Here is a 72,089-nt window from a genome sequence, read left to right on the forward strand (position 1 = left end):
CTGCTTATTCGTGTTTGTGTCATTATAAAGATATAAAAAGCAAGACCATCAGCGTGTGAATGTCATTATGACACATGCATTCATCTGCTAAATTTTGGGACAAAATTGTTAAAGGGTTAAAATCAAGATGCAGATAGTTGTGCGTTAGATCTCATTTAGTTTTATTAGAAAAATATAAAGCGTACCAAAGTAGTACACATGGTTATTGATCATTGAGTAATTTCACCAACGTACGTTTGGAATCCATGTCAGATTTAATCTATTTATATTGTTTTCCGATGTATTTTGTTCTGCTATATATTTGAAAATTATAGCTTGTTTTTAAAAATGTCATTTTCAACAGGGACATGTGTAATCAAAACAAACATGATCATTGATCCCGGTATACTCGGTTTGGCAATGGCAACTATCCATAAGTACATGAAAGTCTCCGCGTTAACTTCACGTTGTTAAATTACACTAACGTAATTGAAACGTACATGGTATGGGATGTAAGAGACAAAAGCTCTTTCATTTCTTCCGGAATCGTTATTTTGTATAAAAGATTATATGATTTCCCGATATTATCACTCTGTACTTGTATAAATCTGATTCAAAAAAATGACACAATGACCTTATTTCAACTACAAGATACTAACAAAAAGAATTTTGTACTTACCGGTGAAACATTCAGCGTAAATGTCTACACATTCTTCCTGAAAACAATTCATTTATGTGCAAATATAGTCTTGTTGTCGAATTCTTTTCCATTTTTGGTTAACAATCGATTATGAATATGAAAAAAGCAAATGATATACATTGTATAATACTTTACCATGCCATGACTTTTCGAAACTGCTTAAATGTCGTACTAGTAACTGTTTCCCGCTCCGCGATAGCTATGATCGGCGGGGCGAATCCGCTCTGAGGGGCGAGCGGTCTCCGCCTCACATGAGCGGCAGCTATTCATATTTATATCAACTACATGACTTATACAGATAAACAATAATTTGAACACAAAAATTGGTATTTAAAAGCGGTGGGATAATCTAATTATAGAACAAAAATATAAATATAGTGCTAAATAAAACAGATTCTCACACTGACAGTCACCTGCTAAGTTGAAGGAATATTCTAGCTGAAATTAAGAAATTCAATCTTTATCTAATTATAAAAAATTTGATTAAAGTTCATTCACTAATTTTATCACTTAACTCATTCATCCCTGAAAATCCATAATGAACTGTTCCCTTCTTTGAATTTGAAGAGTCCAAATGTGTCTTCAGGGGTAAATGGGTTAGAGCAACTTTTGAAACATTGTGTTGCAGTCATAAATTGTGATGATAAATTTACTATTAAACATGTCAACTATTCCTCTTGCAAAAATGTTATCAGAGTATCTCTGACCCAAGGTCATCAAAAAGTAATATTCAAGCCAAAGATCAAAGTACTGCAAATACAACGCAGCAGAAACAGAAAATTAGAATGAAATCAAAAGAATTTGATGAATTCAGTACTACCACAAATAATAATATACAGTCAAACCTCGATGTATCGAAGTTCAAGGGACCGTCAGAAAAACTTCGAAACATCGAGAATTCGAATTATTCGTGGTTGAAATTAGACTGAAGTTTTTTTTACCATGACCAACTGTGGTAGTTGTGTACATGTCGTCTCCGTTCCATAAACTTTATAATCATTGTATTTACCACAAGCAAAACAAAATAAAAATGAAGTATGCAATTTATCATGTGTAATGCTATCGTTAGTTAGTAATATTATATAGTGAAGAAATTTGGGACCAGACAAAAAGTTCGATACAGCGATAAATTTGATTCATCGGAGTTCGTATCATCGAGGTTTGACTGTACAAGATAGAAATTATATAATGCATAGTGTTCATAATGTTTTAGCCTTCTCTTTATGGAGATTCAAAGTAGCTGTAAGTCAATTTTAGGCTTTAAAAAAAGGGGGAGAGGGTACTTATGGGGATAGGTGCGTGCATTATGTTAAAAACCAAATTTACCATATTTGCCGTAATTAGCGCCCCACCCCTTCTCTGGAGAAGAGCTGAAGCTGTATAAATGCCCCATCCCATGGATTTAACAATGCTTAAAACATATAATGCATCTAACATCAGCATTGTATCCCATATATCATGAATTTGTGAGTCTTTCACATGTGACATCACGACATGCGTAAAAAAAGGATAAAAGACCTACCGTATACTTGTTTACTATAACAGATTAATGTACCATATTTATTTCCTTAGTAAGCATCCCCTTTGTTACAATTATTTACGCGCATAATTATGGCAAATACAGTAAGAAAATCAATATATATAAATATTTGTTTTCTTATATACTAACTAGGAAAACAAAGCCAAACTAAATAGTATCAATGTTTATATTGTATGGAGTATCAATCATACATTTAACTGCAACAACACGTTACTTTCTACAAACTATTTCCACAATTTGATTTTTTGTTTAAATCTCATCATATGAAATGAATTAGCTAATTAAAAGCATGTTAGTCACTTGAAAACTAAAAAGCTTGCTCTCTCATATATAACCACTCTCACATTAATTTTTTTTCAAACTGAAAAAAGCTAATGATTGCAAAATTATTCACACTCTAACAACAATCATGTTTTAGTGATTTTTCTTCTCTCTGCATTGATTTATACATACACAGTATCAAAATTTCTACAGGATGACAAGGATCAGATCAAATGAATCAAAATCTGTTTTGTAATGAAAGACATGATCAATGATTAATTTTATAGTAAAGTAATGGAAGTACAATATCACATTTATACAAGTAACTTGAAGGTGTTTATTTATGTAGCTTTAATGCGAGCTACACATGTAATGCCGTGTCCACCCCAACAGTTTCTTTATCTCTGATATACAAACAAGTGCGGTGGAGTCAAACAATTTAAATGATGGGGATCCCATAGCCTTGATTTCAGTTGTATTTAGAACAAAAAAAATTAATGCATATCAAATGAACAGGAATATAAAATCAGACAGCATTATAAATTACCATACAACAAGCTCTTTTCTTAGTTATTCAATAAATGGACTCCCAAATTTAAGAATGGAACTTCAAAAAATTTCCATACGCAGAGTTCCCAGAAATCTAAAAGATAAAATTTGGAGGAATAAATCCCCGGCACATAATGATTAATTATAAGCATTGATGGCACTTTTTTTTTTTATTTCATCAGTTTATAAAACAAATTTTTTCGCAAACTGATCAACTGATAACCTGATGAAATTAAAAAATAGTGACATCAATGCTCGTAATTAATTTTATAATCTATTTGATAAAATAAAGTATGTTTAAATGTACCATTCTAGTGATTTTTCAAGGGATTCTTTTCCGAACCAATACGCAAGGTAACATTGGGGTTTTGTGCCATTCTTGGATTTTGGAAGACAAATCATGATTCTGCAGACATCTTAAAGAGATTAACCCCATCCATTTCAAGAGCAAGAATTGAAGAGTTAATCATCAAAACCTTTTAGTGTCTGAAAAAATTCCAGTTGATGTTACTGATAATACTTTAAAAAGTACTTTTTAAAAATTCACTCTGAATCTTCATTATGTCCTTTCATGTTCATAAATATTACTTAAAGGCACAAGTTAAAACCACCAAGAGAACCAGCCACAGGTCTAGATCAGTAACAATAAGCTGCTCTGCTTCCCTCATTGATTTTGTGTCCAATGCAAGAGTTTCCAGTACCCCTGTATCATTCTTCAAAAGTCTCTATCACAGAAATGCTTTTAATAAGTCTCTCACAAATCTTCGAAGAACTGAACTCTAGCTTGGGTGGTTGTGGCCTTAGCCTAAAAGTAAAGGAAACATATATAGAAGGAACATAAATATGACTAACAACCAGCAAATAATAAGTTAGGCAGTTTGTACATATTAACTACCTGTACATATTTATACAGTAAAGTACTGTAAATACACTAAAGTACTGTAAAAGCAATTCCTAAAAAACGCCTCTTAATTTTCTGCCAGATGTCTGACAAAAAGACTTTAAAATTAATTGTTATAAGTGCTGTAGAAGATATTTAGCTATATCTTAAAAATATTCCATTCAGTAATATTTTTATACCTGTGATAAAAATGTATCTACCGGTATAATAATTGAGCCTAAGGCAATACGTTTCAGGACATCCTGCTAGTCACCAATTATTCTTTGTTGTAAGTGATTCTTACTGTAGACACCTGACCTAACAAAATTACAAACGTAGAAGGCAAATAAAGAATTTTTACCTTTTTTATCTATGACTTCATAACCCAAAAGATATTGAGAATAATGCTTAAATAAGCTGTTTCTGTCCTTGATAGAATGTAGTTTGTATGATTTCAGAAAATAAACATTTCATTCCATAGCCCCTGAAAGGATAATTTTTAATTCAAAGCCTTGTTACCAATCTACAAATCCATTTTTTCGTAACTTGAAGACTAAGTCCTTACCTGTCTCAGTGTAGAATACTTGGTGTCTCCACGACGGATCTTCTCATCATGCTGTCTGTCGAGTTCTGTCTCGTTCTCCTCCACCTTAAGTACCTCGATCTCCGTCTTCAGCTCCTTCAGCTGTTCCTGTAGGTGTTTTGACTTCTCCATGTATTCCTCTCTGTAACAAGATAATGATGTAGAACTTTAGGTTTAGTTACAGTAATATAAGCAAACAGATGTATCATTGTACTCAGTATCCCTCGTAACCACTATGTATCAATTTTCATCTTAATCTTTCACCTAAATTTCTACCTATCAGAAGCCTCCATTTTGTTATAATAATGGCAAATAGATCTTTTCAAAAATGCAAGCATGATGATCGGCATCCCTTTAAACCCCAATATACCAACTTTCACCAAAATCAGAGACCAAAATCTGAAACCAGGAAGAAGACCCTTGGACTTTCAATGGAAACAAACCCTCACTCCTATGGATGATGTCTTTAAAGTTGATCAATCCAAAAGGTTTTGATGAAAACTTCAAAAACCTTTGTGACAGAAGTTAGTGGAAGAAACAAGAACAATCATGAGAAAGCAGAGAAACAGAGCAAAACCATTATGTCACAACCCACATTTCGTTTGGGAGACCTTATAATAATCCTAATTAGCAAATTTACAGTACCATACTGACTCTGAAGTTTGAGGTTTTACAATATTTCTGCTCACCTCTCTTTCTCTATCTCTATTGATAACTGGTCCATATCGCCCGCCCCCAGCAGGTCACAGCTGGCCTCAGTCGGCAAGTCCTGTTCATCGTCTATTTGTGGCTCCTCTAGTTGTAACTCAGCTAGATCTGACGGCAAGCTGTGTAGTCCATACATTGCCTGTTGCTGGAAACATTCACAAATGATTTAATTTCATGTGTTACAATCATTTGTATTGGTTAAATCTTTGAGTTTATTTAAGCATTAAAATATCTTCCTATGGCATCTTTGGTCTATATAGATGCCAGAGCTTTGCAAACAATCTTCATAATGCGCGGTAGCATAGATGCCATAGGAAGATAGTTTAATGCTTATATTTACATTATCAACTCATTTTGAGGTCTCTGCATTAACACTATTTAAGCTAGACCTGGAAAAGCGTTTATCAATGACGATTTAATCCACAAAATGGAACAGCCATTTTGACGATGACCAGTTGACGTCACCATGTCAACATCAGTGACGTCATAATGGTCACGTTTTGGGTGTCAGTTATGCCGTCATATACTTCACTTCACCTTGGTTAGTTTATATAGAAGAAGTGACTGGTAAATGTAAATATATTTCCATAGACCGAATGAATTGTACTATTGAGTATAATGACATCATGCCCTAAATGACCTTAGTTGTCGATGGGCCGTAAAACTCAAACAAATAATGACATCATACATGTACATACAGAACTTTTTTGTGGAAAATTTTAAAAGCAGCACAGTCATTGGCCAAACTGAACTGTTGGATAAGCTATCAATGCACAACAACTGAATTTGTTTTATTGTAAAAATGAGTAATAGCATAGAAATTGAAGCCTAATTAGTACCTCACTGAGTAATTCAAATTTATTTATATAAGCGTTATTCTCACTATCTTTCGACTTTATGAAGTCATAGACAAAAAAAAGATGGACATTCTTGTCATAGATACCAAGAACGTCCTCGCGTTTTTTGTTTATGCTTGGTTTTACATACCGTGTATGGTGATACTCGTGCCACCTCCATCAGTTTCTCCTTAGCTGACTGTTCGTTTATCTTTGCCTGAACTAAGTCCATTTTTAATTGTTCCGCTTCAACAGCTCTGAAATCAAATGTTATTTTTAAATTAGCACATGTGACAAGAATTATAATTATGATTCAACCATAGTCACTTACTTATTAATAATACTTCGTTGAATCAGTTTGTGAACAATGGATCCCAATACAGACTTTATTATGTTATAGTTTCTTTTGATTTTTCATTCAACCATCTTCTAAATAATCATCAATATACATGTACATGCAATGCCTTGACATGAAAACTTTTTACCAGCTTACCAATATTATAAATACACGTATAGTAATAACACAAATAAATATATCACATGAAAATACCAGACAGCTTCGCTTCCTGTTAGCAAGGATTTCATTAGATTCTAGACCAGAAATATTAATAGAAAAGAACAACTATCGGTACTGTTAAAACTGTCCTACTCTAGGAAAGAGGGTAAATGGCAAACTGGGACCCAAGAAATACTATTAATGAGCAGGTGGTCTTTATACAGAGGATACATGATTTAAGGAATTGAAGTAAATAGTTACTGAATATTTGAAAGGTTTTCTTCAAATTATAATAAATAATTGATTTGATGTATTAATTATTTTTTAATTTATAATTGAATGAAACAAGCTAACATAATATATATTAATTATATTTGCTACTATTTTGTAAAATGAAACTGTTGACTTTTTCCTATTAACGTATCAATATTTTGGGTATTTCTTAATACATGTACCTTCTTTCTGAGTCCTCAAGGATCTTGGTGGCAATCATTTCGGCCTCACGAGCTCTGTATTCCATTATCATTCTCTCCTCTTCATTCTATCATCAATCAGTAAATCATGTAATTATAACATTATCTTTTTTATAAATTATGTACATAATATCTTTTTTATAAATTATGTACATAAGTAAAAACACAAAGCATGAATTATGTAACGATATTACTACTCTGATAAAGAGACAGTGTACTTTTACAGCCAGGGTCATTTAAGGATGCACAAGGTTAGATGGTAGAGGAAAACCAGAGTACCCAGAGAAAAACCACCAACCAGCAGTCAGTGCCTGGCAACTGCCCCACATGTGATTAGAACTCTTAGCCCAGAGATGGAGGGCTTGTGGTAATATATCGGGACATTTTAACCACTCGGCCACTGTGAACCCACATCAGCTAGATCATACATAAATATGAATTTTCCACAATCATTTTGTATGACATGCTATTTTAACTAGTATGCATTTAGGCCTACAAATTTTAACACTAGAAAATCAGGTGAACATTTATAAAGACAAATCAAATTTGAGCTGAAATAATTCATCTGAGCCATGATATTGTTATATCAAATTTCATGATACAATCTTATCATAGTCACTAAATAAATGAGATGGGCCTTTAATTGACCCCACTCTTCAAAAGATGAAGAGGTATTTGAACTTCCCCTGACATTCGACACCTTTGTAAAAGTACTTACTTTCATTTCCTTGAGCTTCATCCTGTGAATCTCGCCTTCAGTCTCCGAGGCCTTCTGAGCCAGCAGAACAGCCTCTTCTTCCGCTATCTGAGCTTTCTCAGCCAATAATTCTGTTGTTTCCTCTGACCTTCGCTACAAACAAGAAACATTCAAGTCAAGAATACAGTCTTATTTTTTTGGGATATACTATGATGATACAATTACTGCAATACCCAACTTGATTATCCCTGATTGTGACCATATCAGCCAATGAGATTGTTTGTTCAAACAAAATCAGATTGTAATAGCCAATCAAAACATTTTTTTCCAACAAAATATATTTTATAGCCAATCAGAATATTTATTCAAATAAAATAATCTTTTCATAGCCAATCAGAACATCTGTTCCAACAAAACAGGATCTCACCAACCAATGAGAACATTGCTATCATCTTACCAGTGACTCCTGTGCGGCCCTAACCTCCTCCTGTAACATCTGAAGCCGTTTCTCTAACTCCTCTTTCTCCTTTAGGGCTTCCTCCTTCAACTGTTTTTCTTTGGCTAGTCTGGCCCTATCAAGCTACAACATAATAAATGGAAACTCAAAACATCCTTGGTTTTTTTACCTTCATCTTAGGAGACAATAATATATAGCCAGTTATCTTTGCAGGGATGATATTTTCATGATTTCGCAGGTCATTGTTAAAATCACAAAAGTTTGATCCGCAACATTTTGGAAATTGATTGAATCATTTATTCCCTAAAAGCCAGTATTATTGATTTCATTCTTTATTTGAAAATGTCATTATACGCTGTATACCTGTTTGCGCATTTTTTCTTCTCTGGCATTGGCTTTCATCTGTTGAATTTCCATGGAATCCGGTTTTCTTCGTCTTGTAAAAAGTTCATGGTTACCTATACAGAGCTCCAATATCTGTAAGGAAAGAAAGCAGTTTTAACAATCTGCATTAGATTTAAATTAAGTTGGAAGAAATCAGTTGTAACAATCTGCATTAAATTTCAAATTCAGTTGGGACACAGTTTTTATGTTAATATAAATATATATAACAGTATTGCACAATATCTTTGAGTGTACTCTTTTAAACTGAAAAATAATTTGTGAAATTTGTGTTAAATTTTTGTATGTAGCTGGGTGAACATTTTGCAGATATTTATCCAATCAAAATACTAGCTGCAAATAAGACTGAATTATTTATCTGTATTTTTTAAATTATTGTTACCAGGTAAAATACTTCATAATGTTAGTAGTCAATTTCACCCAAGCTGATTTTATGGAAACACATCTACATACAAAACCATATCAAACAGTAAATAATTCTTGTTTTCTATATGCTAATATTTTGATTTCTGTAATTGATATTTCATAAAATGGATGATGTACAGGTAATTATGGATGACTTGGTAATTCAAATAAAATTTCAATTAATTCAAACATACAAATATATACTCTTACCAACTTATTAATGCGTAGTTTCGGTGGTTTGAATACAAAATCAGGGGATTTCTTCTCAACAGGTTTTATCACAAACTGCAAAATTAAAGAAGAATACATGTCAACTTAATCTTAAATTTTTTTCATTCTTGAATTTTTCTATAATAAGAGCACACAAATTGATGAATATCTCTTTACACTATATATATATATTTATTGTCACAAACACAGAAGGATATAAGAAGTTGTTTAGATAATAAATTTATCTAATTAACCTGTACAATTTAATATGTACATAAATATAAATTCCATATAAAAATGTGTTTTAGTATGGTTAAAGCAGTTCTATTTATTATAAAATTTCTTACTCTTTTATCCTTAAAGGAAATATTCTTGATCTCATTCCAGGGAAATGTGATCTTCGGAGACAGTTTATTATTGGATTCATACACATTAAGACCTAGGGCATCAACTCCCAACCATAGATCTGTATTCTTCTTATTCTGAAATCAATGAACTGACTTTAAAATGCTGAAAAGCTGTGACACATTAGCATATAAAGGCTTCAGTAGTGGAATGGTCTAGATGTTCCGACATATTCCCTCCAGATCTAGGATGGAAGCTTGAGTTTGAAATCCTACAGTATTTGGGTCAGTTGTCAGGTCCAGACAATAGGATATTGTTATTTTGGTTATATTTTCTGTGTGTACAGTCCAGCTTTCCTCCACAACCTTCACTTGGCATAACCTTAAATGAATCTGACGGTAAATAACACATCAAACACAATTAATAGTACAATCCTGTAGCATACAACTAGCAGTATGACGACATCTGTCAGAAATCTTCCGTCTATCGTTCAGAGCTACGTCATCACAGCTATAAGTCATACTGTTCATCTACCCCTACAGTACCACGACATCTGTCAGAAATCTTCTGTCTGTTGTTCCGAGCTACATCATTGCAGCTATAAGTCATACTGTTCATCTACCCCTACAGTATAACGACATCTGTCAGAAATCTTCTGTCTGTTGTTCCGAGCTACACCATCGCAGCTATAAGTCATACTGTTCATCTACCCCTACAGTACCACGACATCTGTCAGAAATCTTCCGTCTGTCGTTCAGAGCAAATCATCCCAGCTATAAGTCATACTGTTCATCTACCCCTACAGTACAACGACATCTGTCAGAAATCTTCTGTCTGTTGTTCCGAGCTACACCATCGCAGCTATAAGTCATACTGTTCATCTACCCCTACAGTACAACGACATCTGTCAGAAATCTTCTGTCTGTTGTTCCGAGCTACATCATCGCATCTATAAGTCATACTGTTTATCTATCCCTACAGTACCATGACATCTGTCAGAAATCTTCCGTCTGTCGTTCAGAGCAAATCATCCCAGATATAAGTCATACTGTTCATCTACCCCTACAGTACCACGACATCTGTCAGAAATCTTCCGTCTGTCGTTCAGAGCAAATCATCCCAGCTATAAGTCATACTGTTCATCTACCCCTACAGTACCACGACATCTGTCAGAAATCTTCCGTCTGTCGTTCAGAGCAAATCATCCCAGCTATAAGTCATACTGTTCATCTACCCCTACAGTACAACGACATCTGTCAGAAATCTTCTGTCTGTCGTTCAGAGCAAATCATCCCAGCTATAAGTCATACTGTTCATCTACCCCTACAGTACAACGACATCTGTCAGAAATCTTCCGTCTGTTGTTCAGAGCTACATCATCCCAGCTATAAGTCATACTGTTCATCTATCCCTACGGAAGAGAGGTATATTGGATAGCTGGAGTACACTCAAAACCCAGAAATGATTGGTCCGTCACCATCCACCACTCAGTGACAGTTTACGAAGTGACTCAGATGGGCTAACTTTGGCTCTGTTAGCAGTAAGTGACATTTACGCTCATGTCTGGTTTAAGGAAGTGGAGGAAAGCTGGAGTACTCAAACAAGAAAAATGGGCAAAAAAAAAACAATCTGATTAAATAAAACACATATCCTTAATTATAACCACTCCGTTTGATCAATAAATGATCCGACAACATTCCATTCGGGCCATGTTCTGATGAACTTTACATCACCTGTACTTCAGATTAAATGCATTTCTACACCTTGCTACGTCAATTGTAAATGCCATTTCGTCCCAGTATTCATATACATTAAGCTTGTTGTGAGGTAAGATGACTACGTACATAAAAATTATTCTGACAGCTTTTTCAAACAGTTTCATACTTACTTAAGATTCTGACAGTAGTAATTTGATTGACCATTTTCAAAGGTCACCACATGCACAATTCGCAGACCCCTAATGAGAAATTATTGTCAGATCCTCTCACAAATGTAGTGGTAATAAGGATCTGTATTTTAATCAGATTGCAAAAAGACATATATACATAGGGTCAGTACCAGTCATTTCAACAGCCTTATGTGCATTTCAAATTCATAACATAGAGGCAGAAGGCTAGTGGTAATATATAACACCTTATGATACCAACTCAGCCATTGTGTCATTGCGCTACGGGCTCGAGACAAAAAAACACCAATCAGCCAGGTGATATTTATTATAAGAGAGTTTGAATTTCATATTAATGTGCTTCTAGGGATTCATCATCGCTTTTCATTATTCGTTTTTTTTATGTTTTAATATAAATTTTGTTATTTTCCTTTACGACATTCATATGCAAAGACGAAAACAAGAGGCCCATGGGCCTTAACGGTCATCTAACTATTAGTACAATACAACATAGTCGCTTAAAGATTTTAGCCTATTTGACTCCTGTGACCTTGATTGAAGATCAAGGTAATTCATTTCAACAAACTTGGTATCCCTTCATCCCAGCATGCTACATGCCCAATATCAGTACCCTGGGCCTTCTGGTTCTTGAGAAGAAGTCATTTAAAGATTTTAGCCTATTTGCCGCCCGTGACCTTGAATGAAGATCAAGTTCATTCATTTGAATAAACTAGATAGCCCTTCATCCAAGCATGCTACATGTCCAATATCAGTATCCGTGGCCTTCTGTTTCTTGAGAAGAAGTCATTAATTTTTTTCAGCCTATTTGACCCCTGTGACCTTGAATGAAGGTCAAGGTCATTCATTTGAACAAACTTGGTTGCCTTTCATCCCAGCATGCTACAAGCCCAATATCAGTACCATGGGCCTTCTGGGTCTTGAGGAGAAGTTATTTAAAGATTTAAGCCTTTTTGAACCCATGACCTTAAATGAAGATCAAGGTCATTCATTTGAACAAATTTGATAGCCCTTCATCCAAGCATGTCAAAGGCCCAATATCAGGTCTCTAGGCCTCTTCGTTATTGACAAGAAGTTGTTTAAAGGATTTTACCCTATTTGACCCCTGTGACCTTGTATGAAGATCAAGGTCCTTCATTTGAAAAAATTTGGTAGCCCTTCATCCCAGCATGCTGCAGGCCCAATATGAGTATCCTGGGCCTTCTGGTTCTTGAGAAGAAGTCATTTAAAGATTTTAGCCTATTTGACCCCCGTGACCTTGAATGAAGATCAAGGTCATTCATTTGAACAAATTTGGTAGCCCTTCATCCCAGCATGCCACAGGCCTAATATCAGGTCTCTAAACCTCTTCATTATTCACAAGATGTTGTTTAAATGATTATAGCCTATTTGACCCCTGTGACCTTGAATGAAGGTCAAGGTCATTTATTTGAACAAGCTTGGTAGCCTTTCATCCCAGCATCTTACGGGCCAAATATCAGTACCCTGGGCCGTCTGGTTCTTGAGAAGAAGTCATTTAAAGATTTTAGCCTATTTGACCCCCGTGACCTTGAATGAAGATCAAGGTCATTCATTTGAACAAATTTGGTAGCCCTTCATCCCAGCATGTCACAGGCCCAATAGCAGTATCCTGGGCTTTCTGGTTCTTGAGAAGAAGTTGTTAAAAGATTTTAGCCTATTTGACCCCTGTGACCTTGAATGAAGGTCAAGGTCATTTATTTGAACAAATCTGGTAGCCCTTCATCCCAGCATGCCACAGGCCTAATATCAGGTCTCTAGGCCCCTTAGTTATTCACAAGGAAGTTGTTTAAAGGATTTTAGCCTATTTGACCCCTGTGACCTTGAATGAAGGTCAAGGTCATTTATTTGAACAAACTTGGTAGCCCTTCATCCCAGCATCCTACAGGCTAAATATCAGTACCCTGGGCCTTCTGGTTCTTGAGAAGAAGTCGTTTAAAGATTTTAGCCTTTTTGACCCCTGTGACCTTGAATGTAGGTCAAGGTCATTCATTTGAACAAACTTGGTATCCCTCCATCCCAGCAACCTACAGGCCAAATATGAGTACCCTGGGCCTTTCGGTTATTGAGAAGAAGTCGTTTGAATGAAAAGTTTACGGACGGCGCACAACGACGGAGGGTGCATGATGACAATAGGTCATCCTGACCCTTCGGGTCAGATGACCTCAAAAAACCCACAAAGTTTGTATTACTAGTGAATTCATCGATACTATTGATATATCTTACCTCAATTTGAAAATAATTCACACCATACATTTCAAGATCTTGAGCAATTTTCAAGTATTCCATCTCAGCTTCATCTCTGAAAATAATATTTTTTTTATAAATATATATAATAAAAGTGCATCAATTTGATATGAAAAAAATAATCTGATGTTTTCTTTCTGGAATCAAATGACAGACATACCATATGGCTAACTCAAAACAGAATCATCATGGATATATTTGCACCATTGATGAATCAAATGTTCAAAGAGATAAAGAACTAAACTGAACTGATCACGAATCAATATTGCATTGGACAAATCTAGATCTCCCACCAGAATTAGGCTGTTTCACTTTTCTGCAGAAACTTTGTTATGTATTGTGCATGTATGCTGCATACATGCACAGTGCATTAAAGTTACTGTAGAAAGTGAAACAGCCTAATTCTGGTGGGAGATCTAGATTTGTCCGTGATATTACGGTACTGTATCTACCTATCATCCCTCATCTCCCAACATAGACGGTAGTAGAATCGCAGTGGAACATCTCATCTCCATCCTCGAGTTACCGTTTATTCCTGATTCTGCTGTACCTACTTCACCTAGAAACCTTCAACTGACCAAGAGTAGACAAATTGGAAGTAAAAACTAGCCACCTTACTCCAAATCCTAGCTCTAGGTTTGTCCTAATATATACCAACTGTAGTTACCTAGACATCCCTCGGTGGTCAGCATACCATTCCTTGATCCTTTCCTCCCACATTTGAGGGGTCATTTGGTACTGGTCAATTACACGTTGGGGCAGTAAATCTTCACTGGCAAGAGTTCCCACTTTGTACGTTGATGTGTCATGATCTCCATACTGTATCATAAAAGAAAAACAATATCTAATGTACCATGCAATAGTTGATTATCGCTACACCACAAGACAAAACAGCAAAATAAACTTATGAAACATAGATTTACACAGGGAATCTTGCATTTCTTTGGTATTTTAACTTTATTTTAGGCCATTAAAATAGCATGTTCAAACATTACAATTGTTATTGATTAACTTTTAATTTTTGTTTTGGAAATGAAGGGTAATTGTATTTTAACAACTTTCATAATTTTGTAGAGTCCCAAAAGTTATTAGCTTACCATTAATTATATATACTTATCATCATCTTCAGAACAGTTTCTAATAGATAAATCAAATTAACAAATTAATAATAATTCATTTCTATAACATAGGTGATGATCATCTTATATTTCCTGTTGTCATCCTAAACAGTGCGCAGACGGCAAAACAGTGAAATGAACGTTCACCTTTTTCCATTAACAAAGATTTTCAAAAGGAACCTTACATTTGTCTATTAATAAATTAATGTAAATTCATCTTAGGCCATTGATATAGATATTCTGATGTTACAGTTATACATGTAACAATTATAAATTAACATTTTTTTTTTTTAGTTTTGGAAACATATATATAGTAGTCCTTTGAAGTGGACCCAAAAAATTCAGTTAAGTTGTCTACCCTATTTTTACCTTTGCCTGCACTGCGTATGAAGCCAGGAGGACTGATGCTTCAGGTGGGCAGTATATGTCCATATTAATAATTGATTGTTTGACTTGGAGAAAAAACAAGTGCTGGGTTATCTCCTGAATCAGCTCTTCAGACACATCCTCAGGAAAAAATTTGGCAAGGAACAAAAAAGGCACAGGTGTTTCTCTCGGTACATCTTGATCTAAAACCTAAATGTGTATAAAAAAAAATCAAATTAACTTCCTATTGGAATTGATTTATATAATGAATCCAAAGTAATTTGTTCATTTACAATGTACCTAAAGTAAGGTGATCATATATACAATCATGATAAGAAATTGTATGAGTTGAGAGTTGATAATACAATTATTGATAATGAAAAGCAACAAAATGCATGGACACATGATAAACAGTAGTACACAAGAGAGAACTTGGTTCACTGGATTACAGATATGAATACCGGGTAAATGGAATATTAAGTTACTGTGATAGGTGATCAATATATACGAACAGTTATGTATTACTTACATTTTAAGGTTTTAGTTGAGTAAAAATTATAATAATTGTTAAAGTTTCTTTTGCTTTTTATTTCTTTTATTCACATACCTAGGTATCACAATATAATCTTCCAACAAAAAAATTATCAGGGTTTATACTTTTACCAGCTATTTTGGGAGAAGAATCCTAAGCAAAAATTGGGAAAATATCACCTCAATTTAATGAAATTTCCTTCACAATTTTGTTTTAAAATAATATGAAAGTGGGTAAATAAAAAAAAACTAAGAAGACTTAGCTTTCTCTTTCATTATTTTAATAATATTTGACTTCTACAAGATATTAATTTCACTGATGTCGTAAATATAAGACATCATTTGCAGTTTTAATTTAATTTCACTGTGGTTGGGAAGATCAGGATGTCTGTCAAAACTCAAAACAAATACACTTGATCTATATATAACGTTACTGGTGTCGCGGTGTTTGAATTCACTGTGTACATAAAATATATTATATTAGGTCTTAAAACTACATGCGCTGTGTATTGTCTGAATTTACATGTCCCTGTGTCATGTAATGTCCTATACATGTAAATCTGTGTATATAAGTTGTTATGATGACGTATGAGAGGTGAGTGAATGGATTGGTTGAGTGTGTCACATTGACCCTGCATGACCCTGTCCTTGCACGTGCACGCCCACCCTGGTGGAAGCATGTCCACACATTACATGGAAAATAGGCACCGGACATGTAACACCTATAGCTGGAAGCCTGTGTGCTTTACTGCCACAGTGCTGAAATTAAAGGTATGTTTATTTAATACATAACTAGAAATAAAGTAATGAACTTATTCTTCATTATGCAATATAATTAATATACTTAATAGTTTTCTGTTATAACTTCTTTAAATAAATTGTCCATAAACCTTTTTAACATGTATATGTATAACAAAGGATCGCACGTGGTCCGTTAGGTTCAGGTCATGTATAGGGTAAAGTGATTGTAAACTAAATGTAATAACCATGAAATTAGAATAGAATTTACTATAGATATATAATAAATAAATGCCTGTATATTATATTTATTACTTTACAGTATAAATATATCATATTATAGCCGGTACATTTATGTGTCCCTATGTATTGTCAGGTATTGTTCTTTTTATTTCAGGTTATCTGTCTCCGTTTTACGTTTTTAAAACTTTCAGCTGTTTACAGTTGTCGGAGTAGTTTATTTACGAAGAGAACATATCCAGACCACATATTATCACTCTCGTGACACTGGTGCCCAACGTGGGGCGCCAATTTTGTAACAGGAGAGGAGAAAATGTAGCGGCCAGACAGGGATTCGTACCCGGGACCCTCAGAATACTAGCCAAGTGCTCTACCGACTGAGCTACCTGGTCACGGATGATCGACCCAGTCCAATCCCGCTACACTCCTCCTGGAACCCTAAACAGATAACCTGAAATAAAAAGAACAATACCTGACAATACATAGGGACACATAAATGTACCAGCTATAATATGATATATTTATACTATATAATAAATTATTACCTGTATATTATATTTATTACTTTACAGTATAAATATATCATATTATAGCCGGTACATTTATGTGTCCCTATGTATTGTCAGGTATTGTTCTTTTTATTTCAGGTTATCTGTCTCCGTTTTGTGTATAAATAAACTATCAGCTGTTTACAGTTGTTGAAGTAGTTTTTATACCAAGAGAACAAAACCCATATAATCACTCTCGTGACACTGGTATAACACAGGTTACAATATTTCAAAACATTAGTTAAAATTCAATTTTATTCATAAATGATAAGTAAATTACCCTAATTAGTATCAATGTCAGTTGGAAGTCTTACCCTTTTATCAACTTTAAGCCAGGAAATGTAGCCTTTTGAATCAATGAATTGAAGCCCAAAATACCAGGTCTCTCTTAGTCCTATGGTACGACATACCAACTCGAACAAATCCTTCCCTGTTGCTTTGTGCTATAAATGAAAAACAAGATAATTATTTTAATGCTGAGTGTGTTGAATGAATACGGAGCTTTTACAGTATTTTAAACTGGTGAATCAAAATACAAATATCACATGTCAAATAATAATTCATAAGTGTTTTGAAGGGATGTAGCTATAGTCTTAAATGACAATAGACAAATGAGGTTGTTGAATAAAGTTTTTATACTTGATGATTCAACAGTTACTGTACCAATAATAACTGATCAATACAAACATGCAAAATATTCAAAATACTTTCTAATTAAGATCAAATTATTTCAATAGGTATAAGATATATATGTATTTACCTCAATTGAAAATTCTAGTTCAGCATCCATAGTTGTGACCCTAACCGAGAAACTCTTTGAGCTTCCCGATTGGGTAGCCGCCTTTTTCATGTTCACAAAAGGCATTTTATAAATGGGTTTGAACTCTTAAGAAGAGTTAATAAATCATTATCCAAGTTCACATATTGAATACACAGGTTGACTAATGCGTGGATGTGTTCGAATGCTGTAATACACTATTTTTGTAACAATCAAAAAAGTTTCGATGAAAATAGATCCGATTCGACATCTATATCTCAGTCGAAATCACGCTTCAATCTGGCGAGGCGAAGTACTACCGAATCAAGCGTTTATAGTACAGTACAGAATGTCTTCCTAAATGCCTCAGAGGATATTTCTATGGCATGGGGACGACAACCCACACACAACACCAAAGCAAAATTAGTATTTCCTTTGTTCCCCACTAATTTTGAATGAAAATCATCTAGAGAATTTCTTATCGAGACGATGCAAGTTTACGAAAAAAAAGTTTGATAAAGAAACAAACTAAAATTATTCAAAGGAAGATAACCACGTACTGAATGTCATAACTAAGTTAGCTAGTACTGTTGAGTGTCAATCAGCATACTCTACAAATATATAGTACTGTATGGGACAAAGACGTGATTCCAACCGTGTTGACAAAAAAAAGTCAAATTTTCGAGGCGATCTGCCCCTTTATCAAGACATACAAAACGAACACGATTACATAATAGGACACGAACATTAATGCGGGACAAAGTAGAAAAATATATAACTACATATGTAATTATATATAATAAATAAATGTTGAATATCCCTGTGATGGAATTCAAATAGAAAAAAAAAACCAAAACAAATCAACGATCGATCTCCAACGCCTTCCCAGCTGCATATACAAGTGAATAGTACTAGATCTATACGTATACATGTACACGTCGTACTCTGGTTGCATTTGGTCCATAATCATATATATAAATATAAACTGTAACGAATTCTCATATGCCTGTGGAAAGAAAGCGTTATTTGTATGATTGTGTCTAATACTTATATACATGTACATCATGATATACATGTATGTATCGGTTTACGTGTGTGGGTGTGAGTGTCTAGTTCTGCAGTCTGTTTTTTATGAGTAATTGTGTGTTGATTATGACTTGTTTGTGTATGATTTTGAAGAAAATTGTTAGTCGATCTAGAATCTAGATTGAATTCTACCAGGTTAGATATAACATTTTTTATAGCAAGCCAAGTTACTTTTTTATTCTTTTTATTCCGATATCGGAGATTCTGATATCGTTATCTGAAATTCTTATTCCTATATCGGAAAAAAAGAATTTCCGATATCGGAAATAAGATTTTCTCATATAGGAAATTCTAAATACAAAAGTATGTTAAGTCATAATTACTGGAGGTACAATGTACATGTATTTATGTATTGGAAAGTCGATTCTATAATCAACAAGCCCTTTTTTATGAAAACAACATTTTTTTTTTTGCAGAATATTATGTTGCTGTAATAAACCATTTTGATCTTTGCTACAGCTACATAATACATAGTTGGGGTGATTTTCGAAGAAAACTAAATGAAACTCTCTTGACCCTGCGTTACATGGACGTCTTGCGCTCGCATTTTTAGGTGCCAATGTTCGATTGAAACATTTCCATATTGGTTCGCAATAGTACTACCATAATCCACAATTTTGTTATATTTAGTACTACCATAATCCACAATTTTGTTATATTTTTGTTGTGACCAACTATCATCAAATGCATATACATGTATGGTGAGCTATTCAAATCGTCTTTCGTTCATGGTCCATTCCTCTGTCCGTCCGTAAACAATTCTTGTTACAGAAAGTGATATTGGGATCTGTCACGAAATCCATGAGTACGTGTAGGTTTTCATAGATAAAGTTGTGCATTTTGGAACCGGTCAGTTAACAGAATGACCATCAGGCAGCCATCTTGGATGTTGAAAGTTGAAGTTAAGATCTGCAAATGCTATTTCTCAGAAAGTACTCGAGGGATTTATCTCAAATTTAATATGTTCCTTTTGATCTTAGTTAGGCATATTGCATATTGGGAATAGCAGGTCAACAACATGGCTGACAGACAGCGATCTTAGATTTTGATAATTGCATCATACAGATTTAAAAGTTTGCATCTTTCTCAATATCATGCATACGTTTTTCTAGAGCTCTGATTGTGCATATTGAATTTTGGGACTGATTGGTCAAGAAATTCATCAAATGGCCAATAGCTATAGGAAGCCATCTTTTTGATGTTGGTTACAACTATTTCTCATAAAGTATTGAAGGGACCCTTCTCAAATTTCAATTTAAAAGGTCCCCCTAGGGCCTTATAATTATGTATGGTATATTTTGGAACCGATCTTTCTCAAATTTCATGCATGAATTTTAGACACCCACTGGGAACAAATCCAAACACATAATGGCTGACAGTGGCCATATTGACGCTTGAAGTGTGTTGCTGCTATGCAGACTTTATATCTAATTTGGTTTCCTTATGGATACCCAATTCAAAGATACATGTAGAGGGCAAACAAAGAAAATATCCTTAGATTAATATAATTATGCTGTAAATTGGGCGCCAATGCCCCTTGGGATCTCTTGTTATAAAATTTGGTTGCTTTCCGACATGACATCTCTACATAATTATACTTTCCAGATTCAATAAACGGAATAAAGACATCTTCATGATCTTACATTGTACATGTACCATGTATATATCTTAGTTTTAATCCAGAGAGTCATCGCTTAATCTTACACAGGGACTTGAAACGAATTTCTTAAAGGCCCACTACCTTTCCGGAGCAAAATTTAATGGTTCCTTAAAAACGTTAATAACAAAAGAAAATACCTTTCCGAAACGGTTTTTTATTTTTAAAATGGGAATGTAAAACGAGATCGATAATTTTGTAGAGTCGCAAAAGTTATTGACTTACCGTTAATACTACATATATCATCACCTTCTGAACAATTTAATCAAAATTAATAAAATGTTAATTTTTATAACGCGGGTCGTCTTATGTTTCCCGCCGTCGTCCTAAATACCGCGCGGTAGTTGACTATCTCTGCGCCAGACGGCAAAACAGTGAAATGACTCTCCACTGTTTTCATATATTACGCGGTAAATCTTGCATATGTTTGGTGTTGCAACCTCTTCTTAGGCCATCGGTATATATTTTATATTGTTATTAATGTTTTTAAGAAATCATTAAATTTTGCTCCGGAAAGGTAGTGGGCCTTTAATAACAAAAGAAAATATATATCAATGTCTTAAGATGAGGTTACAACACCAAAAATATGCTAGATTTCCTGTCTAATATACAATAACAGTGGAGATTCATTTCGCTTTTTTGCCGTCTGGCGCAGTGATAGTCAACTACCGCGCGGCATTTAGGACGACAGCGGGAAACATAAAACGACCCGCGTTATGAAAATTAACATTTTATTTATTCTTATTAAACAGTTCTGAATTGATGATAAGTGTGCTAGTAAACGTATAGTTAATAACTTCTGCGACTCTACAAAAATATTGATATCGTTTTACATTCCTATTTTAAAAAATAAAAGCCGTTTCGGAAAGGTAGTGGCTCTTTAACCAACAGTAAACATATATATATGGGACAAGGAAGTAATTCCAACCGTGTGGACAAAACAAAATTGTCAAATTTTCGTGACGATCTGCCCCTTTATCAAGACATACAAAACGAACACGATTACATAATAGGCTACGAACAGTTATGCGGGACAAAGTAGACAAATATTTAACTATACAGCACAATGGAGCGCGATTTACCCTTCGGCAGGTGGCAGCCGAATGCCGCATCGACAAAAATGTATCCATACTGTTCGGCAGAACGCTAAAATATGAGTGATAACTGGAAAGCGTGCCAAGTGTGACGTCATATATGTGTGGCAAAATTTATTTATGGTGCTCATTGGTATAGGATGCAAATTTATCCGCCTATCTTCTCGGTGTGTTGGCAAAAAAGCAAAGTCCCAAATTTAGTCGCCTTTTGCTGGGCAGCATATGTATGTAAAGGATAAAAAATGCGTAAAACAGAACGGGAAAATGCTGGAAGTAGGGATAATTAAATGAAAAGCAAGTGATCAATTGATGTCAATTAGTATATTTAACGTCCGTTAATGCCTTTGGGATAACGGGTCTGTAGATAGGTAATCCAGAATCTCTCTCTCGATCGACGCTTGGCTTGTGTCCAGTAGGAACAGTGCTCAATTGCAATCACTTGCATATCTTTCCAACTATGGATGGGTAGGTTGAAATGTCAGGCAACTGGATAGTCAGATTTTTCTGATAGACCAGCGGTGATTGTTGATTCTGACGTTGAGTGGACCACGGGTTTCCCCAACGTATTGCATTGTGCATTTCCTACACGAGAGAAGGTAGATGACATTGCTGGATTTGCACGTCAGGTTCTGTCGGATGTTGTATGCTCTGTTGTTGATAGCACATTCAAATGTGTCTGTGGATGCTGTGTATGGACACATCATGCACCGTTTATTGTTGCATGTCTGGAATGAGCCCATTTGTGCAGCAGGAGCAAGAGGAGGCAGTTTGCTGCTCACTACAAGGTCATTTACATTTTTTGGTCTGCGGTAGGCTAGTAGCGGTGGCTCTGGGAAAATACGCCTAAGTTTTGTTGATGACTCAATGATTTTTCAGTGGTTCCTAAGGATAAAAGGAGACGTGGTAAGTTAGGATAGAATGTTACCACACAGGGAACACGTTGAGTGGCAGTTCTGGTTTGGTATATGAGGAGATTGGCTCTATCTAGGGCGCGGACCTTTGTCGATTTCTTGGTCGATCAGATGCGATTTGTATCCTCTAGAGAGAAGGTGGCATTTCATCTCTTCACACCGGCGTTCGAAGGTGATATTGTCGGACACTATTCGACGGATTCGTAAAGCTTGTGAATAGGGATGCTTCTGGTGGTATGCGAGGGATGACAACTGGTGGGACGGAGGTATAGATGGGAATCAGTAGGTTTGGAATACAAGTCAGTACTACTGGCCCCTTCAACTAAGGTGGATCTAATTTTTAAAAATATATTGGTATATGATGAGATATCGGCAGTGAATTTGATGGTATTGTGGAGTGTGTTGGCATGTCCAATAAATTCATCGAGAGACTGTCGGTTGGTGGTCCAATATCGTCAATGAATCTGAGCCAGCTGAAAGGTTTGATTGAGGCTGATGTTAAGATTGCAGATTCAAGGTGTCCCGTGAATACATTGGCATACGAAGGAGTCATCTTGGTGCCCATAGCTGTAGCACTGATTTGCAAGTAGTTGTCGTCATCAAACTTGAAGTTGTTAAGGGGTGAGCAAGTTTAAGGAGATCTACTAAATTCTGGGTCGACGGATGGTTAGACACACGTCTGTTCCATGCCGCACGACAGGCAGCAATGCCGTCCGCGTGCGGGATGTTGGTGTAGAGAGAGACAACATCCATCGTAACTAATAGAGTGCCATCTGGTAGGTCATGGTAAGGCGTTTTATTCAAGTAATCTGTAGTATCTTTTAGAGAAGATGGTAGATTTTCAACAATGGAGCGTAAATTGAAATCAATAAACTTAGATACCTTTACGGTAGGATGGCCTATAGAGTTGATGATTGGCCTGCCCGGGTTGCCAGGTTGGTGGATTTTGGGGAGGAGATAGAATTTGCCTACTTGAGCGTTCTCTGGTCGTAAAAAGCTCGCTGTGTCTTCGTCAATATCTCCCCGGTCTAGGATCCTATCTAAGGTGTCATTGACCAGTTTGGTGTGTTCCTCTGTGGAATCTCTATCCTGTTTCTGGTAGAACTGCGCGTTAGAGAGCTGACGGTTTGATTCTGTAATGTAGTCTCTCCTGTTCATTATTACAACTGCCGCGACTTTATCTGCTGGTTTTATGACAATTTCAGCATTTTGTTGGAGTGAATGAAATGCTCGGCGTTCTGATGTAGATAGGTAGTCTTTACTGATCTGGGCACGATTATTGTGAGCAGCAACTAAAATTTGTACACTGTTGGTTAAAATTTCGTGCCAGGTCCCTGTAAAATCTTACAACTTGTAATTGCGCGTCCTTTTTAAGCTGGTTATTGTTCATTTACTTTTGTTTTCTTTTGCTTCTGGAAATGTTTTTATTTTAGTTCTGGGAGGCACCCGGAAACTCAAATGTGAAAGCATTAAAACAGTAACCCGTAAAAGAGTAATGATTTAATAATAGCCTATTTTTAAGATACTCTGAATACAATCTGAAGGTCACAGCTGATGCTAGTTATGTAAAGAGATACATGTACCTGTACAAAAGTAAGTAGTGGTGTAATATAGGCGGAAATTGTAGTGTTAATTAGATGTGTGTGTGTCCAGATGTGCTTGCTAGTTTGGATGATAATAAGCTACTATATTTATATATATATATACATGTATATACCATCTGTCAGACATAGAAAGAGAAGAAAAGGATGGTGAGATCATCTTGAGAAATTGTGTAGTACTCTATCCATTCCCATCCCCGATAATCCAGGGGTTACTATTCCTCACATTAAATACACTCTTAGACTAACTCACAGGGACCTGGGAAATTTTTAACCAACAGTATACATATATATATTATAGTATCATATATGTAAACTGTTGGTTAAAATTTTTCGTGCCAGGTCCCTGTGGACTAACTCATAGTAAAACTGGAGGAAGCTCACGAGAAAACATCTGATCAGTCACAGGTCTGTAGATTTCCTTTGAAGACTAGAGAGAGAGCACAACCAACTTCAAAGCCAGACAATCAACCACAGTGTACAGTTTTACGTTTCTTTTGATGTACATCAAACAAAGGGCTAGATTACTACACGATAATGAAGTTATTAAAAAAAGTTCAAGGTCATTCATTTGAACAAATTTAATAGCCTGTCACTCCAGCATAATAATGGCCAATAGGTCTCCTAGGCTTCTTAGCTTCAGAGATAAAGTAACTTAGTGAACAATAGGCTTAGAGGGCCTGTATTATTCACCTGGTTTTGTAACAGCCCATGCTGAGCTATATGACTAGAAGTGAATTAAAGATTAGCTCTATTGGGCTCCACGCTTCCTGCCCCAGTGGTTCAAAGCCAAGATTTATACAAACTCTAGACCTGTTCCCCTTTCCCGAAGGTTGTTTCTGGTTAAAGGAGGGGTGTTACTTTGGACTGTTTTACGACCACTCAGTGAAAAGATCAATATTTTGCACAAAGATACCTTAGAGTCACCTACATAATATATGCTATTCAACATCCTTTTCTGAGCTCATATTCTCCTAGGTCAAAGGATTAAAAATAATGTTTTCAGTGAATGGTCATCAAGGCCACAACAACTGAATCTTTAACATGTTCTGTTTCCAAATGATTTAATCAAAGGACTATAACATCTTTCTGATATCCAGTCATACATTATTTTATTACTGATTAAGATACAATTAAAGGTTGTTATTTCAGTATATTACAGGGAAACTTGAGGTTTATGTCTACTTATTGTGGTATTTGATAACACAATAAATATATTCCATGATTGTGTAAAATAGATCTCCACAATTCATACAAAGAATACACACACATGTATATCTTATCATATCAAGTCTTTATTATGCTTGCTTCAATACTTTTAACAAGTGATTATCATTTACATCAATCAAGTGAATCTACAAAACAATGGTATCATACACAAAGGTTGTTTCATAAAGGGACAGGTATATACATATTGTTCAATGAGCAACATAAAAAATAACCCATTTTTCCTTTTGCTGACAGACACAAACAGGTTTAGCATTATTTACCTAGTTATAACAATATCAGTAAGAATCCAGGACAGATTTCCAACCTGTGATTATAAATGACTTTACGGCTAATTGGAATGCATAATACATCAATGTGTCATGTGTATAAGCATCCTCGATACTCTAGGGGTTCCGATCACTTACGATCTATACAGCTCTGGACAATCTCATAGTAAAACTGGAGGCAACAGAACAGAACAGGTAATTTACTCCTTTGATACACATTAAAAGATCCATATAATGTACACTGTGGTTGACTGTGTGGCTTTGAAGTTGGACTTTGCTCTTTCTGTACTCTTTAAAGGACATTTTTGCTGGCCTGTGAATGGTTCAGATTTTTCCTCTGAGCTGCCTTCAGTTTTACTACTATGAGATATAGTCCAGGGTTGTAGAGATTGTAAGTGATCAAACCCCTGGAGTACCGAGGATGGTGTATAGGGAGCTAGTCTTTTTTCTCATATATATTTTTATTCAATCATATGAAATATTCGTAGCTCGTCTTCATTTGACAAAATCATGTTCTTTAGTAACTACCACATAAAGTGTGAAACAAAGTAACTGTCAACCAAAATTTCTTGACGTAACTTAATTTTGTATTTTTGTGCCCTGTGGCATCTTGAGTGATTTAGTTTTATGATTACCAATAGCTCCATTGTACATTGTAATTTATTTTCGCAAATTCTAATCGCCCATGAAATATGTGAAAATGTGTTGGTTTACAACGACTACATGTAGATACATATTTGTTATTATCTAATATCTCAATAATTTATCTCTATAATGTTTAATCGGTACAGTATAATTGTAAAGATATCCCTGTGATTTTGATTTAGTTTGATAATACTTTATGTAAATAGGATATTTACTTTTGATACATGTATAAAATTTAATATAAATAAATGGTAGTCGGTGGGTATTTAACAAAATACTGTGTCTATCTTTTTTGTTAAAATTGGAAGAATAATTTAGACTAGTAAATTCATAATTTAACTTTAAAATTGGTATACATATGTGCACCAACACATTTCAGACAAGGGCAAGAACATGACATATTAGTTTTTAAAAAAGGACCACGTATACATGTATAGCATTATCCTGGCTACCACAGCCTAAATCATTGAAATTCTGAAATTACATTATGTAGATTATCCCCCCTAGTTTAAAACTTAAAACAGACAAAAATTATCACACCAAATTTTAGTTTTTTTTTAATGTTCTACATTTTAGAGACTGGTGGTCAATCTGCATCAGATTATAACTTTACATTATTATTTATACAAGTTCTTAGATGTGACTATCGGATTTTAAAACACCTTAATACAACATATATACATGTATATATATATACACACAATTACACGTACATACTTATGGCAAAAGGAATTCGGACATAAAATGTACAAGTGTATCACAAAACTTTCAAAAGTATGAATCATTTACATAGTATCTTAGGCTTATGTGTATGTTGATTTGGCATTAAAACCAGAAATTTTGATCATCACATGGAGATTACAATAAACAAAGTTACTACATTACATCGACTCATATTCCCACATCTCTGCAAATAGTTTTAAAAGAATATCTATTTTTTGTACTCAGTTGGGCTGTTAATAAAAAAGTAACAGAAAAAATTCTAAAAACTGGTGAAAGTAATTTTCAGAATGATAGAATTTGACTATAATAATTTCAATTGTTTAAAAAAGTAAACAATTGGAATGACACTGAAATTCAATAAAATATTCAGGTACATTGTACTTCCAAAATAAAGTATCATTTAAATTTGTGTAAATGTATAGTCGTATATAGTACACAAAACCTCTTAGCTAGGTTAAATATCTTACATGTATAAAATATTCAAAGTTTCCTTCAATAAGATCATAAAAGGAAATTGTAGCAAAAATGCAACTTAAAATAATTAAGACAAGTACAAGACAAGTATAGATACATTTTATACATCATTTTTCCTATTCTATAAAATGATACAATTGTACACAACGTTCATGTACTTAAAAACAATAAATGATAACAAACAGTTACAATATCCAACCAGGCAGTATTTTACTTTAAAGATCTAGAAGACAATTAAAAAAATTATAATAATGATAAAAAGATAAAATGGCAAGAAACAGTTGAAGAATACTGAACAATAACAAATTAAAGAAGACCTTGCAACTTTAAATTCATCATCTGAAACTTATAATTTTATAATGAAAACAATTTTGATACAGACAATACTTCTGATTTTATGTAAAATTGATATAATATACATGTAATAACATATGAAATTAATGCTTTTCAGACTCGGTGGTTCTCATAGTTCTAACTGGTAATTCTACAGAGAAAAAGTTGTGACAACAAAAATGTATACAATATAATGGCACGGCAGAACACAGACTTAATTGGCAAATTTTATATATGAATTACATTTGTAACATGTATTCAACCCAATAGGCACTCCAATATTGTAGCTCAAAAGACTTTTTGACAGAAAATGGTGTCGTCTTTAGAGCTACAATTGGTGCCTATTACTGCTAATGGAGCAAAGTAATGATTATGCAAACCATTATAAAACGTTTGTTTGCATTTTTATCGTACTTGTTTGATATCGCTTACCTTCTAGGCAATAAAACTGAACCACATAAAATATCAAATTCTCATCGAGGCATTATTTTTTTACATAATACATATGAAGGTCTTTCTGAAGAGAATTTATACGGCAAGTCCACAAATTGTGAATTTGACGTCTTGTGAGCGGTACGGTAGATATTAAGAATGGTAGTTATGTTTGTTTTGGACAAAAACCATTTGTAAATGCATGTATATGCATAAAATAATTGGAAACCTACAGAAAGTAAAGAAAACGATGCCCGAGTGATTTTCGGAGGCAGTGCTCCACTACGACACATAGGGACCAATTCGTACCCGGCCGAAAGGTATAGTAGGCCGGGTACGTATATTCGTTCTAGTATTCAACCCAATAGGCACTCCATCCCTAGTGCTCTTCTCCTTCAATTTCTCACTGAAATTATAAATCTGAAGTTTCTTATATTTGATTCCTTTTCGCAAATTGATTTATGACTTATATTAATTACTTTGTGCAACAATTTTATTTTAGTCCAAATTTGATTCTATCAATTATAAGTAAGGCAATTATTGGGTCAAATATGGTAATACAATTTCAATAAAAATAATTTAATTGTAATGCTGAATAAGAGTGAACTTATTTTTATCAAATCAACTAAAATGTCTTTTAAAAGATAGAATAAAATCAAAAAAATAATATAATTACATATACAATTTTAAATGGCCTTGAGTCCTCTTATAACTAGAGATTCAAATTAATATGACAATATTGTTTCATATAACAGTTAATGATTACTATTATGTATTTAATCTGACTAGTGATAGACTGAATGCTATGGCATATATAAATTAGATAAAGTTTTTAAATTGTCAAGAAATAATATGCCAGTTACGAGATACCAAAACAACAATGATTAAGTATGACTTAGCTGTGATTAGTCTCACCTTTCGGTGATTGTGACGTGATTTTTTATGACATCACAATCACCAAAATTAAGGGACTTATCGACGGTAAATTGTATTTTACTGACAGAAACAAGTTATATCATTTTGGTATCCCAAAACCCCTGTATTCCTAGTCAATGCTGAAAACTTTGATCTATCAAAAAGATTTTTTTTACCTACGGACTCGTGCTAGTTTTATAAACTATCTGTACTAGTACTACAATAACATATACATAACTATAGATGTTGTAAGTAATCAGTTAAAAAGGTCTTGTGCACATCATCAATGTCAAATTCCTGTAATAATATTTTAGTTTCCTGGAAATAAATCTCTGAAACTTTATCTTTATAAGGGAAACATATAAATCATTATCTCATGCATATACGGTAAATGGACTTTGAAAACGGATTAAAATTATAATAATCTTCAGAATATTTTCACATCTCTACTTTTGACCTCAATTTAACAAATATGTTAGATCTTATATCTTCCACTATGCAAAGCACTGGGACTCGTTTAATTTACGTACCATGTGATACCTTAAAAGTTTGTGCAGGACTATTGTTTCTATTGGTGATGGAATGACATCAAAAGATGATATCCAGCGTTAACGCCATTTCAGATGAAAAAGATTTCAAAGATATACATTCTGTCACCACTGGAGATACTAGTCCTGCACATGTATATACGTTATGGGGTATCATGTTTTAAGTGTAAATATAATATACCTAAGGCCAAAAAATATTATATGCATGTTTCAGGTTACATAACTGAAAAATATAGGGTAGGTCGGTCGGAAATTTATTTTATTTCATTTTTTTATTTTATTTTTTTAGGAGAGGTGGGGGAGGGGTTGAGTTGCTTTATTACAACATTACAAAGTAGGCTGGCTAGAAGTCTTTTATTTCTCATTACCATAATTGAACTTTATCTGGATAAACTTAAAGCCAGCGTAAAAATCTAAATTGAAAACTTCACACACTACATTTTTGATTTGAAAAAGTGTGATAAAATAGGTAGGGTCGGAGGTAAAAACTAGGGTAGGTAGGGGTACCTGAAACATACATATTTTGTTTTTTTGCCTAATACTTCACAATCTTTTTAACTGCATCCATATCACATGAGATGTTGTCCTCCTTAACAAACCAATGGTGCCATTGTTTTGCTCGATCAATCTTAGCCTTGTTTCCGAGTGCCCAATTATTGTTTATGATATCTGGATCTAGCTTGTTTCGTTTTGTTTCCGGATAAGAATACCATTTTCCATCAGCATAAACTTGCAGAGTTAACATTTTGTACCTTAGCCCTTTATACTTAGACATAATCAAGGCTGACAAGAACTGCTGATCATTTTCACCTTCAGAAATAGCCTTGTTTGGTGGTAATTTCTTCAAACGGGAATCAAGGTTATGGAGTTTGTCTGTAAGGGCATGCCAAGTATTCTTCATTGCCATTGTGGGACGCATGAACAGGAATCCGCCAGCAATAATACCAGGCCTATCAGATACTGGTGTGACCAAAACATCAAATTGTTTAGAAGTCTTTTTCAAAGTTGGAATGGGATTTCGAATCCAAAGACAGTCCACCTCAAACAGGAATATTTCAACATCAGCATTTAATATCGCTAGGAGTGCCTCCGTCCTTCTCACCATGAGTCTAACATAGCCTGCATGGCTGTATACTTGATCTCCGCTTAATGATAGACTAGGGAGAGTGATTGCGCTAACCTCAGGCCAGTCCTTGTGAAGTTTATCCCGTGAGACAGTATCAGTAGTAATGAATAACACTTGCCTGTGAATATCCATGTTTTTTGTATTACACAGCCAACTATAGGTGAAGCTCATGTAAGCATCATTGATGAGTGTAACTAGAACTGTATTGTTTGTGTTTGCTTGGATCTTTTTTGCAGCTTCCACCACTGATGGAAATCCTGAACCTTGTTCACTCACGGCTGCAGAATTTGATTCTATGATAATGTTTGTATTCCCTTGATGAGAAGCACGCTTGCTTTCCTTTTCATTTGTGATGAGGGACTTGTTTGCTTTGAAGTAGAACATAAGTGGACATACCACTGCTAGAGTGAAACACAGAGGAATCAACACAAGTTTTTTCATCATTTTCATCTTACATAGAATATTTCCAAAGAACAAACTTAATATCCTGATGGTATTTTGAAATAGGAATTGAAAACTAGATAATATTCAGCAAGATGGTGTTTCGTCTCATAAGTGTCTTCATTGTTAACCTGCAAAATATACAAAATGCAGATGATTAGATAGACATTTACATACAAAATGTAAACAAAATATTATCTAATGTACTCTATTGATGATGCATTGAACAGATTCCTACGTGTGATTTGCCTACAATGTACATAGCTGCGATTACAGGGCCTCGTTACTAATGATGATATATATAAGATAGGTCGTCTATTTATCTTATATATATCATCATTAGTAACGAGGCCCTGTGCTGCGATGACGTTGCTCTGAACGCTTTGAGGCATTCAACTTACAATAATTACTTGGATCAAGGATTTATAAGTGAGAAGGATTCGTGTCTGTCTCTTTACATAACTAAACACCACGCGAGACGCCTATGAACCGGGAATAAAAACCGTTTTTCTCAACAAATACTTGTCTTATCGAGTCAAACGAAACACCATTGTAAAGTTTGTTAAATTTCACGACGTTTATTACTTGCTTTAAAGACGGAATATTTAGGGGATATGTCTTAAATTTTCGTTAAAAAAATAGACAGCTCATGAAATGACAGCACAGCTTCAGAAAGTAAGACGGTAACCCTCGCACCCGCAAGCTACATCAAAGGCTGCGCCGGCGGATATCAAAGGAAAATCAGTCGTCGCCCAACGCCACGGTCAGTGCACATACACAAAAGCGCCTGCTTTGGACTTCCCCAAAACCCAGTGTGACTTATCCTTCTCATATACGTCCTTGCTTGGATATTATTAAAATTTAATGTTTAGCACATTAAGAAAATAACAAAACAATTATGTACACGATCATCGGCTACAATAAACGTCAGTAAGTTGTCCACACTTACACGTACATTACAAGTGATCCTTGCCTTCGATTCGGCTTCTTCCTACGAAAACGAAACCGGAAATCATAATGTCAAGTGCTTTCGTTCGGTACCTCTCTAGACTTATCGTATCGTACACTATCATTCAGAACTCCTCAAATGTTTCCCTCCACTTCAACGTACACTATCATTCAGAACTCCTCAAATGTTTCCGTCCACCTCAACATTCCGTGATGTTCTGCAAGGTGAATCGTTTACGTTATGTAAGTATATGTAGGTCCTAGGCCTAAATCATACTGTTTATGCTTTAGATCTGCTGTCAGTCGTGATATACAGTACATTGTTTAGGTCTACACTATACTGTCAGTCCTGTGTGTACAGTAGGCAAGTAGTTAGGCTAACGTTATACTGTCAGTCCTGCACATGATGTGTAGTAATCCCTATTGAGATTCCTCCTCAAGACTATTCGGACGTTTATAGGGGTATTTTATATATATATATATATATATACTATATAGCATTGACAGAACGTCAAACTCCTATGATATATCATTGACAGAACGTCAAACTCCTATGAGTAGTACATGTATAGAGGGGTATTTTTTTTATATATTTATAATATATATCATTGACAGAACGTCAACCTCCTGTGTGTGTAGATATTAGACCTATACTGTCAGTCCTGATATGTACAGTAGACCTATACTGTCAGTCCTGATGTGTACAGTAGACCTATACTGTCAGTCCTGATGTGTACAGTAGGTCTATACTGTCAGTCCTGATGTGTACAGTAGGTCTATACTGTCAGTCCTGATGTGTACAGTAGGTCTATACTGTCAGTCCTGATGTGTACAGTAGGTCTATACTGTCAGTCCTGATGTGTACAGTAGACCTATACTGTCAGTCCTGATGTGTACAGTAGGTCTATACTGTCAGTCCTGATGTGTACAGTAGGTCTATACTGTCAGTCCTGATGTGTACAGTAGGTCTATACTGTCAGTCCTGATGTGTACAGTAGTCTATACTGTCAGTCCTGATGTGTACAGTAGGTCTATACTGTCAGTCCTGATGTGTACAGTAGGTCTATACTGTCAGTCCTGATGTGTACAGTAGATCTATACTGTCAGTCCTGATGTGTACAGTAGGTCTATACTGTCAGTCCTGATGTGTACAGTAGATCTATACTGTCAGTCCTGATGTGTACAGTAGGTCTATACTGTCAGTCCTGATGTGTACAGTAGGTCTATACTGTCAGTCCTGATGTGTACAGTAGATCTATACTGTCAGTCCTGATGTGTACAGTAGACCTATACTGTCAGTCCTGATGTGTACAGTAGGTCTATACTGTCAGTCCTGATGTGTACAGTAGACCTATACTGTCCAGTCCTGATGTGTACAGTAGACCTATACTGTCAGTCCTGATGTGTACAGTAGACCTATACTGTCAGTCCTGATGTACTGTACAGTAGACCTATACTGTCAGTCCTGATGTATACAGTAGGTCTATACTGTCAGTCCTGATGTATACAGTAGACCTATACTGTCAGTCCTGATGTGTACAGTACCTATACTGTCAGTATACCTATACTGTCAGTCCTGATGTGTACAGTAGGTCTATACTGTCAGTCCTGATGTGTACAGTAGGTCTATACTGTCAGTCCTGATGTGTACAGTAGACCTATACTGTCAGTCCTGATGTGTACAGTAGGTCTATACTGTCAGTCCTGATGTGTACAGTAGGTCTATACTGTCAGTCCTGATGTGTACAGTAGGTCTATACTGTCAGTCCTGATGTGTACAGTAGGTCTATACTGTCAGTCCTGATGTGTACAGTAGACCTATACTGTCAGTCCTGATGTGTACAGTAGGTCTATACTGTCAGTCCTGATGTGTACAGTAGTCTATACTGTCAGTCCTGATGTGTACAGTAGGTCTATACTGTCAGTCCTGATGTGTACAGTAGGTCTATACTGTCAGTCCTGATGTGTACAGTAGTCTATACTGTCAGTCCTGATGTGTACAGTAGGTCTATACTGTCAGTCCTGATGTATACAGTAGACCTATACTGTCAGTCCTGATGTGTACAGTAGACCTATACTGTCAGTCCTGATGTGTACAGTAGGTCTATACTGTCAGTCCTGATGTGTACAGTAGACCTATACTGTCAGTCCTGATGTGTACAGTAGGTCTATACTGTCAGTCCTGATGTATACAGTAGACCTATACTGTCAGTCCTGATGTATACAGTAGACCTATACTGTCAGTCCTGATGTGTACAGTAGGTCTATACTGTCAGTCCTGATGTGTACAGTAGACCTATACTGTCAGTCCTGATGTGTACAGTAGGTCTATACTGTCAGTCCTGATGTGTACAGTAGGTCTATACTGTCAGTCCTGATGTGTACAGTAGACCTATACTGTCAGTCCTGATGTGTACAGTAGGTCTATACTGTCAGTCCTGATGTGTACAGTAGACCTATACTGTCAGTCCTGATGTACAGTAGCTATACTGTCAGTCCTGATGTGTACAGTAGTCTATACTGTCAGTCCTGATGTGTACAGTATACCTATACTGTCAGTCCTGATGTGTACAGTAGGTCTATACTGTCAGTCCTGATGTGTACAGTAGGTCTATACTGTCAGTCCTGATGTGTACAGTAGGTCTATACTGTCAGTCCTGATGTGTACAGTAGTCTATACTGTCAGTCCTGATGTGTACAGTAGGTCTATACTGTCAGTCCTGATGTGTACAGTAGGTCTATACTGTCAGTCCTGATGTGTACAGTAGACCTATACTGTCAGTCCTGATGTGTACAGTAGGTCTATACTGTCAGTCCTGATGTGTACAGTAGACCTATACTGTCAGTCCTGATGTGTACAGTAGGTCTATACTGTCAGTCCTGATGTGTACAGTAGTCTATACTGTCAGTCCTGATGTGTACAGTAGACCTATACTGTCAGTCCTGATGTGTACAGTAGACCTATACTGTCAGTCCTGATGTGTACAGTAGACCTATACTGTCAGTCCTGATGTGTACAGTAGGTCTATACTGTCAGTCCTGATGTGTACAGTAGGCTATACTGTCAGTCCTGATGTTGTACAGTAGACCTATACTGTCAGTCCTGATGTATACAGTAGGTCTATACTGTCAGTCCTGATGTGTACAGTAGACCTATACTGTCAGTCCTGATGTGTACAGTAGGTCTATACTGTCAGTCCTGATGTGTACAGTAGGTCTATACTGTCAGTCCTGATGTGTACAGTAGGTCTATACTGTCAGTCCTGATGTGTACAGTAGGTCTATACTGTCAGTCCTGATGTGTACAGTAGGTCTATACTGTCAGTCCTGATGTGTACAGTAGGTCTATACTGTCAGTCCTGATGTGTACAGTAGGTCTATACTGTCAGTCCTGATGTGTACAGTAGGTCTATACTGTCAGTCCTGATGTGTACAGTAGAGGTCTATACTGTCAGTCCTGATGTGTACAGTAGGTCTATACTGTCAGTCCTGATGTGTACAGTAGGTCTATACTGTCAGTCCTGATGTGTACAGTAGACCTATACTGTCAGTCCTGATGTGTACAGTAGGTCTATACTGTCAGTCCTGATGTGTACAGTAGGTCTATACTGTCAGTCCTGATGTGTACAGTAGGTCTATACTGTCAGTCCTGATGTGTACAGTAGGTCTATACTGTCAGTCCTGAGCTATACTACAGTGAGGTCTATACTGTCAGTCCTGATGTGTACAGTAGGTCTATACTGTCAGTCCTGATGTGTACAGTAGATCTATACTGTCAGTCCTGATGTGTACAGTAGGTCTATACTGTCAGTCCTGATGTGTACAGTAGACCTATACTGTCAGTCCTGATGTGTACAGTAGACCTATACTGTCAGTCCTGATGTGTACAGTAGACCTATACTGTCAGTCCTGATGTGTACAGTAGGTCTATACTGTCAGTCCTGATGTGTACAGTAGGTCTATACTGTCAGTCCTGTTGTGTACAGTAGGTCTATACTGTCAGTCCTGATGTGTACAGTAGGTCTATACTGTCAGTCCTGATGTGTACAGTAGACCTATACTGTCAGTCCTGATGTGTACAGTAGGTCTATACTGTCAGTCCTGATGTGTACAGTAGGTCTATACTGTCAGTCCTGATGTGTACAGTAGACCTATACTGTCAGTCCTGATGTGTACAGTAAGTCTATACTGTCAGTCCTGATGTGTACAGTAGGTCTATACTGTCAGTCCTGATGTATACAGTAGACCTATACTGTCAGTCCTGATGTGTACAGTAGACCTATACTGTCAGTCCTGATGTGTACAGTAGGTCTATACTGTCAGTCCTGATGTGTACAGTAGGTCTATACTGTCAGTCCTGATGTGTACAGTAGGTCTATACTGTCAGTCCTGATGTGTACAGTAGACCTATACTGTCAGTCCTGATGTATACAGTAGGTCTATACTGTCAGTCCTGATGTGTACAGTAGGTCTATACTGTCAGTCCTGATGTGTACAGTAGACCTATACTGTCAGTCCTGATGTGTACAGTAGGTCTATACTGTCAGTCCTGATGTGTACAGTAGGTCTATACTGTCAGTCCTGATGTGTACAGTAGGTCTATACTGTCAGTCCTGATGTGTACAGTAGGTCTATACTGTCAGTCCTGATGTGTACAGTAGGTCTATACTGTCAGTCCTGATGTGTACAGTAGGTCTATACTGTCAGTCCTGATGTGTACAGTAGGTCTATACTGTCAGTCCTGATGTGTACAGTAGGTCTATACTGTCAGTCCTGATGTGTACAGTAGATCTATACTGTCAGTCCTGATGTGTACAGTAGGTCTATACTGTCAGTCCTGTTGTGTACAGTAGACCTATACTGTCAGTCCTGTTGTGTACAGTAGGTCTATACTGTCAGTCCTGATGTGTACAGTAGGTCTATACTGTCAGTCCTGATGTGTACAGTAGACCTATACTGTCAGTCCTGATGTGTACAGTAGGTCTATACTGTCAGTCCTGATGTGTACAGTAGGTCTATACTGTCAGTCCTGATGTGTACAGTAGACCTATACTGTCAGTCCTGATGTGTACAGTAGCTATACTGTCAGTCCTGATGTGTACAGTAGATCTATACTGTCAGTCCTGATGTGTACAGTAGATCTATACTGTCAGTCCTGATGTGTACAGTAGTCTATACTGTCAGTCCTGATGTGTACAGTAGATCTATACTGTCAGTCCTGATGTGTACAGTAGATCTATACTGTCAGTCCTGATGTGTACAGTAGTCTATACTGTCAGTCCTGATGTGTACAGTAGATCTATACTGTCAGTCCTGATGTGTACAGTAGATCTATACTGTCAGTCCTTGATGTGTACAGTAGGTCTATACTGTCAGTCCTGATGTGTACAGTAGGTCTATACTGTCAGTCCTGATGTGTACAGTAGACCTATACTGTCAGTCCTGATGTGTACAGTAGGTCTATACTGTCAGTCCTGATGTGTACAGTAGGTCTATACTGTCAGTCCTGATGTGTACAGTAAGTCTATACTGTCAGTCCTGATGTGTACAGTAGGTCTATACTGTCAGTCCTGATGTGTACAGTAAGTCTATACTGTCAGTCCTGATGTGTACAGTAGTCTATACTGTCAGTCCTGATGTGTACAGTAGCTATACTGTCAGTCCTGATGTGTACAGTAGGTCTATACTGTCAGTCCTGATGTGTACAGTAGGTCTATACTGTCAGTCCTGATGTGTACAGTAGGTCTATACTGTCAGTCCTGATGTGTACAGTAGACCTATACTGTCAGTCCTGATGTGTACAGTAGGTCTATACTGTCAGTCCTGATGTGTACAGTAGGTCTATACTGTCAGTCCTGATGTGTACAGTAGGTCTATACTGTCAGTCCTGATGTGTACAGTAGGTCTATACTGTCAGTCCTGATGTATACAGTAGACCTATACTGTCAGTCCTGATGTATACAGTAGACCTATACTGTCAGTCCTGATGTATACAGTAGGTCTATACTGTCAGTCCTGATGTGTACAGTAGACCTATACTGTCAGTCCTGATGTATACAGTAGGTCTATACTGTCAGTCCTGATGTGTACAGTAGGTCTATACTGTCAGTCCTGATGTATACAGTAGACCTATACTGTCAGTCCTGATGTGTACAGTAGGTCTATACTGTCAGTCCTGATGTGTACAGTAGACCTATACTGTCAGTCCTGATGTGTACAGTAGACCTATACTGTCAGTCCTGATGTGTACAGTAGTCTATACTGTCAGTCCTGATGTGTACAGTAGAGGTCTATACTGTCAGTCCTGATGTGTACAGTAGACCTATACTGTCAGTCCTGATGTGTACAGTAGGTCTATACTGTCAGTCCTGATGTATACTGTACAGTAGACCTATACTGTCAGTCCTGATGTGTACAGTAGGTCTATACTGTCAGTCCTGATGTATACAGTAGACCTATACTGTCAGTCCTGATGTGTACAGTAGGTCTATACTGTCAGTCCTGATGTATACAGTAGACCTATACTGTCAGTCCTGATGTGTACAGTAGTCTATACTGTCAGTCCTGATGTGTACAGTAGCTATACTGTCAGTCCTGATGTGTACAGTAGGTCTATACTGTCAGTCCTGATGTGTAGAGTAGTCTATACTGTCAGTGTCTGATGTGTACAGTAGGTCTATACTGTCAGTCCTGATGTGTACAGTAGGTCTATACTGTCAGTCCTGATGTGTACGTAGCTATCTGTCAGTCCTGATGTGTACAGTAGGTCTATACTGTCAGTCCTGATGTGTAGTAGACCTATACTGTCGTCAGTTGATGTGTACAGATAGGTCTATACGCAGTCCTGATGTGTACAGTAGGTTATACTGTCAGTCCTGATGTGTACAGTAGGTCTATACTGTCAGTCCTGATGTGTACAGTAGACCTATACTGTCAGTCCTGATGTGTACAGTAGACCTATACTGTCAGTCCTGATGTGTACAGTAGGTCTATACTGTCAGTCCTGATGTGTACAGTAGGTCTATACTGTCAGTCCTGATGTGTACAGTAGGTCTATACTGTCAGTCCTGATGTGTACAGTAGGTCTATACTGTCAGTCCTGATGTGTACAGTAGGTCTATACTGTCAGTCCTGTTGTGTACAGTAGGTCTATACTGTCAGTCCTGTTAACGTTGTGTACAGTAGACCTATACTGTCAGTCCTGATGTGTACAGTAGGTCTATACTGTCAGTCCTGATGTGTACAGTAGACCTATACTGTCAGTCCTGATGTGTACAGTAGGTCTATACTGTCAGTCCTGATGTGTACAGTAGGTCTATACTGTCAGTCCTGATGTGTACAGTAGACCTATACTGTCAGTCCTGATGTGTACAGTAGACCTATACTGTCAGTCCTGATGTGTACAGTAGGTCTATACTGTCAGTCCTGATGTGTACAGTAGACCTATACTGTCAGTCCTGATGTGTACAGTAGGTCTATACTGTCAGTCCTGATGTCAGTCTGATGTGTACAGTAGACCTATACTGTCAGTCCTGATGTGTACAGTAGGTTTGTACTATCAGTTTGAATGTGTACATGGAGTGGTCCTATGCCTACTGTCTGAACATATTTATAGTCCTGTAGATAAGCAGGTAAGGAGTTTGATTACATTGATTATAAAGTATGTTAAAACAAAATATAGTAAGTACTTAATGTAATATTATAATGTAGATTTATAAAACAAAATATAGTAAGTACTTAATGTAATATTATAATGTAGTTTTATAAAACAAAATATAGTAAGTACTTAATGTAATATTATAATGTAGTTTTATAAAACTTAATGTAATATTATAATGTAGTTTTATAAAACAAAATATAGTAAGTACTTAATGTAATATTATAATGTAGTTTTATAAAACAAAATATAGAAAGTACTTAATGTAATATTATAATGTAGTTTTATATTTGTATGATAAAAATATACATGAGGTAGCTTGCAGATCATGTTTCTCAATTCTTGAATTTGTATACATAAAAAATACATTTTTGTGTAACTTAGATTTTCGATTAATCAGTTATTGAATATTTTAATCAGTGATCAGGTCAGTTGAGGTTCATCTTGTTGTAAAATTATCTAGATAAGTGTGCATCATCATGATGCAGTGATTAATTAAGATTAATTAATGATTACATAATTCATTAATACCATGTGTATAATACACTTTCAGGGCTGCATGGTAAATCAGGTGAATATGAGATATCCAGGATGAAGACCTGATTATTTACCTTCAGTAATGATCCTGCATTTCATTCGACGTCCAGAATGCTGTCAGTATTCCAAACTCCAAAGACTTTATCAACTTTTCGCCCAAAACAAGACTAAGAGGCTGTATGTTGTCGGGACTGGACACAACAACTGGTGCCAAAATATATGTTTATGGAATATGACTCGCACCTATAATGCAGCCTCCAAAATACATGGATTATGCATCCTATCATCTTCCAGTTTACAGTTACATATACCATGTAGGAGTTTCAGTCAGTTTTCGGGAAAACAGAAGGACTATTACAAGATTCTGAATCTCAGTTCAAATGCAAGTGCCTCCGAGATAAAATCAGCCTATTTCACGTTATCTAAGAAGTACCACCCAGATATGAATGAAGGTATCAGTAGTGCTGCCTTTCTGGATGTAGTGGAAGCATATGAAGTTTTAGGCAATGAAAACAAGAGACATAAATATGACAGTTCATTATTCTACAATCCTACATATCGGAAACACCCAGCACCACCTTGGTCTGACAACAAGTTTGACCAATACAGTCGACAAGCAGAGAGATATGTTGAGCATCCCTGGGTGGGAGACGATGAATGGGGTTTTAAAGACCATTCTAAAAGGTGGTGCAAGTTTAATTAAGTTTCTAATAACCATTTGTCCATTTAACTAGTAGTGCCCCTTTAAAAACTTCTGTGAGTTTTCAAAATATTATGAATATATGTGGCCTAGTAGATATTTTACAAAGAAATTGCACTGCCTTCTAAATGTAAAAACTCATCTTTTGGAGTTTTGCATTTTTAGGTCACCTGAGATGAAGTCTCAGGTGACCTATTCTAATTGCCTTTTGTCCGTTATTGTGCGTCATGCATCGTCCGTCAAATAGCGATAAACAATTTACATTTTCGACATCTTCTCCAAAACTGCTGAAACAGATTTGTTGAAATTTTGTAGAAATGTTTCATGGCCAAAGATCAGCCAAAATTGTAAAATATATGGTCCCAGCCTCCCAAGGGCCTCAGCAGTCGGGCCAAAAGTGGTCAAATAGGCTAAAACTCCAAAAATCATCATCTCAAATTCAAGAAATGGTAAAATTACATACTCTATATAGATGGAAGGGTCATAAGGTCCTTTACAAAAATTGTGAATTATATGATCCTGAGGTCCCTGTTTCCCCCTGGGGAGTGGGTCAAGTTTACTATAGTTCATATAGGGAAAACACATTTTTGAGCATTATTTGGTCATTTTTTATAGGAAATAAGTCAATTATTGTCAGAATTATCAGTATGAATGGCTATTGAATCATATGAACAATTTTTCCACGACTGACACCCAGGGGCCTGAGGGGTGGGGCCAAAAGGGGTCAAAAGGGTAAAACTTCAAAAATCTTCTTCTGAAATTCCAGAAATGAGTGAATCAATTACTCTTCGTGGATGGAAATGTCCTAAGGTCCTTCACAGAAATTGTGAATTATATTACTCTGGAGTTTTACGTTTCCCCTCGGGGAAGGGGTCAAGTTTACTATAGTTTATATAGGAAAAACACAATTTTGAGCATTATTTGGTCATTTGTTATTGGAAATGAGTCAAATTTTGTTAGAATAATTAGTCTGAGCTAGATAGTATTTTAACATCATATCCATATTGGTCCTGGCTGCCTCTCTAGGGGCCACAGGGGCATGGTCAAAAGGTGTCAAAATGGCTAAAATTTCAAAAATTTTCTACTGAATTCACATATTTGATGTAACCAGATACTCTTCATATATTAAAAGGTCTTAAGGCCCTTTATAAAAAAAAAATGTGAATTTCATGGCCCTGGTATTACAGATTTCCTCCTTGGTAGGGGGTCAAATTTTGCTAATTTGAAATGAGTCAAACTTGGTTTATAATTTTCTAATTGAAATTAGAAATTCCGAGTCGTTAACTTCTTGAGTATCGTTATAATTCAATCTAATTAGAATTATTAGACTTGTAATTCCGCTCCCACTACGATACTCTACGTTACGCTTCAGAAGGTAACATAGAGTATCGTAGTGGGAGCAGAATTACAAGTCTAATTTTAATTAGATTGGGTTAGAATTATTAGACTGAGATAGCAATTTAACATCATTTTCATATTGGTGCTGGCTGACCCCAGGGACCAACAGGGCGGGCCAAACGGGATCAAAATGACTAAAATTTTTAAAAAAATCTTCTTTTGATATTCAGAAATGTGATGGAAACAAATACTCTCCAAAGTCGAATTTATGAAATCACTGATTGATTTCAAGGGCCTGATAGGCCGATATATATATTGTTTTTATGTCTTTGTTTAATTCTGTATCCAAACTCAGGTGACCGCTAAGGTCCATGGGCCTCTTGTATAGATTTATTATTGAAAACATCTTGAAAAAAATAAAGGTCACATTGCACCCTGACCTTATGGTAAATGTATAGCTTTTGTGAAATATTTGAGATACCATATTTGACTCAATAAGCACTCAGGGCATTTAAAAAATTGACAAATGAAGGGTGTTTAATAAGACCAAAATTAGGCTAATTATTCACAAAATAAATGTATATAGAAAGCTATTAAACATTTTACGGAAGAAATCAAGAAGAAAAACTTACACAGTGGTCATGATTTAGTAATTTAAATGAAAAAGGGAGGGGGTTGGACTTAAAAAGACAAGGACGTTATTAGGTCGAATACGGTAATTTACATTTATTTTAGACAGACTTGGTGCAATATAAATAATTAAATGACATACATGTGCATGACAGCTACCATTTGATAACTAATATTCTTGCTCAGTAAGTCAAGCGCTTATTAGAAGTATTATGTATTGGTCTGTTAAGAGAAATTTTCAGAGTTTAATACATGTATGACGTTTTCATAAAATGTGGTTGTCATCTTATCAACTGAAAGATTGTCAGCATGTGAAAAAAAACTATTGGTGTCTGATTAGATATTGGAAATTGTAAAAAAGTCTTAAACAAGTTGATTATGTATATACATAATGCTTTTAACATATATTATGAACAGTTTTATATGCACGTCTCTGTAATAAGGTTATTTGAACAGAAGCATAAACAACTTAATAGGTATTACATACCCATGTTAGACTCTTTGTTAGTCAATTCTCAGCTTAGAATTATAGCCGTCATTATAGACTCAAGGGAAATAACTCTGTTATATCAGAATAGAAAAAACCAGTATCATTGTTTGAAACTACTTTTGTTAGGATGCTGATATGAAACTAGGTAGGAAATTCTGTAATTCTCCTGTACAGTTTGAAGTATGATATTTACATAAATATGACTTTTATATCTTTCTGAAACAAAAAATAAAAGTTTCTTAAAAACAAATATAACAGAAGAAAATTCATATCAATTACCTAAGATAAGGTAAAGTTATAACACCAAACAAATGAAAATTTGCCTGCACAATTTATCTTATCACTGAAAATTCATTTCACTAATTTGGCATCTGGCAGAGTGATATAATCAATGAATGTAATCAGTAATTAGGACATGGGCAGGAAACAACATGACCCGCGTTATGAATATCAATATTTGATTTATTTTAAATTAAATTGTTTAGGAGGTTGCTTAGATGGTTGCTGAAGAAGGAAGGAAACAGATGATATTGAATTGACTACTGAGGGTAGTATATCAATATCATTGTTTAGACAAATATTATTTTTCAATAATTATTTCTTCTTTCTTTTCAGTGAACCGAAGAATGAAACCATGAAGGACGCTTTCATGCCTTTTGTCATGCTGGTTCTATCTATTGCAGTAGTATTTAAAGTTTGTGTGGACTTTGAAAACACCAGCAAGAATAGTAAAATGTATTATCCAACTGTTGACGTGAAAAAGCTAGAAACTGGTGCACTAGTATTGGTGGGTGATACTTCTAAACAGAAGACTGCAAGCCAAGTTGAAAAGAAGACTTGAATTTCCTTGGGAAATAGTTATACATGATATTTGTTCATGTTTTATTATGAGGAGTTGGCTGTTCTATGATTAGTAATCCATTGGTTAGTTTGGGAATCTGTGTTTTTTAAAAAATGACATAAATTATATACCATATTTGCAGTAATTAGCACCCCTCCCCTATAAGTGCCCCTCCCCTTTTTTGGAGAAGAGTGTAAGCTATATAAACGCCCCCAATCCCATGGATTTAACAATGTTTTACAACATGTGATGCCTCTATATCAGCATTTGCAACTTGCATTTTGGTTCATTAATAAGCTCCCCCCTTCGTTACAATTATTTAAGCATCCTGGGCGCTAATTATAGCAAATACGATAGGTCAAAGGTTATTAAAAAAACTGCATACATACATGATGTAAGAAATAGTGTTATTAAATATAGTGAATTAGGGGTGCTGATTTTAATCTAAAGGACTGATAGTCATAAAAACTGTCTACAGTACATACATGTATGTATGAATTGCAGCATATTAGACGATATCTAGAGAAATGCTTAAAAATAGAGAATGTAAATCTAAGAAATGTATTTGTTGATTTTCTGACGTGTGTTGTTATATTGTATGAAATTTGAGTAAATTTTATTACATGAAATGTTACTCATTTTTTGTTCTATTTTATTTTTGCATATTGCAGAGTTATCCACTCTTACAGGTAAATAATTATTGTGATATTATGTATTGGATGTGGATATAATATTTTATTTCAAAGATATGACATAACTTTTATATTCATACTAGTAGTTGAAAAATGCTGCGTGCAATGCTACCGTTTTTGAGTCAAAAATCTACCTCTTTTTGGTCACCAAAGGTTAACATGTCTGCACTACATTAAACAACATACATAATGACCGAAACCTACCTACAAGGACATATTTATAACTCTTTAATATGCATTGACAGAATATATACATGTACTTAAGCCAGGTTATTATGCTGGAATGAATGGCTACAAAGTTTGCTCAGATGAATGATCATGTCATTTATTCAAGGTCACAAAAGTCAAATAAGCAAACATATAACCTTATATTGAATTGTGGCAAGCAGGGCTCCATGAATATGAATGATCTACCTTTATGCAAGGTCACAAGGGTTAAATAATTGGCTAAAAATAACAAAATCTTTTAGCAAATCCTTATTATTTAAGCAAGAGGCTTAGGTATGGGATATTGAGTATTTATTTACAAGGGAAAGACTCAAGACACTGAGAAGAGCAGAAACCAATAGAAGTAATCGGAAAGAGAGAAGCAGGAAGAGGGCAAGTTTTGTGACAAACCCATTCCAGTTCGTGAAGAAGCTCTTCGGGAGCAAGGGTTCAGGGAAATTGGTAAGCTCCAAGGAGGAAGTGCAGTAGCACCTAAGGAAGACCCACAGTGATCCTAGGAGAGCAGAAGATTTGGCAGAGAACACCAAGATAAGGGAGGTCGAAGAGCCAACAGAGGCATTTGACGAGAGCGAGCCTAATCTTTCTGATGTTCGTGAAATCATCAAGAAGGCAGAAGCAGGATCAGCACATGGACCCAACGGAGTACCATATAGGGTTTACAAGAACTGTCCAAGACTGCTGAGAAGGTTATGGCTTTTGCTTCGGAAGGTTTGGAGGAGAGGGCGTTTGGCGGAGAGCTGGAACAGAGCAGAGGGGTGCTTAGGGGTCTTAGCGAGGCGATTGACGATGTACCTGCTGGACAACAAATACATAGACATTTCAGTGCAGAAGGGAGGCATTCCTGGGGTATCTAGATGTCTGGAACACACCAGCGCACTAACCCAAATCATCAGAGAAGCTAGGGAGAACAAAGGCAATGTTGCGGTACTTTGGCTCGACCTGGCCAATGCGTACGGTTCCATACCACACAAACTAGTAAAGATGACGATGGAAAAGTATCATGTGCCCGAGAAATTCAGAATTCTTCTCAAAGATTATTTCGACAGTTTCCAGATGCGCTTCACTGTAGGAGACTACACAACAGCTTGGCAAATACTGGAGGTCGGGATTGTCACTGGGTGCACGATGCCAGTCATACTCTTTGCAGCAGCGATGAACTTAATTATCAAAGCTGTTGAGAAGATGAGTAGGGGTTCGTATCTGTCGACAGGCAGCAGGCAACCGCCAACCAGAGCGTTTATGGACGATATGACGGTGACGACTAAGACGGTGGTAGAAGGAAGGTGGACTCTGAGAGATCTAGAAGAGCAGATCATTTGGGTCGGCATGAGATTCAAACCAGCCAAGTCCCGGAGTCTCGTTCTTAAGGCAGGCAAAGTGAAGGAGGAAAGGTTTCAGATCGGAGGAGTGGACATACCAACTGTTACAGAGAAGCCAGTGAAGAGCCTTGGCAAGTGGTTTGATGGTTCACTCAACGACAGGAACAGTTTAGTGAAGATGAGGAAGCAGGCAGAAGAATAGATGAAGGCAGTTGAGAAGAGTGGACTCCCAGGGAAATTCAAAGGCTGGATATACCAGCATGGCGTACTACTCAGACTCTTGTGGCCATTGCTTGTCTACGAAGTACCACTTACATCTGTAGAGGCAATGGAGAGGATGATCAGTGGACACCTTCGAAGATGGCTGAACATTCTACGCAGCTTCAGCAGTGTAGGCTTGTACAGCTCAGGGACCAAACTCCAACTCCCGCTCAAATCGTTAACGGAGGAGTTCAAGGTTACCAAAGTACGTCAAGTCGTCATGTTGAGGGACAGTGCGGATTACAAGGATGGAAGGCATGGTGCTTATCGATAGAGGTCGGATGCAGGGGTTTCCCCGGCCAATCATTATGGAGAGCCCTACGCCTATTAGGGGTAACCGGAGCAGACCGGAGGAAACTGATAGCAGCAGATAGCAGACAGGCAGAAGTTGCTTCCAGCTGGATCTGGAGGAAGAGGGAGAAGTGGATCGGTCACCAGCAACAGTGCTAGCCACAAGGTGACGAATGGCAGAAGGACAGACATTGCTGCCCGTGGCGATGAACAGGTAGAAATAAGACAACTACCCGTAATAACATCAGGTGGATGCGATAGCCAACCGGTCCCTGGTTGGGCCTGATCAACCCAGCCGGCGCACCTCTGGAGGACGTCGTGGAAAGCGCCGAAACGTCTAAGGAAGGAGGATCCACCTGATGAGGGGACCGGCCAGCATTGGAGTCATCTGATGTATTTAAGGTATCTACCTGGGATACATTTTATAATCAAATGCTTGACCTTGACCTTCATTAAAGTTTTACAATATAATGTATATAACCCTTCAATGTCTTTTCCTCAAAAACTCCCAGAGCCTGATATTGAGAGTTAATGGCTGAAATGGCAACAAAAGTATGACGGACTATATCAAAAATGCTAGACATTTAAAATAATGTCTTCTTGTCAAAAACATATCTATATATTCATGATGTTTGTAACATACAGAAATGTACTGGTAAAATGTTTACCAATGTATTCACGATGGTTTCCACGATTGGTCTTAGAGGTTTAATTGGCCATATGGTTCTTCAATATTGTAAAACTTAGGTGACCGTTAGCGTCAGTAGGTATATTCATTCCAACATATTGTGATGTATAGATATGTACATCATTGAAGTGAGAACGAAGGTGACATGATACAAAACTTCAGGTTTTAGACCTTGTTTAAATTAGTGATATAACCTACAACCACCACATGCATGACGATGTCAAACAAGACTCAATGTGTATGTTTTTGTAAAGTGGAAACCGGTTTAACAAGCTCTCCTAGGAGATGCTATAGACACTAGTAAATTTAAATGTAATGGAATGGTTATTTGTTGACAGAAATATGTACCGAACCCTGTAACCTTACTTAATTGAAATACGGTTTTTTGTATTTTTTTTTCTTCAAAATTTGCCAACATTTACAAACAATACATTTAACCAACAGTATACTGTTGGTTACACTTTTTCGTGCCAGGTCCTTGTGATTCGAATACACGGAAGAGATGATAGGCATTAAAACATCACTTGTTTAAACAAGGTCTTAATCCCTAACAACAAAGAAATGAAGATATATAAACAATATATACAAATGTCAAACTATAATAGAACCGGATGTTTCTATGTTATATGTAGAACCAGATGTTTCAGGAAAGTAAACGTTCAAGACTTCATTAGCGACAGCCTCCATTTAAATATAGGTCAAAGTTCGACACTGTCTTTCAATCTATCGGTGACAATTGGTCGACAATGTATCAGTGACAATTGGTCGAACGTACGAGACCGTAACATGACACCTACTTCACATACCACTGGCCTTCTTTTGTACTTCTCAATTAAAAGTTTTGAGTTTTGTTTTGTTTTCGAATCACTAACGATTCCTACATTTACTAACAGTTACAACAGTTTTTTCCCTGACCAGTCGCCTTGTTAATTGAACGAACATTAAAGTTTGTACAGTGTCGTTTGATATCTGATGATGTACTTCACTTGTCCATATTATGCGACGATGCTATATCATGGTCTGATCAAACGGCAGAAACCCAATCATTCCAAAATTGCCCGGAGAACAATTCATTCATCATTTGACTGTCAATTCAAATAGCCTCGCTCCTAAACATTCTCTGAATATTGTGCTCTATTGCATAATTTGTTTACACCAATCTATATCGCTTCATGCCACAGGAGCTTGACGTTCTGACAATAATATACATGTATAGTATAGTTTAAATATACTATAAAAAGCTCTTGTGCCTCCTGATATATATTACTTGTTGATTGCCACCACCCGGTTTTAATATGATGAAGTACGACACAGTAACCTATATACCTATGTAAAATTTGTATTCTGGACCACAGTGACCTGGCACGAAAATTTTTAACCAACAGTATACATATATATACTATAATATTTATGTCTACTGTTGGTTAAAAATTTTCGTGGCAGGTCCCTGTGTGCTGGACATAGACACTGTAATGTTGCTATAGCCAAACAATGGGAATCACGATCTAACCGAGACAGTTCTATTTCGTCATCAAGTCTGTCTCTCCGTCAAACCACACACAATCAAACAATCCAACTTTCAAACAGCCAGCCCTGTAAATATTTGTTGTGTTCCAGTATCGATCTTTATGAAACCATTATCGTCAAACACAGTTGTTTTAGGTCGGAACTATTGAACCATATAATGAGATCCCGTTGGATGTGATGGGTACCATATCGATCTGGCTGTTTCTACCTACTGTGTTGGGAAATGTATACCAGTACTTCACTGTTGTAGCGGAAATACACGTATGTATTGAGCTAATTTACTGCCAGGCGTAATCACTGAATTATCATTATCATTTCAATAGCTAGGTCAACATGTTAACCGATGGGCAGTATCGGAAATATTTTGATGTTTTGAGGTTCTAAAAGGGACATGCATTTGTTATACGTAAATTGTATGTGTACGATGTTCCATTGACTGTAATATATGTACGTACACATGGCCGTATGAAGGCTATTGGTTTGCTTAAAATTACATTTGCAGGTTTGCAAAATGAGTCTGTTGACATCTCTTTTTTACCATCTATCACCAGCTTGTTAGGTCGCATGGATGTACCTATAGAAACCTAAAACGAAAAAGTCCTAGGAGGTTATACATGTAACAGCCAAAGTCACTTAAGGACTTATATAGTATAGTTATGGAGTAAAGCCATTATCAAATTCAAACCTCTATCCCAAAACAGCGTAATGGCTTATAGAGTATCTGTAAATATACAGAGTTCATTTGATCAAATCCGTATAAATTGCATTGAAGTTTTTGTCAAATTACATTTCTGACATACCGAGTGATGTGTTGGCCGATTGAATGCCAACACAATAACGTGCATGAGAGGTGACCTCAAAAGCCAAACGTTTTCAAAAGGTCCGTGGAAGTATTGTTTTACAATTGAGTCTTCACCCAACTAGCTGATCACGCTTGACTTTGCTTAATTTCGATACCCAGATCTAAACAAACTAAATAAACTATTGTCACAGTTTAATTACTATGTCTAAAATGGCCAATAACTTCGTCAAAAATCAAATCCGTATAAGTATGCTAGACTCGACACATTTGCCTGGCATTTAAAGCTTTAAAAACTGTGTAGTGTGTACATATAAAAACTTTTTGAAATGTTCTTTATTTTAGCAGATACCTTATATAACTACCCAGTGTTACATTATCAGTGTGTACCGAGATGAGCTTAAAATGTCGAGATTGAAGTAGGTCAGTCACCGGTCATTTGATTTGAACAACAAGAAAGCAACAAGATGTCTAATGGAATTATAAGAAAAAATATTGAGGGCTCGTAAGAAATAGCTAGGGAAAATTATTTACAAACGAAAATAAGGGGTTCAGAATGGCAGACAAACATCAAATAACGTAAGACTATAATATAACGAATATAAATGTTAAAGATATTAAATAGATACTATAGAAACTATCATTTTGCAGTATTTCATATGCCAATCATAAGATAGAACGATTATGAGTTATTAGGACTAATACGCATTAGTATGGTTCAAAACAACAAAATCAAAACGAATATATATACATGTATTATTATAACCAGTAGGTCGTGATACTGAAGTATCTGTACCTAACAGCAAGAGGACGCCCTCTAAGACATTTCCACAACCAGAAATATTAGTTTCAGAGCATAACCTTGCACCATTCAGTCCTAGACCCTTATGCCTCTGTTCCCAGCTGGCCGAGATACACTATATATAGTCTTAATGGGATGCGTTGCTTGAATTGGTGTCTTGACTATAGACTTTGGTGTGTCTCGGCCAGGGAACGGAGCCCGGAGCTTTCCCCACAGGGGCGAACGCTCAACCCAACGCCAAATATGAGGTGTTGTCAAGGAAGACCTTAGGAAGAAGAAAGTAAGTTAGACAGAAAGAAAAGATAATATCCTAAATTTTGTCGCCTTGTACGATCATGCAATAGGGGCAGCAGGTCGATAACACTTTAGACTATAAAGGTTTAACTGTCACCATAAAGAGAATTATATGATCTCTACTGGGTTACACGTTGTCAGTATATATAATGTGACAGAGTAGGGGTGTGATGTTGTCCTTTACGGCATCCTTCATAAGATAATACTACCAAAACATAGACACCTACATAAACACTACATTGATACACGGGAGGTCGTTATGAAATGACCTCACCTGTTGATAGGACGTGAAGACTTAAATCAATCAACCAGACAAATTGTGACAAACAAACCCTTACCGTCATCCGACAACAGCCGAGATTTTAACATATTCTATTTGCCCTTTTTAATAAGCCATCACTAAACAAACTTTATACTATATGCCGAGCCCCTATATGGCGTCTACATTTAGGATATTATCTCTTCTCTTTTCTTTTCCGACTTTCTCCTTCAAAACACCTCCCGTGACGCCGTCTTACCTTTGACCTTCAGTTTGAGCTTTAGTTGAGCGGTCGCCCCTGTGAGGAAAGCCGTAAGTTCTGTCCCCTGGTCGAAACACGATATTCATTGTCATTACAATGTGTCCAGGCAGGGTGTGTCTTTAGTGGTATGCTCCAGTGAAATAACACTACATGTATATGAAAAGCAAAAGATTTCCGCTATATCAAGGAGACACAACACTTAAATACTGCAGCCTTCCCAAACATACAGACATTCACACACCACATCGCACAGATACATTAACATATACGTATACACGATTTTATAGTTTTTAGCCGTTAGACAGGACAGAGACCCACATAGAGGATTTCCTGCTACAGAATGATGCATAAGCTAATCGATTTTTGATATCACCTTATTTCTAGGAATTCACTTCTATTATCATCAACATACACTTGTAATAGTTGGTTATATTAACAGACAGGGCCATTTAAGGACGGCCTACCATGTATAGGTCGTGTTGCGTGGCTGCGTTGTGTAGATTTGAGAGGTTGCGGTATATTTGCGTTGTGTCTCCTTGTTATAGCGGAACATTTTGCCGTTTTGATAGTGCTATATTAATATTACTTACGCATGCTGCCGGAGACACCAGGCTACACAACCCGTCCGGTTACATTATAGATTATTACGTCCCGTCACATTATAGAGACCGCAGAACCAAATGATTTCGCTATATACGATATATTAACGTTTGCCACTGTCCAGGTTAAATGGAGTTTTCAAGTCTGGTCACCTGTCACTAATTTTGAAGAATGGCATCTGGCATACCTGTGAATAAAAAGAAATAAAGATCTACCATCTTGCTAAACTTTTATGTGGGGGGTTCCATCTTATGTTGAATTCCGCACCAAAAATTGACCAAAATATTCATGAAATTCCAATATTAATTACCTCCCCCTGTCAGACACACACTTGACAGAATTTTAAAATTTCTTTACATATTTTACATCTACATGTATTGCCCAACCCACACATTAAACATTTGAAACTGATGCGCCCTGAATACCCAATCAGCAGGCTCCGAAACATTCACCTCTCTATGAAATCTTGTGCCCAAAAGGGGATTTCCAGGAATCTATTTTTGGTTTGATTCTGCGGTCCCTATACTGACAACGTGTAATCCAGTCGTCCCATCTCATTATTCTGAGCAGACGTTAATTTTATGAAATGAACCAAACCAACTTCCGGAAAAAGTATGTGAAATACAATATTGATTTTGGCCCAAAGACTCTTTCGATCTCTTGTGCACTCCAGGATGGTTTGTTTGCTTGTTTGATTAAAATAACGTTCTGTTACAGCCAGGGCATGTAAGGATGGCATTCCATGTATGCGGGGTGTAGCGTCAATGTAGTGTGCACAGTGCGTGTTTTGGGAAAATGTGGTATATTTATGTTGTGTCTTCTTGTATAGTGGAACTCTTGCCCTTTTCACAGTGCTACATCACTGAAGCATACTGACAAAGACACAAAGCAACACATCCCACCGGTCACATTATAGTGACAACTCGAGAACCAGTCGTCCTACCCCCTTTATGCTGAGCGCTATGCAGAAACTACCACTTTTATAGACTTTGGTGTGTGTCGGCCAGGGGACAGAATCCAGAGAGCCTACCTCACAGGGTAGGGCGCTCAACAGAGAAGACCAAAGGTGAGGCGGTGTCAAGGGAGACGTTAGGAAGAACAAAGTTAATTATGAAGAAGAGAAAAGGTAAGATCCTAAATTTAGTCGCCTTTTGACGATCATGCAATAGGGGAATAAGGCACAATTTTAACGCCTTATAATTACCTACAGGACCGCTAAGGAGTGACATTTTTATGTAGTCAGGTATGCCCTTCATCAGCGAAGTCTATACTGAGGACGTGGATGAGGCACTCTCCACAATAAATCGTCAATTAATTCTATAAGTTTGCTTTCGTTGGAACGAAATCTGCTACAGTCTGATAGACTTGTAACAATGAACTTGACCTGACGTCGACACATTCGATCTGACTTTTCACTCTTTTTCTTACATTTTCTTTTTACATTTGAAAATAAAATAAAAGTAATATGAAAGATGGAATTTTCGTAAATTAACTTACACAAACGGGAGAAAACTGGAAACTTAGAGGTTTTTTTTTCAAATTTTCGAGTGTCTCCATTCCAAAGTGGAAAACTTGATAGGTATGTAAAAAGTACCCGTATGGTTTTCTGATAAAATGTATAACCAGTATATTTCTTAATAATTCAAAATTAGGCGTATCTGTAATTATCTTAAACGTATATATTCTGTCTGCATGGAGGTAGCTAGTATAGATATCCATCAGACGGTAAGTTTACGTAATTCGATATATTTGTTACAACAAGCTGGGGAGAAAAACATGATCAATAAGTCAATATAGATCTGTATATCTACGTGAGTGAGAAGTACTTTTACTTTGCGTGCCATATCCACTGTAATCAACAAGTGTTGATTCGACAGTCGGGACAAAAACAAGAAAAAAATATACTGTGTATACTAGTTAATATATGGAAGCCAAACTAGCCCCAATGGAAATCTGATGTTGAACAACATTCTGCTTTCGATTCTTAATCCTTGAAGATGGCATTTCAAAATCATAACAATCATTTTTTTTAGTATGCTGAACATTTGGCCGGTTGTAGTGTAAAACGCAAGACAAAAAGAAAACATTTGATTTTTAGAGCTTACCTTGTGCAAAACAAGTATTTTATTAGTTGGGTCCGACCACAGTTCGATAGCTCAGTGATATTTCTATAACTCAGTGTTATTTTAATAACTCAGTGATAAACTAATTACTCGATGATTACTTTAACACTTCTCATAAGTGGCCGTCTTTATTGAACTTGGTTGTTGATAAGACGTTAAAGATGCTCCACCGCCGACAGAGCATAAACGATACTCTTCATTTGAACAATAATTTGTGTTTAATTGTGTATATAAATGTTTAATTAACACAAAAACTAAAATAAGATCATGTGTTTTGCTTTTGGTGCATACGCAATCAGTACTTCATGCCATATAAGAAATAGTGCCATGGAATGTTTTCGTGATGCAGTTACTTATTTTTGATATTTTTATCTTGAAGTAAAATTAGAAGCTCAAAATTTTCAATGGTGGGAATGCTGTAAAGTAAGTAACTTGTGTAACTGAAAAATGCTACATCGTCTGCTCCTGTTTTTGATAAATACCATTTGTCAGCGGTGGAGCATCTTTAAGTTACTCAACCAATCAACCAACCACATGTTTAATCACTCACAGGTGGTTCAATAATGCAAGGTTTTTTATTGACTCGATGCTATTTCAATAATTCAAAATAAAACATAATAATCCAATATGAAACGAAAACCTGTTACAGTTGATTGGTTTACGTATAAACTGATACTAGTGAATTTCCTCCTACTGTTCCATTATATTATAAATATGTATAGATGTGAACTCAATTAGTGGAGCTCGGTAAGATATATCTTTAAATAATTTACTGTTTATAGGTGTCAAGGGGTGAACTGACCAGCACTGGTGTGGTACGGACTCCTAGAGGGAACATTAACCGGACACTATCACGATCTCAAAAGAGCATCAGGATTAATCCACTACTTCGGGACAGGAAAGGTCATAGAAAAATCAAACATGATCACTTTTTTCAATGTATATTTCAATATTTATCACATTATCTCCCGATATCTCATGATTTTGTCCATGTATTATTTTTTGCATATGTCACTGATGTAATACGACATAGAGCGATTTTTTTTTGGCTGGAAAGTCATTGTGACGTCAAGACAAACAAATAATATGACGTCAGGAAAAATGACATGACGTCAGGAATTCGAGGACGGCGGGACAAAATGGCGGCCTCCACTAGAATTTTGCAATACATTTTGACGTGAGGTCTTTGTAGTTCTGTGATAAAATGTATCTTAAATTTGTGTTCATTCATATGACATTTTATGAAACTCGCCTCGAAGTTTTAATTTAAGCTCGACAAGGCTCGCAAAAATAAAAATAAAAACTTCTTAATACTCGTTTTATAAAATCTTATATGAAATGAACACTCATTCAAGATCCTATAAATATACAGTATATGTTTCAGCATTGGTTTTCCATATGAAAAGTTTAGTTTTCGATCATGTGTGTTTCCCCATCAAGCTAGAAACATAAACCATCTTTTCAGAACGATATTGCATGATCTTACAAAATTCTTCTATTATATCTACATATAAATGTGTTCTGTAAACCAACTGATTTTCGTGGCGACTTAATTTTGCCTTTTCTTGCCTTAAGTTTTTCAAGCTGATATATTTTCGCGATTTCCAACCGAAATAAGCGAAATAATCGCACGTGAAAATAAGTTGGTTTATAGATAATGACGACATTTCATTTTTGACTGTCAACAACCATGTCGACAACGTCACTAGGACATAAATAATCCGTTGTTATGAATGTTAATAACGGTCCGTCTGTTGATTTTTTACTCCCCGGTATTATAACTCTCTCGATACACATTCACCAATATCGAAGTCCTAGAGTTTAGGATAAAGAGGCCAATCCTAGAAGCTAAATGTTTTTTTTGTGCTTAATATATCAAAATATCAACGGTATGTCATGATGGCTCAATGCATGTTTACTATAAAACAACTTCTTTTCGATAATTAATTTCGCGTTTCATGCCTGAGTACGTTTTCGCTGTAATTTATGTTCGCGATGAATAATCACAAAGTTGTACTGTACCTACACATTTTGTTTTCCTTACACATTTTTAAGGTGTTTGTTTTATTTTCAGGAAATTTACTTGCCCAGGAAATTTAGTTTATTATCAGTATGGTAAATGTAATAGGTGAATGTAAATTTTGTGTGTTAACAATATATGTGATGGAATACACTGCTCTCCAAAAGTTCCGTTTTACGTGCAGTTTTACAAATGTACATAGAGAACAGAAATATGTAAATAGTGATAATACAGGCATCAGTATAAAATATTTATCAATTTATTTGTCTTTTCTAATTCATTAATTGTTTTTTCGAGAGTTTTCTCAGAGACAAACTGCCAGCAAACTTTTTAATGTAACATAAAGTTTTGGAGGGCAGTGTAGATGAATGAAATGTGTGTAGGTATATAAAATCATTATTTAAGTAGCTAAATGGTGATACTTTAGAGATGCTATTAAAGATAAAATATTTTTATTGGAAAATTTGTGGTATGTAGCTATAATGCGTGATTATATCTAGCATGAATTTTCATATCTGAGCTTATTAACGTTAAGTGGTTTAATGTATCGGCCTTGCTTAGTATAAATTGACGGCCATATCACGAATTAACACGAAGCGTTAAGTGCCGATTTTATTTACTCTGATTTGTCATACATAAGTTGCTTTTAAATTCTAAACATACTTTACACATATATCTTTAACTATTGGGGTACATGCACGATGTCCTTTAAGGTAAATTGTAATGGAATTTTAAATCGTGACTGATATAACAATCAAACAAAATATTGACTTAAATGGAAAATCTTGTGCATCATTTATCCTTTTATCCTTAATATTTTGATGGTGGAAAAAAAATCCAAAGATAGGATATCAAAAATGTATCAGAAGGCAAAATATAATTTATTCAAAAAGTAGTAACGTTTTTCTTTTACTTTTTTGTTTGTTTGTTTGATTAATTTACGTCCTATTAACAGCTATGGTCATGTAAGGACGGCCTCCCATGTATGTGGTGTGCTGTGTGTATGTTGTGCGAGGTGTATGTTTTGGGAGATTGCGGTATATTCATGTTGTGTCTTCTTGTATAGTGGAACTGTTGCCCTTTTTATAGTGCTATATCACTGAAGCATGCTGCCGAAGACACCAAGCAACACACTCCACCCGGTCACATTATACTGACAACGGGCGAACCAGTCGTCCCACTCCCTGTATGCTTAGCGCCAAGCAGGAGCAGAAACTACCACTTTTATAGACTTTGGTGTGTCTCGGCCAGGGGACAGAACCCAGAGCCTTCCTCACAGGGGCGAACGCTCAACTCGAGGCCAAAAGTGAGGCGGTGCCAAGGGAGGCATTAGGAAAGATAAAGTCAGTTGGAAGAAGAGAAAAGATAATATCCTAAATTTAGTCGCCTTTTACGATCATGCAATAGGGGCAGCAGGTACAATTCACATCAGTGGCTCTGATCGAATCTATGGCATAAACATGTATTAATAAATACCAGACGAGAGGGGAAGAAAATGCAGGTATCCTTGTCACGTCAACGATTTCCTTTATGAGGCCAAGCTGGAATTACAGTATTGGTTACTCGTTGCCTATGCTATATATTATACATGTATGGTGCCAAATAAACTAACGCCATGAACCAAACAATTAAATAACATAAATACCATTCCTAACCTTCATTATCAGAGTCTCAAGTTGCCTTCCCCATATTCCCTTTAGGTCAGTATTTGGGTCCCAGTCTGTTTATATTTAACAGCTGTCCCCTCTGATCACATTTTGCCATTATTTCCCTATTAAGGTATACATACATGAAGTTGTTATCACAAATTTCACCTAGCTCTGGCTGTCCCCTTTACCAATCCTTATTTACTTCAATAAACACCCTTTGTCTATGACATGTGAACAATTACAAACACCAATTATGTTCACGATATTGCAAAAAAATGATATTTGTTATTAGAATGAAGCATTCCTTAATGACTATTTCTGTCTAATGATCACCTTCTTAATAAGATCAATTTCTTTATGGCGCAAACAAAATGGTAAACTTTACATTATATGACCTTTTGTTGTGACCACTTGGCTACAAAGCCCAATTTCTCATTGCACTTTTGGGTTTAGATAGGCTTCCCTGAATATATATGTGTTTTCCTCATTTTTATGTATCGCAAAATAGAAGTACATTGTACTTGATATATTGAGCATGCTGCAAGGATCATTTTAACTGAAATATGTGTTTGTCACTTTTAAGTATTTGACAATTCTAGACGGGCTATTAACAAAGAAATATTACGAAATTTCCTGAAACATAGGGATCGTTTTCAAAATCTGAGGATCATAGTCGAAAGGGCTACTCTAAAATTATCCCTGAAGTTGTGATCACAAAACACATATCCTATAAAATCAGTGCACAGATCATAAGCATGATAAAACACATAAATATACATCAGTATACCACCCATTTAAACTTAAAATAAATGCAAATAACACTGTATTCTATTTAAAACACATAAAGTACATTTACACATGCTGCGCCTAAGGAACTAGCTTTTGATGACGATTTGTTGTATAATACACCTATATTATACCTTATAATTACAAGTTGTAATCTAAGGTAAGTCATCTTTGTCCTGATAACTATCATATGTGTGAACCACACCGAGAACCTGTGATCGAGGACAAACATTAGCACCATTGGCCGCCATAGTCTTATCACTATAATTAATATAAAGATTTAAAATTATCAGCCTTTAATATAGCCTACTCTGTGTCATCATGTTTTTAATTACTTAAATCAGGCCAGGGTTTGTAACGTAATGTTAACGCGCGTATTGTTCTTTTAAAGTCCATGCTGATTTCAGAATGGTGTGTTGAATTGTACAAAAAATATGAATTTATAATGGTATACCATGTCATGTCGCCACGTGGAACGTTTGTTTACCAACATTCTGGTAACAGTATCGACACATAGTCACCGATATGCTACAGTTGTCTCTATAGATCTATTACTACCAACGATTTGCGGTAATTTGTAAACAATAATCGCTTGTAAAGGATTTAAGAGGTATTTAATGAGTCATCAATAAATTTAATAGGAAGTATTGAGTAGGTTGTCTTCGGTATCATTATAAACGCTGACCTCTGACCTCTGCAGCGTCTGTTTGTACCTGTGTATTACCTATACAGGTGTATTGTCTCCAGGTCGTTTATTATCTCGACCTTAAAGTCTATCCGGTACCCTAGATATTCTGCAGTACTTATTGGAAAGCCGCCGTGGAACATGTGCTTTCTGCTTGTCGTATGGTTTATCGCACCTGTTTTGTGTTGATCACGTCACAGAATTGTATCAAATCGGTTGTCATTTGTAGACTCTCAAACTGTACGTGTGCGGCATATCAACACGTGAAAACACATGTGAAGCACTTGCGGGTTGTAGCAATTGACGGAAATTTTTCCTATATTTTTACATGAAGGTTTCTCCCGTGTGAACTGTGATAAAGGTCATTGTGTTATCTTCGCTAATTAAGGAAGCAAGATTCTGAAGCCTTAAGGGATCATCCTAGTGTATCTATATTGTGATAACCTCCCGCTTACAGGTAAGTCTGTAATCCAGGTGTTTTACTATACAACACGGTCCGTGCATTTGTTAGGATAAAATTATATTTAAAATATTGTATTTTGATAAAAAGTTAGCTTTTCTGTATCATATGGGACCCGTAGATTAAAAAATTCCATGGTTGTCAGTTTGGGGGTCTCGTTGCATATCATGACGGTTATTTTTCAAAATGATTTTCGGTAAATCAATTTCAAAATCTTATTTTATAAAGAAATATTGAACTATCCTGTGGGGTTTATGTTTGTGGAAAATACATTACCTGTAATAATAGTAGAACGAGATATTGGTGTTTTATATCAAGATCCTTGTTACGTTTTATAACATGTACAGTATGTGTTATGACACCGTTATCAGACATAAATAAACAAAAGATATTTTATTATCTAAGACCTCAAACATTACATGGATTAAAAGTGTCATACAAAAATAAGGTACAAACTTCAGAACAAACCCGACTTTATGGTAATTTCTGATAATTACATGTAAATGTATTTTTTAAAGGACACACGTGTGTTATCGACGTAACCTTACCGCCGTGATGATTACTATATAGTTGATTGTTTATTCGCGAGTGATAAAATTTCGCTATCTTAGCGGGCAAGTTAGTTTCCGAGAACTTTAATACCCTCGAATGAAATGAAAGTAATGAAAAGTAAGACAAATAGCTTATGACTATTAAAAACTGGCAAAAGCGCGAATATTTCTCCCCGCGAATGACTATCGAAGAGGAGACCGCGAAATTTTCTCCCGCGATATCAACTATACAGTGTGGAGCAATCAAATCGATATTCTGCATTTTCTTTCTCTTTTAAGTAGAATTGAAACCTTTAGTGATTTAAGGCGTAACACTGAAGGAAAAGAGTTTTTTAAAGATAACGATTTCATAAGCTATACTTTGTTTATGGAACTTTTAAAATATTAGTAGACTGATAAAACCCTAACCCCTTCGACCATCATGGCCAAGATTATATCTATAGTTTAATTCAAAATATCAATAAGTGCGATTTACTTTTGCGAATTTCGCGACGAAAGTAAATTCGCTAAAGTTTATCTCCGCAAATGAACATTTACAGAATTGATTTTAAATCCGCGAAAGTTAATCTTGGCGAGCTTATTTTGATATAGAAATCGCGAAAGAAATTGTGTATACATTATACGGATACTAAACATATATTTTGTAGCAGACATATTAATAGGCTATGAAATTTTCATTGTGCATGAATATGCATTACTTTTATGCAGTGCATTTACTGAACCAATATTAGTGACATATGTTTGAATCCTATGTGGGGCAGTTGGCATGTACTGACTGCTAGTCAATGGTTTTTCTCCTGGTACTCCGGCTTTCCTTCACCAACAAACCTGACACGTCCTTACATGACCCTGGCTGTTAATAGGACGTTATAACAATAAAACCAAGTGAATTCATGATTTCAAACATTAACCATGTACCCTTCTACACATGGAATAAATAAACGGTACCAGGAAAGAAAGTATTCACGCTCATTTCATATTATGCACGAGCAAAAAATTCTATAAATAAAAGGACCCAATTCATGACTTCTAATTCATATAGTGGCATACTTTGTATATAGATTGGACAGTTTTGTCCGGTTTTGCTTTCAGCTTGATTGGCTCTATTTTTTCGATTTTATTATACGGAACTGTAACAATGTTAAAACTATTAAACTTACTCTACTTTGTACAGTATCACTTTTTATTACCATTACAATGTTGTATGTTAATTACCGAGTAAAATTACAGTATTTTATATCAAGAGTTCAACTCGAACGATTCCGAAACATTGAATTACAACAATAATTGCTTCTTCAGCGACTTGGTTTGAATAACACGACCGTAAACTCAGGGTCTCAAGTATTATTGTTGTGTGTATAAATGTATAAAACATTAAATAAACGTATTACGCAGACCGGTTTGTAAACATGTTTAATCTCACAATTGGTTTTATTTATGGAAATGCCCTTTGTATGAAAGACAAGTGGTCTAGTATACATTTTAATGCTCTAACCTACAAACTACATTACGGGATCAGCTTATAACTCCTACCATCTGTAAAATACCATTATATCCCTAAACGCTGCACTTATTATACCGTATGAATAATGTGTCATTTCATAACTTGCCATTCATTGGCGTATTGTCGTTCGCTACCGATGGAACGCGAAATGAAATAGGGTTATGGAAAATTTATTTAGATTTGGTGTAACAGAAGTTTTGTACAAAGCCTGTTGAAATTGCCAATACGGCTAATGCGGATTTAACGATCAGTATGGAATGAGAGGCGTTCTCATTGTAACGGGATATTCACAGATTAAAAATACTATTCCAGGCTCACCGGATACGTTAGGTGACAACAAAAAGCCAGAGTCGTTGATGTGAATAGGGAGCTTAATGGTAAAAACAAGACGTGAACTGGGTGGCTTCAAAATAAGATCTTTTGATCCCTTTATTAAACGCATGGATGACGAAGGTGGTCATGTGAGGACAGATTTGATTTGGTATATCGGAAAAAAATCTTCAAGATATTCATTCTTGTTGTGGCACAAATTTGTATATCACCATAGGTATATACAATCGGTTTATATCATTATACGTGTACAAGAAATTTACATTTTCGGCACACGCCCAACGTGTTTGTACCGTATTACTGTACAATATAAACACAATGACAGGGAACGATTACCGGTATAAGTATCCAATGTTTTAACCGACAGCTGGTCTTAGATCAGACATGGCTAGCAAATTATATAACAACATGATGACAGTATCATGAGCTAACACAAACTATGGTCAACGATGGAGTATATCCAACGTGATGATAAAATAGAATAAAAATTAAAATGCGATAAACTTGCCTCAACAATTTGATAGCTGGGTTACATGTACATGTATGTAAAGAACAAGTTCGAGAGACATGCCCTGATTTTACGAAGAAAAACTCGAGTGAAAAACTGACTTAAGTATTAAATTGTCTTATAAGTTACGTAAAAAAGTGCAGACTTAAGCCAAAACTTAAGTTTTTCTCCTTATGTAACTTATATGAAAACTAAGCCTTAAGTCAGTTTTGGACTTAAGTTTGTTTCGAGAAATCGGCATGAAGTTGTTGAGATTTGGACTACATCTCGAACCATAAATAAACTTAATTTCACGTCCAATTAAATTCCACTTATCTCGCGACTGATAAGAGTTTAAAAAAAAAGCAATCGTCGCAAATAGTTTCAATTCAGTGGAACTGTTATGAATTTAAATAACGAAATAAAATCACCTTAAACATTTGAGAACATGAAAAAACACATGTTTTAAATTATGTTTTGTTTCGTAATTTTTAGTCGATTTTTAATCACATATTAAAAAAAATATGATAAAAAGTATTAAATATATTTTGTTTTACATGTACAATGACATTTAAATGGCTGGGTATAATTATAAGGAAAGTTTATCGCACTAAGGATAAAAATTCAACCCCTTTTAACTGCTTTAATCTTAAACGATTCTGTTACTACTCATGTCCGCCATGTACATTGTGCTTTCTGATACCTCAGTTTTATATTTCACAATTACATGTTTGCATGCGTATGAGTGTTTTATCCGTCAGCTCATGTTATCGGGAAGTGAACCCTGTTATGGAAGCTTTTACAATATCACTCATCATTAATTTATCTTTATAAAGTTAACAAAGAGGGTACTGATAAGACAGTTGGAGGTAAAAGGGACGAGCTAAAATTACAACATTGTTCTTTATAACGTCCGCCAGCGGTAAGTGAAAATTCAGCGCACCTTTGAAATGATATTCCATAATAACAAGGAAAAGAATGATAAATTGATAAGAAACACCGTTTTACTTTTGATAAATTGTTCCACGGGTTAAAGTGTCAAACCAATTAAAAACTCAATCTATTTTGTGGCACGTTACAGTGGTACGGGGTATTTGGTCGGGTGGCAGCCAGTGTGATGTCAGGTATCAAAGATTTCTATATATCCCGGGATAACGCTGATTGACTGGTCTATAGATATATTTAAGGCACATTCCAATGTCCATGGTCATTTCATGAAAGTTATCACGCTCATGTCTTGATGTATGTGTTTATGTGATGACTTCCTCCGTCAAATTGGCCTCCATATGTTTGTTTGTGATATTAGTCCTGTGAAGTTCACGTAGTTGGCGGATTCAACAACTACTTACGACACTCACAAGGGGAAGGATATTGTCTACACGAGTACAGCATTCACGATTTAGTACAGTACTCGGTAGAAAATATTATATGGGATAACATTAGGCGTGCATTATATGAAAGGTAGGTAGTATTTATACGTCTACCTCTATATAGTATTATATCAAGACGTTTGATTTATCAACCTGGTGTCATACGTTTGAAATTTAGTTTTTTTGGGGGTGTCAAATTTTGTGATTTTCATTAAAGAGAAACATCAAATTGCAACCAATCGAAATTTCTTAATCTGGCTATATATCAATAAGGATATATGTTATACACATTTTTCTTTTCATATGAAGTATCAAGTTGTATAGACTTTGGTCGATAAAACCGCAAACTTGTCATTCACGCGCTATATGATAGTAGTATTTGGGTTTGATAAGTCCCTAATTGTAGCGAATTATTTCCCATTAGCGTCGTTGAATTCATTAAAGATCAAAAACGCTGTGTGATTAAAAAAACCAGTATGGTGTTACACAATGTTATAGAAATACTGATATATCATGGGTCCTTTGTACAGGTAGTGCACAATAAAAGTAACCTCTTCATTCATTGAAGTTTGACCTGCTTCTGCATTCGATATGTGATCTATGATATTAGTTTTGTGGATGTCCCCTCTGGCCCTGTATTGTTCCGGGTTGTCCACTTTAATACTCAAAAGTACGCTCATTGAATATATCGAACTGTACTTCGATAAAACCGCAATGTGAAAAAAAACCCACTTTATTATTACCAAATTGCTGAAAACGAAATACCTCAGAATAAATCAGAAAACTATAATTCATATAAAATCATATTATAAGGCAATGTCGAAATAAAGTTAAAATATCGGCCAGCACAAATACTTAATCCAATTCTTTATCTTTAACATTATATTGTAAAATTCCCGACAAAGGTGTCGCTAACCACAGTTCCGTATGTTTGAACTTAATGCATGTTCATATTTCAAAGCAGAAACACGCATTATTCTGTTTGTATAAGCAGTATCGTTCATCTCTAAAGAGTATATCCATTGTAAATGAATTGTTCCTTACACAAACATTTATATAGCGGAGTGGATGTATACAGTGGCACTAAACTGCCACATCCCACATCGCAATAACTATATAGTGTAAAGGGGTCTGAAGTGGGTATAACATGTACAGTAAATAATTAATAGCTTTCCGAGTGTCCAGAGCGCAAGCTAAATAAACATAAAGAGGGATATAAGTGTAAGCTACCCCGATCTCTGGCCCTTATTCAACGTGTTCAATTCGGTATTGTATATACATAATAATGAAACCGATAACGCCGCTAATTTTCTATGTCGACGCGTGAATAGCCTTGTCAACATTACCTACGGTGGTATTGTCCGTCCATCCTCCCGTACTTAGACATTTCACCTTATACCTTTTGGATTTGTAGATATTATTGTAACTTATATATATCACGGTCAATTTTTTGTATGGTATATTTTCTATTTGATATTTCAGAAGTGTCAAGCTTGTCTGGGTGTCCCTATAGGAGGTGCCTACTTGACCTGAGCACTTTGAAGGTGTAACATTCGATCTACATTGGATATAAGAGTTTTGTGAAGTCGTTCTGCTTGCTTGATGTGGAATCTAGAATCTCGACACTTGTATCAGGTATGTCTCTTTAAAGTCTATCGTTTAGGAGTTAATTGTTTGTTCAGTTAGCCCTTTAAACCATGGGGATCTCAATTAGACTTCGTTTGCCAATGTCACAGTACTAAAAGTTGAAATTTCGATAAGACAACTTATCGTAATATTTACAATTATATACTCCATTCTTTGTAAAGATCTTCATTTTTTCGACTGGGTATAAATCAACTTGTTATTATTGAAATGAAAATGTATAATCTAAAGTAAGTTGCTAATATACTTGCTTCTAATTTCGATCAATTATATAGTTATACAGCTATGTTGTTCATTCATGACCACTATCATCCACATCAGGGTTGTGAGTGAGTTTGAAACCCACACGGTGCCATGTACATGTGCTAATCTAGATCTTCAGGTACCTTATGAAATTAATACGTTGTGAATTGACTTTAGTTGTTAACTCGGAAAATTTATATATACCCAACTTATCCATACTATTTCATTAATTTCAATTCATTCAATATCATATCTTTACAGATACTTCTTATTGTATCAACGCGATATTTTGAAACATATTTCAATTAAATACATTTAAATGTTATGATCAACATACCAAAATCAAAGGGTATAGTTGTTATAGAATAAAAAAACTAAGGAGTTCGACCTTGAGACAAATTAAATTATAGCTGTGTGAATACTTAACTCTGATACTCTTCGACAATTATTTATGTATAGAGTTTCTGAAAGTGTAGCAGACCATGCTAGGCAGAAGCAGAATTATGTTAAATGACATTTTAAGTACTGTATACATCTGGTATACCGTTCCTCCTAATCGACGATATTTAATTTACATCTGGTATACCGTTCCTCCTAATCGACGATATTTAATTTTGATTTGTCCAAAACAGTTATCTACGACAGTTTAAAGTTTTCTGTTGTTTCTACTAATCTTGCAGTTACTGACGATAAAGGTTGAATATTATTTTAATGACATAGAAATGTAATGTTAGGCTCCAAACAAATATTGTTTAGTATACACGTGCATTGCTTTTGAATACTTCATATAGGAAACATATCTTATAATAAATTATGCAAGTTTAAATATTATTTGTGTCGGTGCCACATTTAACGACTGTACATTGATTTCCTTGCATTTTATTTTTAAATTTTAACATATTTTTTCTCTTTAGACACAATACGCCTTTTTCTTAAAAGCCAAAATTTTCAAAATTCAAAGTAGGTAAATGCTGGTTATGGTATCGGACACTTGTATTTTCCAACGTAAACTTTTTTATACAGTAAATGATTTTGTAGGAAGAATTCTGATTAAGGTGAGACGTTTAATAATGGATACCTAAATATGTACTCTGCATTTACATATTACAGAGTTAACTTTCTTTCTGGGTAGGTATTGGTTGTAACGTCAGGTATTTGTTAGCGTAATGCTATATTTTTCAGAGAAAATGACGTAATTTGTACTCATAAAGTAATGACGTCAAAATCAATACCTAAACGCAAAAGAGATTCTTCTGTAATTCAGATTTTGAAAATAACAGAGTAAGCTCCCTTTTGTGAGCGAACTTCACGTCGTTTTCTCTGAAATGTATGACGTTACGCTCGCAAACACATTACGTCACAATCAATACCTACCCACAAGAGCAGATAATCTTTAATATGCAAATCATAATAAATTATTAAGGATGTGACGATAACGGTAAGGAAATTATTTTCGAGACTGTATAAGATTTTTACAACTTTGAGTAGTGCTTGGTCGTTTTCTTTTATGTTAAGAACTCTCGTTCACTTCAATCAATAAGTGTGAATGATATGGGTTGATATCTATAATTTTTACGTAATTATTACAATGATCAAGCAAAATATACCTCTAAAGTACTCAGCTCATCAGAACAGGCATCCACTCAGTATAACCAGCTGTTTAATTAGAAAAAAAAACAATGTTATTGCTGATTTTTTATAATAAAGTTAACTGAGAAAATGTTAAATCGGCCATAATTTTTAATCACGACAAGTTTGAAGATCCAAATTCGGTTTATTTTACTGACATTGGCAAAGACGTATTTAATATACGGATTTGTTACATAAGCTGCTTTAGATAATTAAAAAACCAGTCCGGTGAGAACGAACTGACATTTTGTCTGCATTTCTTTCTCCACAGGGCATACGTACTTACCATAGGAAACCAATTAAAAACCACTCATCCAGAACCTGTGTAGATAACATTACGTATTAACATTGCTACTACCAATACATTAGAAGGTTAGTTGAAGCTGAATGAATAAGGTGTTAGACAAGTTTCCATTTGCGTCCAGGCTGTGAATTTAGCAGAACTTGCTTCTACAACATGTCGTAATTATGAAACCTAAATGGTTCTGTGTCCTGCGTCGAATGACCTGTCACTAATATCTATATGTATATGTTCTGTAAAAGGAAATGTAGTCCAGACATAGATGTACTTGCGATAGAATACTGCAAACCAACTATTTTCACGTCGTCATAGCGATTAACATGAGTTTCACTGCCCTGAAAGTATCTAACTTGGTATAGTAATGATATGTATCTAAAGACATTTTATTCTGTAGATTAGTATATTGAAGGTTCCCAAAAAACACCCACATCACACACGTAACAATATGGCAGTTAATGGGACGCTAAGTCACCAACCAACCTATCGACTAGTAATAACTATTTATCATATTTACAACCTTCACGAACGGACAGATATGTTTTCACCTGTTGTTAATGATGCTTAATTCCCTTAATGGGACTTATTCACGTACCACGTGATAGAAAATCTACTCGATAAGGTTTGTGCGGGACTATTGTTTCTATTAGTGATAGAAGGACGTCAAATGACGTTATCGCAGGATAACGTCATTTCAGCGGGAAATGTTCAAAGAGTTACGTTCCATCATCACCGGAGATACTAGTCCCACACAAACGTTGTTGGGTATCACGTGGTACGTGAATTAGTCCCATTACCTTGCTTTATGTGAAACACGTGTTTCTTACTCTTTCCATTTATGCTTTAATAAGACCCAAAAAAACAAATCGCATAAGAAGTAAGCCAGTCCTCAAAATAGATTCATATGGATACATATTATTCCGAACACTCGAGAAATATGGATGTTCACGAAAAACAATACTCCAGTCTGACAGATGACAACTTTATACAAAATAGGTCAATTCCAGGTTAAGCAAAGATCCACTGTGTGATTAGTTGGCGACAGTTTATGAATTATATTTTAAAACTTTATGTTTACATTCTTCTCTTCGACACATTTGATTTATTGGATGGCAGTGAGACAAAGGTGATAGGTATATTCGAATTGATCATTTCCTTTTAATGTACTGTATGGTCGTTTTATAGACGGTATTTATAGCCTACCTACGTGTAGTGGTACCGTCGTTTACTATGATTGTTGATATATTTGTTCTACGCCATTTTGATAATGATTGAAGGCGTAAACCAACAAATGAATGTTGTATCGGGTTTGTCTGGCATGTTACACGTATTGTCTTTTGTATATAGACATAGCCTTAATGAAACGTTCCTATGTAGTGTGTTAATACAAATAAATGTCGACCTCATGCCGGGGAAATGAACCCGAGATAGGTCTTGTGGATAGTGATGCTGTTTGCTGATTAAAGTCTCTTCATATGCCAACATTCTAATATTTACTAAATGTAAACTGACAGACGGGATTATCTTGTGTCTTTATTGTATACAGGATTTTTCCACGCTCTATTCTTCGTTTGCCTATGAAAGAGTATGGATTAGTAGAACAAGAACCGTGTGTATGATCGATCCCGTTTTAAAGTTTTCCTTTGCATGTTTATTGCCCTATCGATCTTCATGAGAGATAGCGTACTGTTTTATACGGCAGTTGTAATTCTACTGGTGATTTGACAACTCTATCGACTGATATCGGCTTAACACCTTCCTATATTTCCCTATAGGTAACTCTTTCGAGTTTGAAATGATTTATTGCACAATTGTATGTGTTGACAAGATTTTTACACATTTTTCCTAAATCGATTTATTGTCAGGCGATATTCACTGGGAAATAAACTGAGTTGTAATAGGTCTAATCAAAGACGGGAAATTTAGCTTTAGTCACAGCCTGTGTTGGTTTTCTCTTGTTTCGATGGTAGTCATGGTTACAAGTCTATCCAACTTTTGTGTTTGATATGCCTCTTTCATTCTGTACCTATTCTTTATATTATATTCATGATGCATTTTCTTAGCTTTCTATGTTTCTTTAGGAGATTTTTGAACTTAATGAAGAATAGTTAAGTTATGTCATTATTTTGTTATCAACAATTCATACATAATATACAATATTTATAACACCTAGTTTCCCTCAGATAAATAGCTGTTCACGTCATATAAGTTCTTATAAAAGGCGATCTAGTATCCCAAACAGAATCAATAAATTGGATACAATTCACACTTCAAGGCAGCAAATGTATATTGTGTATTTGCAGGTAGAGCATTAATAAATAAAAAAATATGACTATATTTGAGATCTTATGTTTTCTATTCTTCCTAACGTCTCCCTTGATACTACCTGACGTTTGGCCACGAGTTGAACTAGACGACTGGGTGCTCGTCGGTATAATGTGACAGGGTGGGATGTGATTGTTCTGTATCTCTGGCCATGGAATTTTGACAACGTCTCTCTTGACACCGTCTCATCGTTGGCATTCGGTTGACCGCTCGCCTTTGTGATGATGGCTCTAACCTGTCCCCTGGCCCAGACATACATTAGTCTATAAAAGTGGTAGTTTCTGATCCTGCATAGTGTTGAACAGTACAGTGTGGGACGAATGGTTTGCCCGTGGTCAGTATAATCTGACATGGTAATATCTGGTGTATCTGACAGTACTCGTTAGTGAGATAACACTACAATATGGGCGAGACGAATATACCGCAGCCTCCTAAAATATAGAGACATTCGCACATACACAATGCATACAGAAGAGGCATCCCTATTGACCTTGGCCGTTAATAGGACGTTAATCAACCAAACAGTCACTGCTTATCTTTTACAAAACGATTCTCGTCTCAGTTGATTATTCCTAAAAAATTATTTTACAAAAATAGGCAAACCATAATGGCATAACGGTAATTATATTAGGCCTATTCTAAGGCGTTATACATTATTACAAGCAACAAAACCACATATTTTAGAGTTTACGCGATTTTCCTCTGAACTGTGCATTACAGTTCCTATGAATCTATCTCCATGTAATGAATACGTGTCTCTTTTTGATGTTTTTGAATTTCAATATAACGATCGTCTTTGCTGTCAATACTAGCTGTTAATTATTCGCTACTGTTCGTTGACTTCCTTTGATATAATTACGGCAAATTATTTCACCAATGTGGTTTAGATGTACACGAGTTTGTTCCCTTCTGCATGAATATTTTATTGTCAAGTTTGTCTATTTTATATATAGAGGTTTGCTCCCCTTAGTAAGGTTTTAACAAAAATCTCTTTTTTTTTCTCTTTTTTTTTTATACATTTAGCATATACAATTATTATATGCAATTATCATATTAAAATTTAGCATATATACAACCATTATATTCAGGACTGTGCTTTGTCGCTTTATAATGAATGTATCAGTCATTATCCGAATATGAAGAGAGATGTGAAATCTATTTTATGGATTGTAACAAAACTTATTATGTGTTTTGAAACTTTTTGTCTTTTTGTAGTTTTGTCATTTATGAAACAAGACTTTACCTTTTTACATAAACAACTCAAAGACGGGCAACAATCTTTATAATGTGATATACAATCATAATACAATAACTAACTTATATTTACATATGCCCTTATATAGTCAGCAGGAG

General features: G+C 35.7%; 4 protein-coding genes across 6 annotated transcripts in view; 2 read left to right on the plus strand and 2 right to left on the minus strand.

Moving 5' to 3' along the window:
• Positions 1–944: 944 nt before the first annotated feature.
• Positions 945–18,261, minus strand: LOC138331928 (merlin-like). Its single transcript, XM_069279792.1, has 15 exons — positions 17,991–18,261; positions 17,545–17,673; positions 15,177–15,383; positions 14,357–14,508; positions 13,669–13,744; positions 9,524–9,658; positions 9,177–9,251; positions 8,523–8,636; positions 8,160–8,282; positions 7,724–7,855; positions 6,988–7,073; positions 6,188–6,293; positions 5,182–5,345; positions 4,475–4,634; positions 945–3,834 (listed from the first exon to the last, which is right to left on the minus strand). Exons 1-15 carry the CDS (start codon positions 18,093–18,095, stop codon positions 3,784–3,786), a joined length of 1,815 nt encoding a protein of 604 aa, XP_069135893.1. The 5' UTR covers positions 18,096–18,261; the 3' UTR covers positions 945–3,783.
• Positions 18,262–30,341: 12,080 nt separating this feature from the next.
• On the minus strand, positions 30,342–32,506 carry LOC138331929 (uncharacterized). Of its 2 annotated transcripts, none has more exons than XM_069279794.1 (2): positions 32,425–32,506; positions 30,342–31,600 (listed from the first exon to the last, which is right to left on the minus strand). In XM_069279794.1, the coding sequence occupies exon 2, from the start codon at positions 31,476–31,478 to the stop codon at positions 30,438–30,440; it is 1,041 nt and encodes a 346-aa protein (XP_069135895.1). In that variant the 5' UTR covers positions 31,479–31,600; positions 32,425–32,506; the 3' UTR covers positions 30,342–30,437. The 2 variants fall into 2 exon arrangements, with proteins under 2 accessions (XP_069135895.1, XP_069135896.1); XM_069279795.1 differs by having other exon boundaries at positions 32,419–32,494.
• Positions 32,507–32,576: 70 nt separating this feature from the next.
• On the plus strand, positions 32,577–45,244 carry LOC138331930 (uncharacterized). Its single transcript, XM_069279796.1, has 3 exons — positions 32,577–32,660; positions 40,628–41,295; positions 44,385–45,244. Exons 2-3 carry the CDS (start codon positions 40,694–40,696, stop codon positions 44,608–44,610), a joined length of 828 nt encoding a protein of 275 aa, XP_069135897.1. The 5' UTR covers positions 32,577–32,660; positions 40,628–40,693; the 3' UTR covers positions 44,611–45,244.
• A 14,722-nt stretch (positions 45,245–59,966) lies between these two features.
• Positions 59,967–72,089, plus strand: part of LOC138331931 (uncharacterized) — a 16,319-nt gene continuing 4,196 nt past the window's right edge. The window contains exons 1-2 of one of the 2 annotated variants that reach the window (XM_069279797.1): positions 59,967–60,352; positions 66,080–66,232. The gene's annotated coding sequence lies outside the window, so the exon portion shown is untranslated. Of the gene's footprint in view, positions 60,353–64,089; positions 64,150–66,079; positions 66,233–72,089 lie in introns of those variants that run through there. The other variant, XM_069279799.1, reaches the window with a different exon arrangement.

Source organism: Argopecten irradians, chromosome 9, assembly GCF_041381155.1.
Source record: "Argopecten irradians isolate NY chromosome 9, Ai_NY, whole genome shotgun sequence".
Classification (NCBI taxonomy): Eukaryota; Metazoa; Mollusca; class Bivalvia; order Pectinida; family Pectinidae; genus Argopecten; species Argopecten irradians.

Excerpts from the sequence above, each read along its gene's own strand:
- LOC138331928 (XM_069279792.1), bottom strand. The coding sequence starts at position 18,095 with ATGCCTTTTGTGAACATGAAAAAGGCGGCTACCCAATCGGGAAGCTCA. Across the intron at positions 9,659-13,668 it reads TGAATTATTTTCAAATTGAG|AATAAGAAGAATACAGATCT; the intron begins GTAAGATATATC and ends CATTGATTTCAG. Across the intron at positions 7,074-7,723 it reads TGAAGCTCAAGGAAATGAAA|AATGAAGAGGAGAGAATGAT; the intron begins GTAAGTACTTTT and ends GATTGATGATAG.
- LOC138331930 (XM_069279796.1), top strand. The coding sequence starts at position 40,694 with ATGATCCTGCATTTCATTCGACGTCCAGAATGCTGTCAGTATTCCAAA. Across the intron at positions 41,296-44,384 it reads TTTAAAGACCATTCTAAAAG|TGAACCGAAGAATGAAACCA; the intron begins GTGGTGCAAGTT and ends CTTTCTTTTCAG.
- LOC138331929 (XM_069279794.1), bottom strand. The coding sequence starts at position 31,478 with ATGAAAATGATGAAAAAACTTGTGTTGATTCCTCTGTGTTTCACTCTA.